Below are 70,556 nucleotides of genomic sequence, written 5' to 3' on the forward strand. Positions count from 1 at the left end.
TTCACCAGGGAAGAGCTACCCAAAGCAGACCTGATATATGACTTTTGCTGTTGATCTCTCGGTGAAACTTCTTGATGTCATTGAATTTGGGTTTTTTTTCACTGAAAGGTTAACATCTTGGTAACTAGGCACATGCCTAGCCCTGTGTTCGTGCTTCTAAGACACCTTGTTTCTCCTACACAGCACCTGACAAGCCTTTTATCAAATCAATCCAGCAGGATGTTGGCAGCTCTGCACAATTTCTGGAGATGCCAACACCTGCCAACCTCCTTTGGGAAATACCCACTTGTAGCTCACTCTGGTGCTACAGAGCACAAACACAAGGTATTTCCGTCGCAGTCCCACTATTCCCTATTCCTGTATCTCTTAGCCCTTCGGCATCCTCTTGGCCTCTCCACTGCCTGGACACCAGGGGGATCTTTCCAGCCTGATTCCTGTAGCCCCATGTCCCGCCAGCAGCCTCAGCCCACGCACTTCTGGCTGCACACACTCAATTATTACTTTGAAAGACATCCAGCAATGTTGTGAAAGACTTCATCTCCCTTCAGCTGCAGTTGGCTTTGGTTTAAGGAAGAAGATATGAAAGGGGCTTACAGGGGATTAGCTTTAGTGTCAAACCGTTACCAGTACATCAATATATTGAGTTTAGTTGACTTGCCTTGACTTTTGCTGTATACACCAGTCTCATTTGCATATGTTAGCAGTCTGACCTCATTCTTGTCAAGCTTTGCTTAGTTTTTAAATTTAATTAAGTTCTCTGCTGAAACCTTTGCTGAAACTTCTACTGAGATGAAGTGAAAGGGGGAAGCACAAAACCTTATGAAAAAAGTGTGATGAAGAACATGAGTGGACGTTGCTCATATTTGTCAGGAGGGTGTTTTCCAGTCTTGGGAATCCCCCATGGAGTTCGTCGCTTTTTGTGTTCCAGTTCGCATGAAAATGCCTGCCCTTGACTTCACAGCCATCATGTGCAGGCTGCAGCAGCCTGCAATGCCACAGGCATCTGGGATCTTGGCACAGCGATAGCTTTTGAAGCTGTCTCATTTTCCTTCCAGCCTTGCTGGTGCCCACTTCTCTACCTCTCCACGTGTGTTAGATCATGCTGTGTGCTCCTATGCTGGTAAGCAACGCCGCGTAACAGATGGGAACTCCTTTGGTCCGCTGGGAGGAAGTACTGCAAACATGCAAATACCTGAGCTCAGAACCATGGATCTTCCCACCCCACTTTTGTGCGCTTTCCCCCGCTGACCCAGGCACTACCGCACTTTACAGATATTGCATCTGTTGGCTTGGGTGGGAGGGTGACCTGCAGCACGGAATGCCCCAATAGTTCCAATACAGCTTGAAAATCTCATTTCCTCAAAGCCAGATATTCTATTCCAGGTAGATTCCCACTGGAATAACCTGTGGATGTACAAGTTCATGCCACTATCACAGACTTTCATGCCCACTGCTCTTGCCAATACAAAAGGGGTCAGTTGGCACAACTCTAGCACATGGCTTTTAAGGCTGATTTTAGTTCCCTTACTATGATGATCTGGTACTGGAAGATTCTCATGCAGAGAGCTCTAAAGCCTGTTAATGGTGTAAACTTTACCTTTACTTGTCTCTCAGCAGATGGTGCCAGCCTTTCTGCTCCAGGAGCGCTGCTGGGCAGCGAGCGATGGCAGTTAGTGTGAAGCTCCTGAAGGTGCAGAAAGGATGCGCTCAATAGGCTGTGCAGACACGAAAGAGGCATCACGTGCAGAGTTGCAAGAGCTGCTACAGGGTTACTCACCACTATACAGACCCCCTTGGAGAGAGAACCTTTGCAAATGTCTTGGACAAACACAGAAAAGCAATTAAAATCCCCACTGACACCCCCCCAAGGTGCCTCCTCCTCTCCAAAGGTTACCGGGTTCTGTGCGCCGAGGAATTCTGAGCTATAAGGGATGGCAAAGGAGTTTTAGCAAAGACAACCAATGAAGCTATTTTTAGTAGCAATTGCATGGAAAATACTTCTCAGAGGCTCTGGTGTGTCAGTGTAGAAGACATATTTCCTCCTTTTTAGTTTCTGCTGAAAAACAGAACTTTGGGAAGTAAATAACAATAACAAAAGAGCAACGGTTCCGATGGGCAAGTGCTTGCAGCTGGTACTGGCAAGGCCCAGATCTCCCACACAATACTCTTCTCAGGGTTTCATCCAGTTGCAGGGATCCAAGGTGCTCAGCTGGTCTGAATAAAACCTGGAGTGAGCTTCCGAGGTTCTGGGTACCCCGGTCTCCACACTATTCTAAGGTTTCTCTCTCTTCCAGCTGTCAGAGAGGAGTATTTTTGTTACTGTAGAAACACTTGGATGTGAACGTTTTGAGTTCTTTTTCTATTCACAGTTTGAAGAGCCCACGGAAGGGAGAGAGCGTTGTGGGATGCAGTCAGGGATGAACTAAGACAGAACTAGCAAGCTTCCCTATTAGGAAATGCTCCTGTTTTGAATTAAAACCCTATCTATTTCAAACAGAATCTGCTTCTCTTTTGGACAAAAGTAACATGTGTGTCTGTACAAGGACCAGAGGAAATTATTACCAACTTGATTTAACTGTGCTGTGTCATGTAGCTCAGCAGCAGCAGGAGAGCTGCTAATGAGCAGTGATATTTCAGTTGCCATGAAAAATACAGGCAGGTAATTAGAAATGATTTCTCACAGTACACCCAGGTTTTACCCTTTCAATATGCCTGCTTTTTCTTTTTTTTTTTTTTTTATGAAGGTAAAACCGTTTGCCATCCGGGGGCCCAAACCCAGAGATAAATGCACAGAATTTGGAAATGTTCGTTGTTGTGCGTTCCTCTTTTTGTAATCTGATCTATAGCCTGCAAGGCGGGGTTTAGAATAAGCAACTCGTTTATGTCCTTTAATCGGCAAATATGAAGATTACTTTCTATTATAAGTCATTGTACTCCTTTAAATAAGCCTGTCTAATTCTCCATAAAAAGAAAGACAATCAGGATACAAATATTTACTTTCTGTTGGTCATGGTACAACTTATAACTTCTTGGCAGTATCTTTCAACTCAATATCTGCTTTTCTATACTATGAAGGCTTGAACAAAATGAATTTCCTGTCCATGCACTACAACATGAAATCTAACTCTAATCTTTATTTCAGGCACATGTTAAAAATCATGTAATATTAGTGATAGTGATAAAAATATAGACATGCAATTGGTTTTTTTTCCCCAGTTCCCCCCAAAAGGGCTGTAATTTGTTTCATCGGAGATTGATTTTTTTGTCCTCATGGGACTTCTTCCCTTTTATGTGTGGAAAACATGCATATCTAAAAAAAGCTGCTTGGAATATTCTGTGACCTTAAATGCGTCGATGCTGTTATTGCCTGGTAAGACTCACAGGAGCCACTTAAGTTTGGACATTGGAAAAGAGCTCAGAAAGGAAACAGAAGCAAGGAAAAGACACAGTCGCATCTTTCTACAAGAGTTCATTCTCGCACATCGAAGCAGGCTTCCCAACAGACAAACAGGCAAATTTGGAGATATTTTTTGCAGTAAAGCCAGGAGAGCGTGAATTGTTCAACTATTCGTTACATAACGGCGGTGGTGCCGGCACCAACGTGCTGCCGCGGCCGATGCCCAGGCTGCTGCAGCAGAGAGAGCCTTATGGCTCCCAAAGCAGCAAGAAGGGCATTCTCTTACTGGGTAGGTGCTCCACACAGGCTCCTCATCTCCACTGTGGAGGACACCAAGCCCACAGACCAGCCCTGGAAAGGTCCACCAGCAATGAACCCTGGGTGGCACAAACACAGGTGAGGCCAACCCCCTCCTCTGGACTCCAGAAAATATTGCCCTTGCTGCTTTCCTCCAACCCAGGCAATCACAGTAGGGGGTATTTCTGGCAAGCTTATGATTCTGGTAAGCAATAGCCGAGTTCTATTTACGTAATTAGGGCAAATAGATCTATTGGGAATGTACATCTGTGACCAGTAGAACTGTCTGCAAAATCCCTAGAGTAAGTAGGGGTTTCTCAGCAGACAAAGCCACTTCCTCAATCTTTTCTTGCAGGATAACTGATAGGCAACGCTGGCAGCATGGTTCAGATCCTCCAGGCTGGCCACACCATAGTCCTTTTCCAGCACCAAGCATGCATGTTACAGGGCTGCCCACTCACACGTGTTTGATTGTATGTAACCTTCTAGCTGAGTCTTAGAGAAGTCCATCCAGCAAATGCCCTTCAGTTCCAGACAGGAAAACATTATCCCTACTTTGTGACTTGGTAAATTTAAGTGCAAAGGAATTCAACAGAACTATTCTGCAGGGTTTACGTGACTTGTGCCTTTAAATTGCTTGTTCCTCCGCTTCTCGTGTAACAATCTGCCCTGAACCAGGCGGCCCCAACTGATGTGCATGAGGATGGAGCAGCAACAGAAGCTGCGTCCCTTCGGTGAGCAGATCAGTGTGTAGTGTATTGTCACGAGCTCCCTTTTTTATTGTTATTGCTCACTTTTGCGACTGCAGCGTTTCACACACCACATGTATAAGTGCAGGTCACCTTAATCCCCTCCCTACAGAGACTGTGACTTTTCCTACGGTCATTAAGGTTGGGAAAGACCTCTGAGATCTCAAATCAGTCAGGTCTGTTGGAGACAATTGAGAGGGATGAAAACGTTATAGATGGAAGTTCATGCAGACAAGAGAGCATCTGCAGGAGTATTGCTGATGTTCCTTTTCCACAAACACCAGCCAGGTCGATCAGTGAACTATTTCTGAATCACCGTTCCCAAACGAGACTCCGCTTAGCTTGCTGAGCTGCGCAGGATCGCGCAGTGATTTAATGTTAAAGATAACTTTTGTGATTGGATAAATTCCAGTAAATGTTCCTGTTGCTAACGAAGAACTAAAAAAAAATTAGCTAAACAGGATGTACTGATAAACACTGCAACATCGGCCAAAAGCTCAGTATTGCTTTTCATGAAGCCCATATAAATAATTATTAAAATAATCATCTGACAGTCTCCCAGCTTCCACCGGGTCCCTTGGCAGCTCACGGGAACAGGACCATCTGTAAAGCACAACCCTGCACCACAGGGGTGTTCCTTGCGGAGCATTCTTATTTGAATTAGACCCATTAGGTCTGTGTTTCTGCGGTTTCTGAGCAGTCTGACATTAAGGTCTATGTTGTCCCCAAGTCAGGTAGTAGGTGCAGTGATGTTCTGTTTCACACTTTTAAACCACAACAGAGCAGAGAGTTCAGACGCTGAGCTGCACAGACAGTCGTGTGCTGCAAGCCAGAGGCCGATCCCGAGGAGGCAAAGCAGGTCAGATTCCCAGTGGCTTTCTGAAAATCCAAACAACTCGATGCTCTAAGTGGGTGAAGTCCAAGCCTCACGAACGCATTGACCCCCTGCGCTAAGGGCGAGGCTGGATTTCACCCCACTGCTTGAGACCGTTTAAGCAATGCCACTGTTTGACACTGCTGGCAATGAGCTCCAGCGAGTGTAAACCGAGCCGCCTGCTTATGTAGTGCAAGAGAAATGCCAAGCAAGGCTCACGCAAGCACTATAAAAAGCCATTGGGAAGTTGGACTTCATTGGAAAGAGGACTTAGCACTAAGTGAAACACACCAACCACCACCGAGGCTCACACACAGCAATGACCATTCGCAGCCCTGAGATCAGGAGGAGAGAGCAAAACTGAACTTCCCAGGCAAGGGCAAGCAGAAACCTTGGGAGTGTTTCCATGGTCAGCTCGGTGCTGCATTTGGAGAGGAGGAAAGGTGGGAGAGGAGGAAGGAGTGCCCTGCTCAGAGCTGCACCCACCTCCACTTGGGACTTTCTCCTGCAGCAGCCCGAGGGGTGCCAAGACGTCCCAGCAGAGCAGCGAGAGGCAAAAGGATGAAGGTACACAAACCCAAATTTGGGGAAATGGTGCAAAGCTCAGCTCAGCAGGGCTGGGAGCCGAGCAAGCGAGTCCCACAGAAGCAGGCATGGGTTGGGAACCATGCATGTGCCCCAGCGCAGCCCCGAAGCGGAGCCGCAGGCAAAGCAGCACCTTGCAGCACCCCGTGATGTCATTCAGGTCGCCGGGCACATGTAAACACGACTGGTGCGGTGCAGCCGAGACACTCCACTTCCTCCTGACAGCACGGCTGCTCTTGGCTGGGTTTCTGCCTGCAAAGGTAAGACTGCTTTTAAGCTCTCTCTTTGCTCTCTAGAACCAATGTTAAAAGCCTGTGCAATTTCCTACTAAAACGTTGCACTCCTGGGGCTTGTTCTTAGAGGTTGGCTCTTGCCAGGAGGAGATTTTTGGTGCTTTGAGTCTTAAAAAACCAGCAGGCTTCTTTGCGCGCCAATCCTCTGTATGAACACACGGAGGAGTTGAAACAGCGGCTGCATGAAACGGCTGTTGCTAGAGAAAGCAAAATGTTACAGCGTGGGCAGTTAGCGGTTGGTTCTCCAACTGTTCTCCAAGGATATCTCTAGACACAATTTCTTTCTTTTGATTGATTTCTCAGGGAATATATTTTATTTGACAGTAAGAGAAACTCACAAATCTTTTTTTTTCTGACTGTGATTTATATTACCATAAAACCATTCCACATGCTGCCGGTCTTTGTGCCACCCAATGCTCTCCGACTGAATTGCAACAGTAGAAGATTAATATTAGTCAGGAGGACACAAAAATAGTAAGATTGCCGGGACTTGTTTTTGTTAATGAGAACCCTGAGGCAGTTTTCCTTCATAATTCAGACTGCAGTCACTGGTCTGGATTAAAACCTGACTTCATGGGCTGAAGCTTTTAAACTCTGCTTTGTAAAGGTGGTTTGCTGGTGGGCTTGTGTTCATGGGCACTGGCACCTCCACTCCGATGGGAGCGGGCAGGGCAGCACACGGGCAGCTCAGCACTTCCAGGCAGGAGTTGTGGTGGCTGCACCCTGAATCTGAAATTTCTGAAAGTAAATCCAAAGGGAACTGGACCAAAGTGTATCAGTCGTGTCAGATCTGGCTTGCTGCGGATTTACGTGGGAGAGGACTTCAGCAGCAGGCTGGAGCAGTAGGACGTGTGAAGTAAGAGCGTGATCTTCAAGGGGAAGTTTTCTGGCGTCAAGTGCTGGGACTGTGGCTTCGGTGTGAACATCACCAGCCATGGGAACTGCATCCATGATGGAAGTCCATCAGCAGCACAGCCCTCCCCCAGCCTGGAGCACGCTCTCCAGTGAGGCTGCAGGTGTCCTGCTGGGTGTGCACACTCTGCTTCTTCCGCTGCCGGAGACGCAGAACTCAGAATTAGGCTAGTGTTGCAAAACAAAAACATCACAACAGATCAGGCAACCCAGATCAGCTTTTTTTTTTTCTTTTGTGGAAGAAGAAAACCAGAAAAACTACCCTTAACTGTAGAACTTTCCACTTCTGCCTGTGGAAGTTTCACACCAAAGTGTGAGTGCAATAGTGTGAGTCCTTCATGGCCACAAAATGAGGGCAGAGCGTAGAGGCATTTATGTCTTACTCAAATCGATTAACCTGCCTGCTAACGGGTACCTGAGAAAGATCCACGTCTCTGGAACAATGTTCCTGTGCATCTCAGTGCTACCAAGATCAACACCTTTTTCCTAGAAATGCCATGTTTAGTTTCCAAACATCCAGTTACAAGCAATAATGAGCACACTTAAATATGGCCTTAATGCAACAGGCATTAAGGAATATCGACTTTAATTAAAATGTAAAAACCGGGAGACAGGTAACAGAGTATATGCTTATTATCTTTTTTTTTTTGAAATTTTGTATCCTGAAAACAACATCACAGTGGGAACTCTGCCTGCAATATGTAAACAAGCATGGATAAAATCTGATGGATACACACATCATGCAGCAAACGACTTTGCTTTCTTTATGCTCTGTCTGCATTTCTGCACAGGTGGCGCAATAAGGGGACGATGTAGGATTAAGCTTCAATCTGAACAAGAGAATTGGGAGGAATGGCAGAAACACCACTCTTTTGTAGTCCTCTGTGCGTATGCCTGGGTGCATTTTGTCTAAAGAGATGCTTTAACCTCATTGTATTTTTATGACTTTGCCATGAAGTCATTCATTCTCAGGAAGTGCCCTGTGCTGATAATCCAGCAGACGACACTCATGCAAATATTAACGGCATTAATGCTTTTGCACTGCCAGCTGGGTCATCCTGCACAGTCCAATTCACTGTAAATGACCCAACCTCGAGTTCACTAAGTGCAAAGGAGAGTTTTTTTCTAACCTTACGGGCCACATGTCTCCTGCTCATCACTCACAGCTGCTCGGGGTGGTGGGGATGCAGCATCATCTACATTTCTGCAGGTTGGGCTTTATAACCTTTTGGCTCTAAGGTTCAAAGCAGCTCCCTGCTCACCATCAAAGTGGAGCTTTTCAGGACTCTTCTACCTGTAAATACCAGCAATTTGAGGACTACTCCCAGTAGCATATTTTTTTGCCTAGCATCAGTTATTCACCAACACAAGAGTTTTTCACTTTGAGATCATGCCAGAAGATAGCAACACAAACTCATGAGAGCATGGTCACACCACCACCTCTCAGACAGCCCCAGTCCATTGGGGATTAGAAAAATACCTTCAAAAGCAGGGCAGACACATGAAATCTTGATTAACTCTGACACCTTGTGGACAATTAACAGATGGAGATGAAGGTGCGAGGGGGAACCTCTCGGTGCTGTGGGCTCCACCACGGTGTGGGGTACACCACAGCCCTTGCAGCCCAGCCTGGTGCTCGTCTGCACGCCTGGGCACAGCTCACTGCAATCAGAAAGCCAAGGCTGAATTCTGGTATCAAGCGTGTGCACTCAGCATCACGCTGGTGTTACAGCAGACACATCCGAGACACGTCGGTTTGCCCTAGATGCCTCCATTCAGAGGCCAGTTTGAGTCAGCAGCCTGAATTTGATTATTGGGATTGCTGACGTTGCGCTCTGGTCCTTAGCTGTCACACGCAATGTAAATACGAGCTAACTGTATCTAAGGACCTCGATAAGCAAACCGACTGTTATGATTCATTTGAGCTGAAGACCACGTGGCCGGTGGCCAGCATTTAAATGTCAGCGTGTCCTTAAAATAGAACATTTTGAAAATGTACCTAACTCTGCATGGTTTCAGGGGCCACCTGGCACTTGTATCTTGGAGGAGCACCAGCCAGTCAGCCTAACCTTGACATCAAAGGGAAATCAGGAAGATATTAACTCTGAAAGTGGCTCTTTAATGGCTTTTTGGTGAAGCGGGAGGCCACCTGAAGGGATAGAAACTGGAGGTAGGGAGCAGTGCTCTTACCAGAGACAAAGGCAGCAGACAGCATGTCCGGTTAGAGCTGCAGACAAACCAGATGGAGAGGGATCACAAACATCCTGAGCATCAGATATTCACAGCTTTCTCAAGAAATAGGATGTAACCCAAATTTACCACACTGAGAAGCAATACCCTGAGTGAACATCCGTTGCTCAGCTCCACGCCCTGTCCGCTCCCTGTCTAAACCTCCTGAGGAGCACTAGGAGGGAGACCAGGAGGCCTCTGATGTTGATTCTCAGACCAGTGGAGATAAAGCCATGGGCCAGATGCATCTTTCCAGCTTGTTTCCAGAACCTCTCAAGCCCTTTTCCATCCTCATGGACAGGTCCTGACCTTGTGATAGCAGCAAGGCTGCGGTGTCCTGGGATGAGGGCAGCTGGGGATACCCCTCCACAAAGCACAGCAACTCAGAGCTGCCTTGGGGTGAGGGTACAAACTGCAGACTGGAGGCCTCGGTGTGGCCGTGCCATCTTGGTGAAGGAGGGGCATCAGATAGAGGGTTTCTCAATGACAGCACATCTTTGATGTTTGGTGCAACCAAAGGATGTAGCCCGGTTGCTAAAGCTGAGGGTGCTGCAAGAGCGAGACAAATATGCAACCCTTGCTTTCTGAGGACCGTGAGAAAACGAAAGAGAAGTTTAAAAAGAAAAGCAAGACAGTTGGCAGCAGCATCTGTTTAGGGAGTGGTGTGACAGCCCTGCCCCCCGTCAGCGATAGCCAGAGCCACTGAAGCCACCGTGAGGGCGGCTTGTGTCCCATCCTGGGACCTTGCCCCCCCTGGGCTTTCCCGGGGCCTGAATGACAATCCTTCCACAGCAGCCTCGAACAGCGTCTGTATGAGCTGCCAAGTCTGAGCACCGCATCACTTAACAAACTGAAAAAACAGCTGTTTGGGTTCTTTGTCATTTGAGAGCTCTCGACACTACCCTTGTTTTGTAACTTGAAGGAAAAAAACGTTAGTAACAGGGTACGAGTTACTAATATCTACCTACAGAGACACTTCTGGCAGATGCCCCTTGCCAGTGGTGCAGGAAATGAGTCAGAAGGAATGAATCAGTGTCTGCAGTGCCACATGAAATAGGAAGCTGATATTCAATTTTAACTGTTATGTTGGACCGGGAAAGAATCACTGCAATGAGAATTAAAAACCTATGGGGAAATACCCGATAAAACAAACTCCTCCTGCCTGTGTTACCCTACTGAAAACAAGCCCCAGTTACAGAAGCTGCCAAAAGAAAGATGTCCCAACCGTTCAACATGTGACAACTCACCACCCCTAGTCATCTGATCAAGGGAGAGTTAGAAACTGGCGTTATTTGATGGAAAAAAATGTTAAATTGAGGCTGCTGGGGTGATGAGAAATGGGAGCTGGGGATCTGATGAGGTCTCTGCTTGTCACTTTAGCTTAAACACATGGCAGCTCTGGCTGCGTTTACAACAGTCAAACTTTTCAAGGCCGCTCTCTGCTGCCCTTTCCACGTGGCCTGGACCCATCATGCCAGACAAGGCGGGCCCATGAGCTCCACTGACTGGGTCAGGAGACGTGCCACCCATGCCTAGCATACGACTTAACAGCAAGTGTCATTCAGAGGTTGGCACATTTGGATTGTTGGGCCATGTGATGGCTCACGTGTAGAGGCTGGACTGTGGCACAGCTTTTTTCCCTATATTCGTCCCCTGCTAGCCACAGACCAAACCACAGATGCCCTTGAGCTGCCAAAAGGATAGGCAGCTTCTCCTGCTCCTCTATTAGCAGTACGGCACAGCTTTACCCATATTTATGGCACTCAAACAGTCCAGCAAAGGGACTGACACAACCGGAATGGTCCTCCACCTCTGCATGAACAGTGGGAGACCTCTGAAAGCACATCTTTAAAGAAGATAGTGGGAGGTGTCCCTGCCCATGGTAGATACATCCCATGGCAGGGAGATTGGAACCGGAAGATCTTTAAGGTCCCTTCCAACCCAAACCACTCTATGATTGGAGATAGCAGTATATTTTATACAGAAGACATTTCCAAACCTCTGCTTTGTACTGAGTAGTCAAATAGGAAATGCAAATGTGAATATCGACAGCTCTTGCAGTGCCTTTGCCTTCACAGCCCCTGTTTTTGTTCTTTACAGGAATGACCCACCCGCCCTACACCACAACAAACGTTTCCAGCTGCCCAGTCATGATGCAGAGCAACCAGACCTGCTCCAATCACAATATAACGTTCAAAAACAGCCTGTATGCAGCCACATATACCATCATATTCATCCCCGGCCTCCTGGCAAACAGCGCTGCCCTGTGGGTCTTGTGCCGCTTCATCAGCAAGAAGAACAAAGCCGTCATCTTCATGATCAACCTGGCCGTGGCCGACCTGGCTCACGTCCTCTCACTGCCACTGCGAATATATTATTATATTAACTCCACGTGGCCTTTTGGGAGGTTCCTTTGCTTACTGTGTTTCTACCTGAAGTATCTCAACATGTACGCCAGCATTTGTTTCCTCACCTGCATCAGCATCCAAAGGTATTTCTTCCTGTATCAGCCGTTCAAAGCCAAGGACTGGAAGAGGCGGTACGACATGGCCATCAGCTCTGTGGTGTGGCTCTTTGTTGGGCTGGCATGTTTGCCATTCCCCATCATGCGCAGCTATGGCCTGGCCAAAAACACGAATACTTGCTTTGCAGACCTTCAAGTCCGGCAGATCGAGAGCAAGGTGGCCACCGTGCTGATGACAGGCACGGCGGAGCTCTTTGGGTTCATCGGCCCACTCATCATTATTTTATTCTGTACTTGGAAAACCAAAGATTCTCTTCAGGGCTTCCAGATACCACTGCAGAACAGCAGTGAGAAGAGAAAGGCTTTAAGGATGGTTTCCATGTGTGCCATTGTCTTCTGCGTCTGCTTTGCACCATATCACATCAACTTCTTTTTCTACATGTTGGTGAAAGAAAACGTCATTACAGACTGCTTCCTGAGCACCATCACGCTCTACTCCCAACCCTTTTGCCTAAGCCTTGCGAGTCTGGACTGCTGTTTGGATCCCATCTTGTATTTCTTTATGACTTCAGAGTTTCAGGACCAGATATCAAGGCACAGCAGCATGGTCATCAGGAATCGGCTCATGAGCAAAGAGAGTGCCTCATCACTTAAGGAGTGACAACAAAGCCAGCTGAAAAGAATGAAGACATTTCATATGTAATTTGGGACCGTTCTGTGATACTCAATTACCAACTCTGTTGTGGAAGATCTTGCAAGTTTACTTATGGGAGTTTTGTGGCAGTGGAAATCTTTCAATATATTGAAGATAAAACTCTGATTAAGACCGATGTGTTGGTAGCTGATGAGTGACCCAACAGGTGTGACTACACATACCACTGTGCCATCCATGCCCAACATAGCTGGACCAGAAAATATGCAGGAGGGAGCGACAAAGCTTTTGCTAGGAAACGGCAGCAACGTCCCAGAGCCAGCTCCGTGGATCTATGATCCAGCCAAAGGACAACCCCACATCCATACACTGACATCCGCTGAAGTGTCTCCTCTGCTGAAAACGCACAACTCATAAGAGAACCTGAAAATTGCCAGTAATAATAAATGGCAGTTTTGACCTCCTCACTCAGGGCTGCAAACGTGTGAAGGTTGGCAGCTTGCTTCAGGACAGCAGCCTCAGCTTTGAGAGCGGCCCACTGGTCACCGCATTTGCCTCTGCTTCACTTTTCCCACACTCCTTCTCCTATTCTCATCCATTGTTTCCTCCTCACCCAGATCTGTTTGCTCCTTAATTGCTGATGCATCCCATAACTTGCACCTACAGCTGGCGCGAGACCCTCTGCAGGACAAATTCTCCTGGTGGCTCCTCAAACACTCAGAGAGCGGGACCTTCCCTTGCTCTGAATGACTTTCTTCCACTCTGAGCTGCCCTTGAGGGAGAGGTGGTATCAGCCCATGGTGATCACCTTTGGACCCTGAGGGGCAGGACCAGTGGCAGCGTGCCTGGGCTGAGCGCAGCCGGACTCGGCATCGGCACCAGTACCGGTCAGGTCCTTGCTCTCTCCTGTGTGGTTTCTTGGGCCGAGATGTACCTGTGATGGATCCACCACATGAAACCTCAGCTTAATGGGTTCAACAGACATCTGGAGAGGGGTCCTTGCCAAAGTGATCTCACTAATAAAGGCTCATTTAAGTTATTAATTGTGATTTTTTCTACCAGTTGTGCTCATGATCTTAATGTTTACACTTTTATAACTTCATTTGCTACGAATATACAAAAAGCAGTCACAAGAAAGGATGCCACTGACCCCTATTTTAAATTAGTGACAGCTTTTCAGCTAAGTTCTCCCACTTTGCGTAACTTCAAAGGAATTCCCATCTGACCTGGGGACTGTCTTCTCTGAATACAGGCACTGATTTCTTGCCTTTGAAAACCAGTGGTTTTATAGAAGGAATGTGTCCAGTTCTCAGTGTTCTCCGTGCTCAGCAGCATCGTACATGTTGCTACAAAATAGAATACTGGCTCAGTTAGTGACTGAGAGCCGTTTGCTGTGATTTATTTTTCATTCAGTTTTCCATTTACCAGGCAAAACTATTATGGTGACTGTGTTGCTTGTCCTACATTTTTCTTTCCAAAAAATGATGCTTAAAAAATAAATGCATTTTGCAACCATAAACTGAGTTTCATAGTTATCAATTCCACTGAGAGAAGTGAATGGGATCAACTCCTCGTTCAATCAAAGAGTTCAAGGGATGGAGTGCATCAAATTCTATTATTCTTAATCAGGTTGCTCGCTTGTCTACAGAAAGGTTTTTACCCCGCTTTGATAAGGCTGATGTTCATTTTTATTTATTTTTTTAAAAACTAGAACACTTAGACTGGATTTGGGGAGAGAAAGGTCCTCCACAGGAATCACGGTGCAGCCAGTCGTGCATGATGGGGTAAGGAGGAGTGACTGCGACCATCCTTACGTGCAGACAAGACTGCAGAAACCATTTCTTTCTATCTCAGCTGACAATCATTTTGCAGAGTCAAATCTATACGGCTTAAAAAAGCACTCACGCCATTGACAATGGGATGGGCACAAAAGCAGAAATCAGTAACCGTAGCTCTCTACCTCCTCAAAATTATAACATGGATCTGATCAGGGAATACCTGCTCCAGCATTTGAATGTCCAAAGAGCGATGGCAGCTCTTCCACTCTTAACCTCAACGACAAATGCGGTGGCTCCATCCCCAAACACCCACACTGCTCACACTCTCAGCTGCCTCATTCCCCCTCGGAGCTCCCTTAGACCTCACCCAAACCAGTCCTTTTGAGGCACTGCAGCCCCAGCCTGTGAGGAGAAGTCACACGCTCAGCACATTCAGCCTTCCAAGTCAAATCGCTTTGATGCCCAGGCTGTTAGACAGCTTGGCCTCATGGTCTCTTCTGGTGTGTGAGAAGGTGTACTGGGTTTGGCTGGGATAGAGTTAAGTCAGCATGGTGGTGCTTAGTTGCTGGATGGGATTAAACCACAACAGAATGTTACCCAGAATGGTCATAATGGTGAGGCAGCCTAGGAAGCAATAACTCAAAGTAAAAAGAGATCAAGGAAAACTCATTAAAAACTCATTCTGAAAGCACGTAGAAAGTCAAAGACCATCAGTTTGGCCTCCACAAACCCATATGTGAAACTCAAAGCATCGAGTTCAAGTCCTTCAGAACCTCAGCACACATCTCAAGAGAGGAGCAGACAAACCCAGCATTACTGTGAAAGAGGACAGTGTTGCAGCTGCCCTCATGACTGGGAAGTGCTGGATCCGACACAGGACCTGGGGCTGCAGGTGCTGACTTTGCCTGCCAGCACTCTCACACTTTCAAAGGCACAATGTGCCCACCTCCGGTTCCTGTAATTCACTCCCTTTCCTGTGACCAAAAACCACGTTTATTATTTTGACAAGAGGAAATATAATTTCTTGGTGTTCCTCCTGGATTATCTCTTGCACCAGTCCCACTGCCCAGGCTCACCGGCTATGAAAAGATGACATCTCCATCCTTCTTGAGCAGCCACATAAAACAATCTTTCAACAGAGATGTCACAAATCAGGAGGTTGGGTACAACTATGCAGGTTTGTGAAGGGCGGACCTGAAGGGCTCCGCTGGAACCTGGTGCTGGAGCAACCCCGTGCCAAGACTCACCCCAAAGAGTGGAAGCATGGTGAGGTCTCCAAGCCCTCTGCACTGATGGCAGTGCCTGTTCCCCAACGGCAAGGTTCTGAGCAAAACCACAGCATGACATCTTCTCCTTCTCCAGCACGTGTGTTTCTCTGTAGTGCCAGCAAATGGCCACCCCATCTTAGCTGGTACCAGTGGTCTCTAATTCCTCCCCTACTTGAGAAAGGGCCCTCCCATGCTTGATATCAATTGCATTTGGAAAGAAACTCCATGGGATTTAATGCCTTTCTGCAGCTTCAGGTTCCGAGCTGTGTGATCTTGCGAGTACCTCGGCTTTGCTTTCTTTCCTTAAATGAGATTTCCAGCTCTCTGCTCAGAGAAACAACAAAATATGCTGTAAATGCAGGATAACAGCTCAACAACCGGGAGCCGGTAAAAAAATACAACCCCCTTTCATTGCATTTAACCTATTTCGGGGCTATGACTGGTACATCTTGACCAAAACAGCTGGATCTGTGGGTAACTCAAGGGCTTAGCCCAAAAAGGTAAGGAGCGACTGACAATTATTTGCCGTAAAATAAATCAAAGCTTCCTAAAATTGCTGTCCCTTTTACGGCCACCGTGCAGTGGCGAGGAGGGCTCTGTGCCACAGGGCACTGGGGACTCACCCAGCCCCACGTGCCACGCGCTGGTGGCTCAGGTTGAGTCACAGCACGTCTCTGCACAGGGTGAGTTACTTTGTGTGAATAAGACCTCCTCCTCGTGAATGGCCCCTGCTTTTCATACATCCTTCAGGTGCATCCTGTCAGATATTTCTAAATGCTGAGCACTTAAAGAGATGCTGATCGTATGCATTCAGCTTTCCGCCCACAGGATACCAGGCTAAAGGTGAAGACAACCTTTATATGGAGGCCCTAGATAAAGCCTCACATTTAAAAACTCCTTTGTGCCTTCTGCCTTACAAAGTATAACGTTGCGTAGCATAAAATGCGTGTTCAGTATTGGTCACGAGCCAGAAGAGCAGAAATGCTGAACAACAATATGCATGCAGTGGAAAGAAGAGCTGAGAGGTTGATTAGTATGTGTTGAAGGAGCATGCTTGAGGCGTTTCGATCCAGGAAGGTCGCAACCTTCTGCAAAAGTACTCCAAAGAGCTGATGAGCAGAGAAAGGACTTGACATGGTTATGAATCGTGAGGTGTGAGGATGAGCTCCACTGCAGTCTGGCATCCACCGACCTCTCCTTCCCCAGCAGCCCTGCTGTAAACCTAAAAATAGAGCTCAGTGGTGGCTGGTTACGGCACTGAATGTGTGCTGTGGACACAGAAGAAGGATGTCCTAGGCAGGATATCCTGATAAAACAGCCACTTCACTTTGGGATAAACCTTTAACCTCTGGAGAAGGATGAGGCACAGTGCCAGCCTCCCTTCTGCAACTCTGAACGCTTTGCAAATACACAAGCACTGTTCTTCCTTCCAAGGATCAGCATCGACTGCTGAAACAGATGCACAAGAAAACCTGGAACAATAAGCAGCTCTTGCATCTCCCAAAACTCTTTGCTCTTGGCTGAGATGAGAAGCATGGAGCTTCACAGATACTTATTTATTAGCAAGCTACGTGATGGATAAGACCACCATAGATAGGTCTATAAAGGCTGGTATATAAACTGCATACAAACTGGTCTTGCCCTTGCCTTCAGGAGGTTGTTGACCAACATTTTAATCTCCACTGACCTCTGGACACTTCAGGTCCTCTACGCTACTGTCGTGAAGCACCACTTCACGGGAAGGGAGCGCACTCAGGTCCCCATGGCCATCACCACAGCCAGCACGGAGAAACCCTGGCAACCATGCAGCCAGCAGAGTCAATGGACTCAGCTGCTGAGAGAAAGATGCACACGATCCCACACTCTGAGCTGTTGACTTATTCTACAGCTAAAGGTTTTAATAGCTTCCTTCTTTCATTTCTCTTCCACAGCTATGTTTCTGTTAACGTTGCAGGGTCATAGGACCAATTACAGAAAATAGATGAATGGAGCAAGAATAGTTCTGTTTATACACTGCCTACAATAAGAAAGGGAAAGATGCCAACAGCCATGTTATCTTCACAAGTCCTGGGCCATAAGATGTGACATTGCATATCAGGTGAAATTGTCCAGCTGGAAACGAGGCAGCAGTGAATTGCACTACAATACACGCCTGCTGGTTTTCAGCAATTCAGAAAGGAGGAGGAGACGCTTAGCAGGCAGAAAAAGAGCTAAAATTTATATATATATATACACAGAAATGGGAAAGGAATTAAAGGAGGCAAAAAGAAGAAGTTGGGCATGATGCACATTATGGTATTTTCTTCTTAAAGAGCAGTGTTTGAGGAAAATCTCCACCTTAAAACATTACGTTATTTCAGAAATAAAGCCCAAACTCTTAGCTTTAGCCTATAGCTGTTGATAGGCTGAGGTTAACCAAACTTCCACGGAAATGAAGGAAAATTACTGCCTTCCAGTAACTTGTGCTGGCACAGCTTTCAGTTTTCCCTTAGTGAGCCCTCATTGGAAGGGTTTTGCTTCTGTATTTTATAGTCCTTAGCAAGCAAATGGCAAGTGACCGTGGATAAAAGCAGAAGCAGCTCAACTGAAGAACAGCATCACCTAACGCAGCTCCTGAGCAGAAGGAAGGCAAGAAACCCTCGTCTGAGGTCTCTATCGCGCAGCAATTGGATCAAGCAACGTCATTAGCCGTACACATTGGTGAGGAGAAACAAAATACAGGATTTCCTGTTCTGCAGCCACTGTACTGGGCTGCAGATGCCAGCAGGATTCCAGTGCTCCGAAAACATGTGGAAGTTTAACAAGGAGTCGCTGGGGCAGGAATTGCTGCAAAAATCAGTAGGCGCTAAAAGCAGAAAGCTCGCTCCTCCGGCTCTCTAGCATGGATGTCACCCCCCCGGAGGATGGCACTCACAGGAAGGTAAGCTTGATTTCTGCTGCCTCTTTTCTTCTGTAGGTTGGAGCTAATGTAGTTTTGAGAAATGCTGTCACTTTCCTCCCCCTTCTTCTTCTTCTTCTTCAAGAGATCTTATCAGGCAGAAGCTGGTGCGACATCCTCAGCAGCTGTCGACTGCTCACGTATCTCGGTCTCGCTCGGCTTTGGGTGGGTGAGCGGAGCGTGGTGCAGCTGAGCAGGCTGCTGTCTGCGGCACTATGTGAAGAAAGCCCGTTTTACCCCAAATACTTCATTTTTGTCATTAATGAGAGCGGCTGCCATAACCGACCAGCTCTGTTTGTTTCCTATTAGTGTCTAGATTAAACAAACAAAATTATTGCTTAAAACATAAGTGCCTGAGAACCTCCAGTACTTCAAGTCTGACACTTATTTCAAGCAAAAAGTGGATTTTCTTTTCTCTAGGCTGCTTTTCCCTTCAGCATTCCAGGCCAAAAAGAGGTAGCTCTGCCCCAACCCCTGGCCGCATCCTGCTCCGGGGATCCCAAAGCCCAGGGCTCCCCCAGCCACCCCTGGAGCCCAGGTTTAGCCTGGTTTATCCAGCCAACCTATGGAAAAGATGAGAGTGAGTTTGCCAGTGGATCTGGGAGTAGTAAATGCAATAGCACAGCGATGTAGGGCTGGGTGGGGCGCAGGGTGATTCAGAGTAGCCGGGCGACGTCCAGCAGCGACAGCCTTATACATTGCTTGGGCAGACACTAACACACTCAAAAAAAAGACACAGGGGTGTTTAATAGCTGCCTTAGCCTCCTAATTAATTGTGAGGTTACTTGATATTTAATGAATTGCAGTGCTGCTTCCACAACCAGCGGTCTCACCCCTCCGGCAGCGATACCAGTCTCAGCACGCGGCTGGATAAAACTCAGCTTCGACACTTAACCCACCACCAGCTCCTGCTGCGTGTAAATCCCTGTGTGGATGGAATAGGAAAACAACCGAGGAATGGCAGGGAATATTTCATACAAGCTTTTTAAAGTCACCAAACAAAACCACTGCCAAAGCCCATGGGAGCATCGCTGCCCCAACCCCGGCGGTGGCGGGACATGGTGGGACTGGAGACGAGGTGCAGGTGGGAGAGAAGGCTCCTCGGAGACTGGAAACTGGAAATCAATGATAAAGAAAATAAATCTGCTTTCAGGAAGCGTTGCAGTGAGTGAGCACTGGCCTGAGCCCAGGCTGCCGGCAGCTCAGGGGAGCTCCCCACTGCCTCTTTGCCAGGAGTCCTGACAGGCGCTGTCGCCTGTGAACATCACATACCAGGAATGACACCCATCCCTTTCCACCAAGAAATAGGCACTCCTGGGCTCCCAGGGAAAGCCAAACGCAGAGAAAACTGGCAAGGAGGCTCCCCACAGTCCCCTGTGCAGGGACAACATTTAGAATTTGGGCTGGGAGAAGACAGCAGGACAGGGACACCGGGTGCTCTGTAACCCTTTTCACAAGCCCAAACCTGCAAGTGTCACCTCTGTCGCTGGCAGGCTGTAAAATAACTGTGTTTCCTATGCTTCCTGGCAGGTTTCCTTCCCTGTTTTCTGCAAGGATGCAAAGACAAAGCACCCTGCCATCACTTTTCCAAAGTTAAACAGTATCAGTGCAAAAGGCATCTGCTGGGAGCAGAGCCAGTGCTGGGCACAAGCCCCTCAGGTGTTCTCCGGCAGGTGAGGAGCACATGAGGACGCTGCAGGGACCAAAGGGATTGTTTCCCACTGTGAAGTATGTCCCCGCTCCCCTGCCTTGTCCTGGCTTGCTTCTGAAGGGCTGCCCAGGTGAGGAGGCTCTGGGTAGAGGAGCCTTCATCCTGCACCTCAAAGCAGCGCCCGATCCCTGCTGCAGGCGGTTCGGCTTTAGAAACCCATCCCCGTGGCAAACGCCAGATCCAAGGCTGCAGGAAACAGCACCACCGGCTGCTTCTTAATTAAACACCACTGTTGAGGGGCTGGGTGGCAACAACAAGAGGTGCTCAGGGCTCTGCCAGATCAGGCTCTGGTCTCCTCCAGGGGAAGGGCAGGCTGCCTGACACCTTGCACACAGCTCCAGGCTCCAATTCCAAGGGGAAAATTGCACTGTTTTGTTGCAGATGAAGCCACAGGCCCTTGGTTTGTAACCAGCTGCTGCTGAATCACCTCTTCCCGAGAGGGCAGGCTGTTTTCCTGTGGGTTCTGCTTGCAAATGGCAAAATCCATCACCTCTCCAGAGGGCTGCACAAGTACCTGTGAACTCCCTGTGACCCACGAACCCTCCGCGCTGGCTGGCTGAGGTGGAATGGATGAAGGGAATTGCTGCTCTAACTAAAAGACAGCTGTATTTATCTTCCTTCATGTCCTGAACTGTTGCTGGAGGATAATTTCTGTTGCTACAACACGATGCCTGCACAATGTGCCATGAGTGCCAGAATTGAGTTAGCAGGACCGGCAGAGCAACTGGCGTGTGTTTGGCCAGTTATTAGTTTATAAATCCAGCCTTAAATGTGGAGCCAGAGCTCTGATAGATCTGTCTGCACCTCTCCCACCGGCCTCTGCCCTGGCCAGCTGCCTGCCAGCACCATCCTCTGCTGATGATAATTACTGCCCTTGCTGCCGATTCACTCCATGGATCTCAAAAGACAATTTCTAGACCCATTTAAACTCCCTATTTATTTAGTCCCACTGAAATTGCTTGTATACATATCAGAGAGCATCAGTGTGATGGGAGTTTGACAGCTACATGTAATAAAAGGGGTCCTGGAAAACCCCAGGGAGCTGAAGAAGCTCTCTGGCATTAACAATAAAGAAATTAGTGCTACAGAGCTCAATTGCTGTGGCATTTTAAGTGTGGCATCGCTTGAGGGGCGGCAGGGTACGAAATGCTGCAGAGCCCATCTGAAAGGAGCAGCGTGTGCCTGTGAGCAGGGTCTGGCTTTGCACCCTTCCCAACGCACACCTCGTCTTGCACATACGCCTGTGCACACACCTACACACAACTCGTTCTTCTGTACTGAGGTGTGTTTACTCCATGTAGGGAAACACCGGAGAGTTTTTCACAGCGTCTGTTTTTACTCCCTACAGAAACCCTCCACCCACCTTAATCGATCCATGAGAGAAAAGATTCAGCAGAGATGGAGAGCAACGTGTCCTCTGGAAACTGTACCGACCCCCAGATGTCCTTCCAGTCCACCCTGTATGCAACCACGTACACCCTCATATTCATCCCCGGCCTCCTGGCAAACAGCGCTGCCCTGTGGGTCTTGTGCCGCTTCATCAGCAAGAAGAGCAAAGCCATCATCTTCATGATCAATCTGGCCGTGGCCGACCTGGCTCACGTCCTCTCGCTGCCCTTACGCATGTATTACTACATAAACCACACGTGGCCCTTCGGAAGCTTTCTTTGCCAAGTGTGCTTCTACTTGAAATATCTCAACATGTACGCCAGCATTTGCTTCCTCACCTGCATCAGCATCCAGCGGTACCTCTTCCTCCTCCATCCCTTCAAAGCCAAGGACTGGAAGCGGCGGTACGACGTAGCCATCAGCGCTGCTGTCTGGCTCTTTGTGGGAGCGGCATGCCTACCCTTGCTCGTTGTGAGGAGCCCAGCCTTGTCCAACAGCACAAACACGTGCTTCTCGGACCTGGGGGTGAAGCAGCTGAGCCCGGCAGCCTCCATCACACTGGTAACGGTGGCAGAGCTATTTGGGTTTGTCATCCCCTTCGGCATTATTGCCTGTTGCACTTGGAAGATGAGGCGGTCACTGCAGGAGTGTCCAACGCAGCTGCAAAACACCAATGAGAAGCAGAAGGCTTTGCGCATGGTCCTGATGTGTGCAGTAGTTTTCTTCATCTGCTTCACTCCCTACCACATCAACTTCCCTTTCTTCATGATGGTGATAGAGAACATCATCCAGGACTGTGCCATTCACAGGAGCACGCTCCGCTTCCACCCCATCTCCCTCTGCCTGGCGAGCCTCAACTGCTGCCTGGATCCGGTCCTCTACTACTTCATGACCTCTGAGTTCCAGGACCAGCTGCTGCGCCACAACTGTGCCGCCCTGAGGGCTCGGTTCATGCGCCACAGGAGCAGCTTCTCTGTCACCGAAACCAGCCACGACATTCATATGAAAAAGAGAAACCTTCCACGCTTTAGGTTTTGGTCTCTCCCCAAGTTCTTTGGCCGAATAAACAGCATGGAAATCCCCCCAATGCCACCTGATGAGCTTCTGCTGGAGTCCATCTCTTGAAACAAAAGCCATTCCTCTCCGTGTAGGTGCTTCTCATAGCTTGAGTGAAGATTGTGTTAGGTCTCCAAAATACACCTTGCATTACCCTTGTGTTCAGCCAGTGCCAGGATCTGACCTACAAGGCCATTTTCATAACAAAAGATGTGCTGCTCGTGTTGACGCTGTCAGGGACTGTTTGCCTTACAGTGTTCTCCCTCTGATGGTTGTAATACCCAAACCAGCTGTCGCTGATGCCAGCATTTCTCCTGTGCTGAACTGCAGCCGAGTTTGGGTCCCTTTCATTTTTGTTGTTTCAGTGCTTCTACATATTCGTTATTTTTGAAAACCCTTCTGAATCTCAAGTTGTAAGCAGCAGCTCGGGAGGTGGCACTGGGGCAGTTTCAGCCCCTGCCTGTGGCCCGTGATGTCTTACGGCATCCACCACGCTCAGTGAGGCTCTTGATCAAGACAGCTAATTATCTCAATGTAAAATGAGCCTCTTTCTGTTGCAAAAATCAATCATCTTGGATCTACTCTCACCTAATCTGGACTGCAAGACTACAACTTTACCCAGATATATCAAGAATGAGTATTAGCGTATATCCACATCAGCATTAAAGGGAGATTTCACGCAAACTGGGGTCAACTCCTGCTATTGAAAAAGGCACCCGGAGCTGAACAAGGGAGTCTGACTGCCAGGAGCTACGGGATGCTCAACGGACTATGTGGGAATGAATACTTGGAAGAGAGACTGAGGGTGGATATGCCAGGAGCAACGAGGAGGAGGGATGAAGGATGCCTCCCAGGGTGTGTCTGCTCACAGAGACCCAGAGCAGAAGGGAGGACTGGGAGCTGATGCTGCCATCTCTTGTGTCACTATTAGGAGTCTTGTGTCATTTGGTATTCTGCTAAAGCCTGTGGTCGTACATTAAGACATTACCCAAGCCTCTCAGCTCTGCTTTAAAAGCCAGAAAAGGTCCCAGCCCTCACCGGGGACCGAGAAAAGTTTACACAACTGACCTGAGTGCATCCTTAAGGCTTCAGCCTCAGGAGGAAATAAAATGATCTCAACGTGTATTTTAGCATCATGGCTATTATTTTACGTGCTTGTAAATAGCCTCATTATGCACCACGTCTGCTCGCAGAGCAATGGCACAATCTGGGGGAGGGGGGACACCCCCGGTCTGGGGCTCAGAGAGGCCCTGGTGCCACCGTGGGACCTCGCACAGCAGTCAGCACGGGGGCTCTGAGGTTTCCTCCTTGTAGGCTAAGGCATAAGTGACTGCAATGCCAAAACCCCCTCTGGGAATTCTATAAGTCAATGTAGGCAGAGGAGGTTTGATAGAAAACAGCTTTGCCGATGATTTGATGCACATTTCCAACCCGTGCAGCATTTCTGGGAAGAGCGGGTGGTGGTTTAACCTCAGGTTGCCAAGCCTGGTCTTAGAAAGATTAGGGGAGATCCAGACAATCTGGAGGAATTTGCTTTGGTGCTTACAGTGCGCCAGAGACGGCGGAACACAGAGACGGGCAGAGAACACGCTGCCCTGCAGTTGGCTCTGTCCTAGATTTCCTCCTCTTCTCACAAGAAGAGAGAAGAATAACAAAAGGAAACATTTTTCCTTGTTTGCTTGCAGGGAGGAAAGAGTATTCAGGGCTGAAAAAAGCTGCTTCAGACGGCACAAACCCAGCAGCAGGCGGAGGCAAAACAGGAACCCCAGCAGCGCCTCACCGATGCCGGGGCTGGCAGGACGTGGCTCTGGGCAGCCACCACCGATGGGACAAGCTGTGCCACCAACACCTTCACCGGGAGCATGTGTTTAGCCTCTGAGTGTCTTCTGGGAATGGTGGAACCCTGAGTGGCCGGGGTGGATATCCAGGTAGCCCTCAGTAACCACAGTTTGATATTTCTAAGTCCTGCTGACTAACCACAAAGCCCGTAGTGTGGCTCTGACCTTACTGGCAGCGCCAGCTCCAGGTTTCCCAGTAGCACCAGTTACCAGCAGGACTTAGCCAGCATGTTTTCAGATCGTGTAGCTTTTCTGCAATGCAGCTTCCCCCTTCCAAAAAGAAAACAGGATAAGGAAAGCAAAACAAAAACTCACTAATCCCTCACACAGCAACACAACAGCAACTCTTACTCTGGCTGCCCGAGCCGCCCCCGAGCTTGCCGGCACAGCGGGTGGCATTGGAAACACAGCAGAGAAACCTCTCTCTGCGTTAGATGCACTGCACAGCAAGGGTTCTGCTGGGGTTTATCCAATCCAGACCCTGAGGAAATATCCTTTTCCACTGCAGATTGGTGCTTTCTGCCTATCAGAGGCCACAGGGTGCCTGGCAGCCCTCTCATTTTATCAAAACCCACCAAGTTCTGCTACCACAAACATCTGGCAGGATGCAAACCACAGGGATTGGGGGCAGCAAGAGCTCTGCCACCTGGACGCCGCATTGAGGAGGGGACAGAGGGACAGGGATGCTGCTGCTGCCCAGCGCAGGGATGCAAGACCTGGGGGGCTGTGGGGGGCAGCAGGTCAGAGCAGGCTGGGGGGTGCCTGGCGCTAGAGGCTCCCTAAGAAGATTTAGGTAAAAAGCTGCTGCATTGAGCATTTGCTTTGCTGAGGCCAAGGTGTGAGCTGACTTCTTACAAGAGAAAAGCTCAAGGCTGAAGAGAAGAGAGAGCAAGGGACTGGGAGCCAGTCTGTGGGGGAAAGAGGACAGCTTGAATTAAGAGCTTTCTGGGATTTCTTTCTCCAAGCCATTACCTGTGGGCATTAAACCTTTCATTCACACAGCAAAATCAGCCAGAAATAACCTCAGTGCTGTGCTTCAGCCTCATTAATGTCCAGGTAACGCATTACACTCTGGCCACGCGCTCACAAGCGGGGTCAGTGCCCATAGCACCAAGAGCACCCCCCTTGCCCGGGGCACTCTTGGCCACATGCAACATCCTCAGCTCTTTGTACGGGCAAACCCATGGCACGATGCTCTAGGACCGGTGTGCCCGGTGGCCTCAGCCAGCCCGGGAGCTCAGACTGATAAGCTGTTGGTGATGACTCTGGCTGTGACCTTTTCCTCCCCAGCCCGGCGTGCTGTGCTGCAGGAGGACTCCAGAAACATCCTCCTGGGAAGGGCAAGAAGCTGCAAGGGCAGGGGGAACAGCAAAGGAGGCAGCTCAGCTGCATCTCCACCAATGCTGACAATATCCTCATATTCTGAGCTTCTTGCATTAAATTAGTTATTCTATATGGCCTAATCCCTTACTCTGACTAGAACTGCTTAGTTGTTTTTATGTGTGTCCATCCTTATCCACTTACACTCCTGCACACCCACTATATTTATATCCGCTTTAAGTCATGCAGTGCTCAGGAACAGCCAAGAAGCCATCTCTTGTGCACCACTCTTTCTAGGGCACCGCAAGAAAGGAGGGAAATTGCTTTTCTCCTTGCTAAAAATACCTTTTTCCTGCCTGCATGACCACATGCTTCCAGTCCAGCCCCAGGATAGTGACTCTGTCTCTGGAAAACCACTCAGGCTCAGTCTCGGCAGAGCTCACACCACGTACCCGGTAGCGAGACTCAGACCCTGATGGGTTTTGGCACAGGGCAAACAGCCACCACCGCTGGCAGCGAGCTGCTCCTCCACCCGCCCACCTCGAGCTGAGGAGAAGGGAACAGCGCTGCGCCCGGCAAAGGGACAGACACCAACAACTTCAATTCTGAATGCAACCTAAATGCACAGAAAGCTAATTTTGCTGCTTTAAACCAAGCCAAGCCAGGGAGGAGTTTTCCAGACAGTCATGATTTCATCAGACCCGAGTCCAAGGTTTTGATTTGCAGGCTCAGCCGGCGGCACCCTGTGAAGCCGGGGTCACTGGTGGGACAGCCCCATTTCAGAGACCCAAGGGTGCCCCTCAGCCTCTCCTGCGCTCCGAGTCCTGTTCCCAGCACAGGGAAAGGGCTTTGCGAACTCTGCATTGATGCCGCAGCCACGTTCAGCACTGCAAGGGTTACCTCTCCTCTGAGAAACAGTCAAAGCCACAACCCTGCAGCAGTCAAGCCCTTTCCAGCAGCAACTGCCTTGACAATTGCTCAGTCTGGCTCCTCTTAACAGGGATTTTTTTTTTTTTTGCTTTATAAAGAAAATTTCTGTGCTGTAGGTGGACAGGGCAGGCAGCTAGGGAGGAAAATCCATTACCTTTTAGCCCCTGGCCCAGTGAAGACAGCCCAGCTGCATCCCTGGCTCAACAAAAGCCCCGTTGATGCTGGGAGATGCAGGCGAGAGCCCCCCAAGGCTGCCCTGTGCCTGATCCCCCTCCACAAATGCACTCCTGCCCAGTGCACGGCCTTCCCGGAGCTCCTCCTGGGGCAGCACCAAGCACATCTCCAGCCACGTGGAGAGAAGGCAGACACCCAGCCTGTTCTCAGGAATTATTTCTACTAAAGACCTGAGCCGTTTCTGTTAGAGATCTCCAAGAAGGTCATTAGCACAAGCTCAGAGCAACTGGAAATTTCCAATTCTTATAAGATAAAAATGAAAGTATAAGATAAAATACAAGTCATGTAAAAAATAAGATAAATTTGATCTCATACTGTAAAATATTTGCTTGGCAACTTGATGTCCAGCTCCAAGTTTTCCTGATTTTTGGTGGCCTCACCCACGGTGGGTTTGGGAAGGGTCTGGCCAGTGCTGCCACTGTGCACCCATGCTGGGGCAGAGCACGGCTTGGAGAAGCGGCACTCGGCTGCTGGTAAAGGCGAGCTGGGGACGGCACCCTCCGGTTCCCACGCACACATCCCAGAGAGGGGCTGAGCTGGGGCTGCCACACGCGACTGGAGTGACGGGAAGCTGGAGGGGTGCTGGCAGCGACGCACACTGGCTGCACGCAGAGCACGGCGCCGACAAAACAGGATATGGTGATGCTCTGAAAGGTGTTTTTAAAACAAAAAGTCTATCTGTACAGTAAGTGCCCCAAGCGCTGGCCGTGCTTTCTTATAAATAGGCGGCTGCTGCGGAAATGAAAGGGCACAACTGAGCATCCATCACTGGTTTGATCACAAAACAGAAGAGCAGAGACCATCTTCAGAGCCCAGGGGCCGTTCAGCCACCGCAGGCTGGTCCTGCCGCTCGTCTTAGGACTGGCTGCAACTTTGCAGTCTGCTAAAGCAGTGGCCAAAGCACCCCCTCTGCCCTCGCTCCTTTGTGGGAGACACACAGGGGGTGCCAGGGTGACACACGGGGGGTGCCAGGGTGACGGGGCAGGGGCAGAGCCTGGGCTCAGATGGGTTTTACAGCACATGGTGTTGGGGTGAAGGAAGAAGGAAGTAAAAGGTTTATTTCTTTCAATCACTACAGTGAAAACACTTTGCGAAGTACGAGAGTGCGTGGCAGAGGCAGCCACTGGGAGGCGAAGGCAAACACAACGGAAAGCTTCGCATCCCAGATCCCACTGCGATTACAGAAACGCTCCAGAGCTAACGTGAACCGAGCCAGCATCCTCCACCGAGGCCTCTGCACATCTCCCGGGAGACTCCACAACAGCAACAACCTCCGCTTAAGCAATAAACCCCAAACCTCCGCTGCTTCTGATCCAAAAACATTAGCAGATTAATCCATCCGTGCACCCAAGGGGACAACTCTGCGCTGAGGATCCCACAGCGCTGAAAGCTCTGGCTTCCCCACAAGATTAATTAAAGCATATCGAGTAATCAGTAGGCTTCAAAGAATGGCCAGAAGCTTTAACTAGTAGGATTATTGGCTGCTGAAACAGGCAAGCGCCTGTGTGTTTTGGGAGGCGTGAGCTGCAGAGCCCCAGTGAGGAGCTGTGCCACCGCGGGGACGGCAAACCCAGCACGCTGGGAGGTTATAAAAGCCCACGATGGGCCCAAGCAATTAATTTCCTATAAACCACAATGAAAGATGAGTATATAGAGCTACAAAGCCCTGCCGTAAGCTGGCATTGTACGACAAGTCAGTAACACTCCTAAAGAGCAGAGGTCACCAAGGTTCTGGTGCCCACTGCGAGCGTGGGGACAGCAGTGCCTGGGGACACTGCGGCCGTCCTGGCACCTGGACATCCAGGTGACCCCTCCACAGCTCCACAACCTTCTCTACAAGTCATGCAAAGTCAGTCCCATTCTCCTGAGCAGACGCAGAAGAAATGAGTAAGAACGGGTAAAGAAGTTCCACATAATTAAGTGGACTTGCGACAGAAGTGCTTAAAAATAAAGTCACTTTTTCAAATTAATGAGCTGAATCAAGAATCGTCAATCCCTCCTGATCTTAAAATAGTTTATTAAGGGTTTTTTTTAATACTTCTTGAGCTCGGGTCCCCAGACCGCCGCCGAGTGCCCAAGAGGGCCAGAGGCCACAGTGATGGGCAACACCGCTGTGTGGCACAGGCATTCCTTCGGGAGAGGAGAGTCCTTGGCTCCAGCCCTGGACTGCTCTGTGCAAGATGCAGAGATCCTCTGAGTAAGAAAACAGTGACCATGGGGCAACAGCCGCCTCGCAGCAAACCGTGAACAGTTCCAAAACACCCTAAAAACATCATCTTTACATATATCGATATATATAATATGCATTGAAAAATATGTATTTTTAGATATATGCCAACATCTTTATGTATATATTTGAGTACACACACACACATATATACACATTAAAAAAAAGAAAGAAAGGAAAAGTCGGGTCCGGCTGAGACCGTGGGCAGGAGGAGCGGCCCAGAAGGCGCTGCTGGCTGGGGAGGGCTCTGCTCAGCGCCGTTCCCCTCCTGCGCAGGCTGCTCCCAGCAGTTGCACTTTTGCTTTGCACATCGAGAGAGGGTGGGGATCCGCTGCCGGCACCCGCGCGCAGCACCCGCAGACCGGCACCCGCAGGGGCCCACCGAGACAGCAACGGTAGGACTGATACTCTTTTATTCCCAGCTACCTTTGATTCAGGCTAAAGGGTTTAAATTGTACCTTTTTGACCACCATGACATGGACTCGATGCCTTGCCTTACTCGCACCAGAAGTGCCGAGCGGGATGGGGGCACCCCAGCGAGGGGCAGCGGTAACCACGGAGCCCACGAATCGCCACAAGTGAAGGGTTGGAAGTGAGGTGACACAGGCTGAGCCCCAGCACGGGTGAGGAGCAGATACCTCCATTTATCAGAAGAATGAGCTCCTGGAAGCGCTCAAAGATGCTCTGTGTATCAGAGAGAGGAGGGGGATGGCTTAAACCAAAACAGCTCACCTTGAGGTTTCAAACCATATTTTCTATTATGGTTATGTGAGTACTAAGAAGCAGCGTTTAAGACTAAAGCCAATTGCGGTGACCCTCAGCCATTGCAAGAGCCACAGCTGCTTGCAAAGGGACTTGTCTGGAAGAGGAATTTGAGTCCATGCAGTCCCATTTACTCATTACTCAGAGTATCACTTGGGTTCAGCTCATTGCTTTTGTCCAACGGGTGTTACTCAATGGCCCATTCCCGGCAAGAAGCACAACGCTGACTTTGCAGTGGGAGTTCTCCACTGACTTGCAAGAAGCAGGGAGAGAGGAGGCAGCGTTCTCTGTGCACCACCGCTGCTCACAGCCCGGGGAGTGGGCACGCGGCTGGGATCCTGGGGGGGATGCACTAATGGTTTGGGTGGAAAACTCCCAGCTTTGGTGCTTGTTACCACGCACATCTAGGGCCATCAGGGTGTGCCAGGAAGGGAGAACAGGGTGGCGGATTAGGCTAATACACAACACGACTGCTTTGGGTTTATTTCCCATTTTTAACTGAGATAAACATGAGCAAGGGAGGACAAGAGCATTCACAAAGGTTTAAAAGGAAAAAGCAGCGCATTTCGCACAACATTAAACTGGAACATTTATTTTTTTTCCTGCATATTCCTGGAACTTACCCAGCCAGAATTCCCCTTGTGTCCCCCGCTGCCTGCCCGCCTGACTCAGCGCCCACCAGCATGCAGACGGTCCCCCCATCCCAGCTCAGCCCCTTTTCCTCCCCGGCGCCAGCCCCAAAGCCTCAGTGCCAGAAGGGAGGGCTCCCCCCGAGCAGATGGCAGCAGCTCTGCCTTTCGCCCCGGGAGAGCGGGGAGCAGGGGCAAGGCAGAGGGAGGGATGCCACGGAAACATTACCTCAATAGCAAGCAAATGAGAAATTAACGAAAGAACAAATAGAAAGAATCCATTTCACTCCACTGTGCCAATGCCCCACAGCCCTAACCTGCAAAAACTCGGCTGTTGCACTGCTTTAACCCCTGGAACATTCACCACCTCTGGTGACTCACGTTTCAGGTAACCACAGAAATGGGATGGGATGAAGAGGCACTTGCTCTGGTGCCCTGCAGCCGACTCAAAGCTACAAAGCCACTCTCATCCGCGTTGCTTTGCAAACCCGCATTAGCAATTACATTCTGGTAACTCGGCACGGCGGGAGGGATGCTCTGGAGCCAGCGGTACCCAGGGAGGTGCTGCTGTAGGACCCCAGAGGTGCTGGGCAGGGAACACAGTGGGTCAGAGTTGGGAGAGCACCAGAGACCCTGAGGATGGCCAAGAAAAGCCCTGTGGCCTTTGTGGGCAGAGGCCACCAAAGGAGAAAAGCAAAGATAAATCACAGTTTGCACAGCAAGAGACAGCACTGCTCCTACAGAGGAGGGTATCAAACGCAGCTACCTACCAGAACACTGCTTTGAGGGAGAAAAGCCTTTATCCTCCCGATTTTTTGCTTAGGTATATGGTTTAGTAGTGGACAGGTACAGTTGGGTTTGATGACCTCGAAGGACTTTTCCAACCAAGCAATTCTATGAGTCTAAAACTCAGTCCCACGCAGCGATCAGTTTATATCGCTATAACTTTTAACTATAGTTAATACCTATTAACTCTCACCAGCGGTTGTTTTCTCTGCCAGAGCAGGATGGCAGCACTTCAGGAACCACAGAGAACAGAGGTTCCTGGGGGAAGGAAATTTCTATTTGAAGTCACCCCTGTGCACATTCTCTTTTTATTTTAGGCAGTAGAGGAGAAGGAGGAAAAAATAGAAGTGAGGCTCCAGTCAGCAGCACACCGGAGCCTCCCCCGAAAGGGTAAGCGAGCAGGCGACACCGGGGTACCCCGTGCAGCACCAGCTCTCTGCCCACGTCCCCTCTGCCACAGCCTTTACACCTTTTTGCTGCATAAACATCAGCCCCTCACAAAAAATGGAGTGCCTACACACTGCTCACCTGGGCCAGCAGCAGTCCTCGCAAGGATGGTGCTCAGTGGCAGGATCCGGCCAGGCTGATCCCTTATCCTGGTTCTAGAAGCAAGCAGGAGGTGTGGGCAGTGTCCTGGGTTCCCTGAGGACCGGAGGGCCAAGAGAGGGCCAGGCACGACGCTGGCAGCACCTACAAACGGTGCCTACCACAGACTGCTTTCCCCACGCCGGGTTTGAGAGCTGCTGTGGCTTTGCTTCCTGGGGCAGAACCTCCCAGGATTTGCTAACGAGGGCCCAGGCTTGACCCGGGCAGTTCTAACCCTCCTCAGGTGAGGAGCGTGATTGCTCCCAGCGGGTGTGGGGGCTCTGCTGCATCCCAGCCACAGGTGCTGCTGCTGTGCCCGCTCCCACCGCCCCAGCTCCTCTGCTGCTCCATAGGGAACACCTGGATGGACCCCTTCAGCACGTAGGAAACACCTCACACCACACGTGCTCAGCTCTAACAAGTGTCACCAAGCCCGGGTTGTAAAGCCTGGCTACAGAACTTACCCGGTGTTTCTGACTAAGGACAAGCAAAAAGCCTTCATCCAGAGCTCTGGCGTGGGTGACTGCGGGGTCTCCTTGGCAAAACAGGGGGGAACACCGTTTGGGAGAAGCAGGAAGCCGTGCCTGGGGAGAGTCTGGCGCCCACGGCCACAGCCAGCGCCCTGCGCCGGGGGAAGCGAGCACAGAGCATGTAAAACAAAATTTCCTCTTTCTGAGCTGTTTTTAGCCTCCTGCTGGTTTTCACACAGCACATTTGGGCGAATTTGCGATGTTACTGCCTGGGATTTCCAAAGCAGTCTCTCACATTGCCGTGTTTTCACCCCCTGGCTGTGAGGGCGCCGCTCCCGCAGGGGCGTTTCTGGGTGCCCTGGGCGAGCACCCTCTCTGCTCCCCAGCTCGAACTCGGCTTTCGGGGATCCCTGAGGATTTGCAGCCCCAGGGGGAGGCAGAAGTGCTGCAAGCGCATCCCTATGCCAAGGCCAGGCTGGAGGGAGCAGAGGACGGTGTGGCCGGAGAGTGAGGATGGAGAAATGCATCCTCACTTGGGTGGGGCAGCAGGAAAAATGCAAGTGTGCATGTGCTGGGCTGCGAACAGGCGATGGGCTGGGACAGCACCTTGTCCTTCCCTTTGCGTGTCTCATGGCCCAGTGATGCAGGTAGGGGGATTCACCCACGTGGGAATGCAGCCAGAGGAAAAGCAGAGGGATTTGGGCTTCCTGAGTTGGTGACAGGAGCTTCTGGGCAAGAGAGGAGAGGAAAGACAAGCTTGGTTTTTTGTTTTTTTTTAAAAAATAATAAAAAAATAAAAGTAACACTGGAAGAAAGCTGGGTGATGCCGCTTCAGGGCTTTATCCTCCTCCTGTAGCTGCTGCCCAGCCTGACTTGGTTGGTACCTACAAACTTCACCCACTTAGTCCTTGTGCTGAAGCAAAATGCAACCCTGAGAGAGTTCGGAAAGAGATCTGAATTTCCTCTATATTTATCAGATCTGGGTTGTTTTTTTTCTGTCTGACAGACTCAGATAATATCAGCTGCTTACCATGCAAACAGCTTTTAAATGAAGTCCACCTCCAGTCACCTTAGTGACAGCATCTGGTATTTCCAACAGCCACAGCATCACACGTGCGAGATGGGTAAAGGAGATTGAGAAAGAGCAGTTGTGAGCAAGTCAAATATAATATAATGCAGGCAGTTCTGCAGCAAGAAGTGTTTAATAAATGGGCCATTTGTCCCTGCCCGCATACAAATACGTTTTATACCCTTGTTATGAAAAATAAATAAAAGGTTGACCCCTCGTTTGATGAAAGCCACTGTCTCGGGACTTCCACGCTGTGCTGTAGCAGCAACACCAATGGAAAATGTCCTTATTTGGCTCATTTACATAAGGAGTAGATTTGGTTCCATCATCTTCTCGGCTCTCTAGAGCCGTGCTGCAGGTGGGAAGTTTCTGAAGGGCTTGCGTGGGAAAAACCAGGAGAGTGTTAAACTTGTGAGCGCTGTGTGAGGTGAGAGCATCCCTCTGCCCACAGCACAGCCCCAGGCGGGGTGCAGGCACGCTGCTCAACGGACGCTCCGGCACACAGACACCAATGCAACTGGAGGCAAAGGGAGCTTCAGATGGAAAAGCTGTATCTGGGAAAGACAGAGCTGCAGCAAGTTAAACACCCCCTGCACGCTGGGGTGACTTCTGCTCAGTGTTACAGCATGGAAGGCTGCTTTGCCTCAGGAGAAGAGCTGACCACCACAGATGTCATTAGCAGTAGATTTCTGCTAGAGAGATGCTCCCACCGCTCTTGAAAGCTTTCCTGTACCTTTTGCTTCTAAGACAAGTGTCCCCCTGCAGGGTTATAACTGCACCTCTCTGTCTTTCAGCTGCAGGGCCATGTCGATCATCAAGCTCTTGTGTTGAGAGAAGTGGCTGAAATGCCACCCAAGAGGTGACAATGCTGCAGCTCCGGCGATGAACTGTTGACTGCTTCGGCACATGATGATGCATTTCCTGGTGTGGGTCCTCCCTGTCAATCCTGCAAGCGACTACCATAAGGTCTGGTAACTTCTGACAGAGGGCATGAGCAGAGCACGCTAGCAGGACTTTAATTAACTCACTCACCCCATAATGAAGCTTCTCCCCAGAATGGACAAGATGATCTGGTAACCAAAGCCTCGCACATGGACACTAGGGCTGAACCTTTTTAATTAAGCATCGACAACCTGAGGACATCCTGCCCATGGGACACTAGTGAGGAAGATGTTATCATGCAGGGGCTGAGCACAGACCTGGAGCACAACCATGACGAACAGTTCAACCTGCACCGAAACCAACCTCAAGCTCTACTATGCAATTACGTACACGTTCATCCTGATCCCTGGACTAATAGGAAACACATTAGCTTTGTGGGTCTTCTATGGGTACATGAAAGAAACTAAAAGGGCCGTCATATTTATGATCAACTTAGCCATTGCCGACTTATCGCAGGTTTTGTCCTTGCCCCTGAGGATTTTCTACTACTTGACTGGGACGTGGGAGTTCGGAGGAGGCCTCTGCATGTTGTGCTTCTACCTGAAGTACGTCAACATGTATGCAAGCATCTACTTCTTGGTTTGCATCAGCGTAAGACGGTATCTGTTTGTTATGCACCCTTTCAAATTCAGTGACTGCAAGCGCATCTGCGACGTGTACATCAGCATCGCTGGGTGGGTGGTGGTCTGCGTTGGCTGTTTGCCTTTCCCGCTTCTCAGACTCCACCAGGATGCTAAAAACACGTGTTTCGTGGATCTCCCTGTAAAGGAAGTTGATCTTCCCATCTCCATTGCAATGATGACCATAGGTGAGCTGGTGGGGTTTGTGACACCCCTACTCATCATCCTATACTGCTCGTGGAAGACTATCTTATCACTAAAGGAAAATAATTCTGTTTCACATGACCTTGGAGAGAAAAAAAAGGCTTTAAAGATGATTCTCACCTGTGCACTGGTATTTCTGATTTGCTTTGGACCTTATCATATCAGCTTTCCACTAGATTTCTTTGTCAAAATCAAAAAGATTGAAAACGTGTGCGTCCAGAAGGTGATTTCAGTGTTTCACGTTGTAGCTTTGTGTCTTGCCAGCTTGAACTCCTGCGTGGATCCAATCATCTACTACTTTACTACAGATGAGTTCAGGAGACGCCTTTCCAGGCAGGATTTGCAAGACAGCATCCAGCTCCACAACCTCAGTTATGCGAGGAAGCACTCCAGAGACGTGCTCAGGAAGGACATTATAGACTACTAGCACTCGCCTTGCCCAGATGTTTCCCAGGACTTCAAATATTCACTATATTTTGGGGTTTGGCCCATTTTTTTCCCCCAGGACACAGAGTGCCTACTCAGCCAAGTTTCTGCTGATTCCAGTGAGGTCTGAGGAATACAAAAATCCAAACAAGACCCTCAAAAATCCCAAACCGACTGAAAATACATTACAATAATTAATTAATAAATTTGGTTGCAACTTTTCTCTGAATATAAATAACATTGTGTAACTCCTCCAGGCCCGATTTCTGAGTTGGGCAGCCAGGAGCACGGTGACTTCAGCAGTAGGAGGAGGATGCAGAGCTGTGGTGAGAAGTGATGCTGTGCCCCACTGCCACCGGTGGGACCACTACCCAGCCATGTCCTGGCCATGCACCATGCAAGAGGCAGCAAAGACTTTGAGATCTTGTTATGCAGAAAAAAAATGACCCTAAAAATCAGTAGTGACCCGGTATTATACATTTCTGAGGCAAAAGACAATCCAGCAGTGACTAATTTTCATGGAGAGGGCCAAGAGGCCGTCTTGACCATGGGGCAATGGGCATAAGGTGGCCCCAAAGGACACCAAGTCTCTGTTTTGGGGTGCAGCAAATGACATCCTTCAAACTAGAGTCACTGAAATGTCCAGACACACTTTTTCTGCCATCAGTTCCCATGGTCTGAAGTCCTATCACTGCCTTGGATGAGCTGTGCTTCGAGGTTATTTATTCAGGTTAGACATCTATTGAGTCTTTCAGGTCCTTTTTTTCACCAAAAATGGGGTAAATCATTTCCCCTTCACTGGTAACTGACCCCGCACTATCACCCCTACTCTTCACTAACAGCAATGTGATTAAAACAGAGGCAGAGGAACCAAACCTTGCTGAAGTTTCTGCAGTGGGAACTCAATATAAGCAGAGTCAAATGTGCCACCCGACAGCCTACGAGAGGCTTTTAAAAAAGGCTGAAATGTGGGTGTATTTTTAATAATAGTTGCTTTAAACTCAAAGAGCAGAGGCTTTGGGTGTGACTGGTATTTCATTTGCACCTTCTTGTTAAATATATTTTTCTGTGAACCTTTGAAATGTTACGTTTTGAACTGTAAAAATGCTGTGACTGTATTTGGTTTTATTTAATGCAAATGTTGTTTTGTAGATATAATTTATAAAGAAATATATATTTTGTAGAAAAATTATGTCAATCTCCAAAAGTGCTGGAACACAGAAAGACTATTTTTTCTTTTTGAAACTCCTCCTATACAATAAAAGAAAACTTCCCCACCTCATCCCTGCAGGAGCCTGAGCCAGCGTCTCTGCGCCCGAGCGTCAGCTGAGTAAGCACTGCTAATTCATGGAAACCATGAAGCACATCATCAGTTGTTCACAGCGATGAAAAACTATTTATTTGTTTATTTCCTGTAGTAGAAGATTAAAAATATCCTTTAAAAAAAAAAAAAATCAGTGTAATTCCTGGCGCACTCTCCCCTCTGTAGCTGCCTGCATCACCAACGCACCCGTACACAGAGTCATAGAAAGACTTGGTTGGAAAAGACCTTTGAGATCATGGAGTCCAATTGTACCTGTCCAACTAAACCAGAACCCTGAGCACCTCATCTGCCCGTCTATAAAATCCCTCCAGGGATGGAGACCCCACCAGCTTCCCAGGCAGACGGTTCCAGTGCTTGAGAACCCTTTTGGTGAAGAAATCTTTCCTGATGTCTAATCTGAACCTGGTGCAGCTTGAGGCCATTCCCTCTCCTACTATCACCTGTTACTTGGGAGAAGAGACCAACACCCACCTCACCACAGCCTCCTTTCCAGCAGTTGTAGATCGTGACAAGGTCTCCCCTTGACCTCCTTTTCTCCAGGCTAAACAGCCCCAGGTCCCTCAGCCGCCTCTCATAGCCCTCATTCTCCAGCCCCTTCCCCAGCTCCGTTCCCTTCTCTGGGTGTGCTCAGACCCCTCAACGTCTTTCTTGAAGTGAGGGACCCAAAATTGAACCCAGGATTTGAGGTGTGGCCTCACCAGTTCCAGATCCAGGGGCACAACCCCTCCCTGCTCCTGCTGGCCACTCTGTGTCCGATACAGGCCAAGATGCCATTGGCCTTCTTGGCCACCTGGGCCACTGCTGGCTCAGATTCCTACAGCCGAACGCCAGCACCGGCACAAGCCCATTGTTGTCTTTTCTGGCCACTGTCCCCCATCCCCGGCTGCGTGGGAGGGCACCAAGATGGCATCATACAACCCCCCTGAGCTACTTCTAGCTTCTGAGGAGAAAAGTTGTCACCTAAAGCAGTGTCAGAATTTCAGAATTGTTCAATGAGAAAAACCTCAATAAGCTGAAACTTTCCCACTCAGAAAATCCCGTGGGTGCAGCGCAAGCTGTCTCCTCCGCTGCAACAGCAGTGTGGTTTGTTCACGTGAGCACTAACGGCCTCTTCTTACAGGAAGCCTGGTGCAATAGTCGCGGTAGCTGACACGAGCAGATCTGCCTGCCCTCCCCCTGCCACAGCACTTCTTCTCCAGCTGGGATTTGCTTTGGCCATGCTCTCCATCACAGAAGTCTTGCAATCCCTCGGCTAACATTGCTGCGGACATCCGGAGAACTGAGATGTTAACCTTACTTAAAGGTGTGTTTTCATGCCCTGCTGATGGCTTAGGATGCCCCACAGCAGTCCCACCAGCCTAAAGATGTCTGCACCCAAGGAAGCCCCAGGTGGGGACGGCACACAGGAGGCTTGGGGAAGACAAGAAATGCCCAGCCAGTGCAGAGCAAGCAGCAATTGCTGTTTGCTTCTCCACCCAGCTTCAAGCTCTGTGCTAGGCAAGATCCAATTCCTCACCTGGTCTCTGCTCAGCTCTGGCTGCAGTTCTCTGTTAGCCTGTTCAAAGGCTGCAGAAGCTGCTATTCCCACAGAAATCTTTTCCACAGGAAGCCTTTAGAGTATAAATCTCATCAGCAGCTCTGGGAATCTGAATGAGAATGGAATGAAGAGCAAAAACACAGCCTCAAAGCATCCCCTTTATTCTGCACAAAGTGTTTCCTCGGGCTGCTCCAGAAGCCCCTTCCCCAGAGAGGGTTCTTACTGCCAAGAAAGCAAGCACTGATGTCTCTGCCAAAAGCCTCGCCAGGTGGCCTTTGTGCTGAAGTGACAAGTGACTTTTTGACATAGAGTTAGGTTTCATCTGTGCTAGGACTCAAAAAAAGGTATTGTGGCAACAGCACATACACAGGGAAGGTCTCAGAGGGTGCTTGGAGACCAGAAGCTGTTCACAAGCAGCATCAAGTTATTTATACATGAAATAAGGCGAATGAGGATGACACAGTTCTGGGTGGAAGCAGAGCTCTCGGAGTGTTTCCGAGCACTGCACATCACAGCCCATCATTTCCATTGACTCCCACACAGCCGCCTGCCTCCAAACCCACACGCTGCAAGAGCAGGCGCGGCTGCACCAGCTGTGGAAGGCATTGTCACACCCAGGTGTCGCTTCTTGCAGCTCCTTTTGTGCCATTGTCATCACAAGAAGAGACAGGATGGGTTTGGGCTGAGGTTTTTTGTACATTAAGACTTAAAACTGCACTTGTAAGCGAAGGCTGCTATGGAAGTGGGAGAGGACGTGCCTGCCCCTCTTCCTGGTCTCCTCTTTACACCTTCACAAGATGGTTGGTGGTCTCTGCTCTGGCTCAATGCAAAGTGGCTTACTTGCTGCTGACTGTGGGCATGGGTAGAGCCATGACACGCTGGGCTGGGGGCAGTGGTCTTGCCCCGGCACAGCCATCCTCAACCAATCAGTGGGGGACTTCCTGCATCATTCTCCAGAGCCAGGAAAAGCTCTTTTCCAACCTGCCTGACCAACATATACCTGAACCCACCAATCTCCTAAGTCCAGCGGCAATGAATTCCCTATGTTAGTTATATGTACACTGCTTGGAAACATCACTGTTGCTTTGAGTTGGCCACCTGACATCTTTCCACTTTCCTTCCTCTTGCACTGCCAGTGACCGGTTCCCTGGTCACCTCCTCTGCACGATTCACACCTCAGCAGAGGCAAAGTCTCACCTGTGCTCAGGACCCGCAGCCACTGCCTGCCCCACGGCTGCCACTGGAGGTAGGAGCAGGGCCACATTCTCCTGGCCACGGCATATGTCCTCCAACACTTCTAATGTCCTCTGCCATCACCAGCCACCGCCCACGAGCTATCCACATAATTCAAAAGAGGAAACAGGGATGGACACAATGATATTTTTGGTTTAGGCCAGCCGACATGAGGCGACTTTCGTTCAGTCTGCTCAAGGCTCAGCCCTTGCCCAAGATCTGTTCCAGCAGAGCTGCCACAACCACAGGAGAGAAGCCATGGAAATGTCCTTTCATCTCATGCTTTCAGTGGCTACAAGGGGAATGACCAGACGGCTCCTAAGCCTTGCACTGCATTTAGGAATAAAGTCCAGGTGTAACAGACCACTTTGGAGCATCAATATCTTTCAGGATTGTCATCATCCTCTCTCTCGGAGAAGAACAGCCAACAGGAGGAGGTGCCTGATGCAGTGAATCAGGTGGGTGCACCTGACCCTAACAGCTAGATTTAATGACGACTGGGGTTTCTAACAATTCAACATCATCTGGATCCTTCTGGGGAGGGGTGTACCCCAGTTCCAAAACATGGGGAAGGGGTACAAGAAAACAAGAGGGAGGGCCCCTGCCCCTCCCTCTAAGTTCCATTCTTGTGTAAGAAGGAAGGGAAATAGTTAAAATTCCTCTTTTATTTACAAGGGATTTGAATGCCTGTTCCCCTGCGTTAGGAAGATGCTCTTGGTTTGTCTGTATGAGGAATCTCTACTCCTCCACCAAAGCACTGGGAGAAAAATGCAAAGGTGGCAGCCCCGTGGGCTGGGCCCGAGTACTGGGAACAGATATGAACATGACTTTGGGTGGTTAGTGCTGTCTCCGCAGAGGGGAAGACCTGGGTGCTTCTTCCTGCTTCCAGCTCTATTTCTGTACCTTACGTCAAACCAACGTAGGATTCGCTCCGTAAACATCCTCAGCTGCTGGGCGGGTTGAGGTGGGGTTTTTTTGGTGGCAGTTACTGCTCCATTTTAAGGGATCTCTATCCTGTCTGCGTGAGGGTGATGACTGAGGAATGGCTTGAAGAAAGCCAGACTGGCAGCACGTCCAGATGTCCCCAGCAGGAGTCAAAAAAAGTCCTCAGGCCAGTCAAAGCCAGCACTAAGTTCTGGGCATACACAGAGGTGCCAACAAAAAGTTAGAGGGAGAGGAAAAATGAGGCCTCTTGGAGGTTGGGTGCCTCCATGCTCAGCGAGTGGTTGAGCTACAGTCACCAAGATTATAGTTTTTGATGCCAGTCTGCTTAAGTTTCCTTCCACTCAAGCTTTTTTCCACCCCTAAATCTAGAATTCAGAGGAAGAAAAACCCAAAAACTCAGGAACAAAGGTAGGATAAACAGAAATGGCATAACCAATTGCCCTTAATTGGGAATCTAGAAACCTGTTAACTCATTTGCCTACCTACTTTCCCAGAGGACTGAACAGCAATGTAAGGAGGGGATATCTTGTTAGGGCTCCAGCTAAGTGAAGGTCATAGCTTTCACCAGCTGCAACGTGCTGCACCAAGCACCCCACAGCCAGCTTCGCCTCGCTGCCTGCCCCTGCAGCAGTCCCAAGGGAAAAATCATAGAATCATGCAATGGTTTGGGGGTTGGAAGGGACCTCAAAACCCATCCAGTTCCACTCCCAGCCATGGACAGGGACACCTCCCACTGGATCAGGGGCTCCAAGGCCCATCCAACCTGGCCTGGAACCCCCCCAGGGATGGGGCAGCCACCACTGCTCTGGGAACCCTGGGCCAGGGCAGTGAAAAATTTCTTCCTAATGTCTCATCTAAAACCAAATTTTCTGTTTTAAAGTTTTAAACCCACTCGCACTCTTGTCTTGGCTGACCAGCTTCTCTAGTCAGCCTCTTCATCGGTTCTGTGATTCAGTGCCATTATCTTGCACAAACTCTACTATTACGTTTCATCATCGATATTTAAAGAAATGGTAACTCCTTGTGGTCAGACAGAGGTCTGTGCAGCTGGAGAGAAAGTTCCCAGGAGACCTATGTAAAACAGAAGCTAAAACTCATTCAGCTTTGAGTTTCTAGTTTAATGAGAGGTTTCTTATTTAAGTGAATTGACATTAACCATCAAAGCCTCACATTCCAGCCTGTTCCTGTTGGTTAACAGTCTAAAAAACCCAGAGCAGCAGCATCACAAGCCCAGAAACAACAGCAGCATCGCTGGTCCTGCAAGCTCCTTCATCCAAAGTTTTTCCCTCTGGGTTCATTTGCCTCTGAGTGACCGGTCCCAGGTGACTCCCATGGGACATCAACTCCTGGTGACACCTAGCTCAAAAGCTCTTTAGCAGATTCCTGGTTCAGTGGGATTTCCTACAGCAGCCATGGCTTTGGGTCAGGTCCACGGTCTCTCTACAGGACAGCAAAGGAAGTATTTATCCACTATATTATTACACTCAAAGAAAGCCACGGGCTACAACAGGCTCCAGGGCCATGTTTGCTGCAGGATGGGGCTGTCCTTCAAAATACTAGCACAAATTCCAGGAAATTCTCTCACAACCAAGAAAGCTGAGCAGTTCCCTGTCACCAGTGAAAGGGATGTGGCTCACTCCCCCCAGGGAGCAGATCACCCCTCTGTGTCTTGGCCGCATGTGTTGTCTCTGCTGGGGACGAGGCATCACATTGCACTTCTGCCCACTGTGCAGGAGGGATGCAGCCGCTGGAGCTGCCGTGGATGGAGAAGCAGGATAGTTTGGTATGAGGCAAATAATCCCACTACTCACCAGGATACAAGACAGCCCTGACCCACCATCTCACTTCCCATGGTGCGCACAACCCTTTACAGCCACATAATGTGAGCAGTGCGGCAAAGCACTTGTTTTTTAAGGTCTTCTCCCATCACTCAAGAGCTCTCTGTTTGGCAATCAAAACCCACAAGTCCTACATAAGGGAAGATTATTTCTGGAAATCAGAACCCCTATGGAGATACACCTGCCCCCAGGCAGCACTGCCAGCACTCAACAACACGGCACTAAAGCCCAACTTGACACTAAACTGGTTGGATATTTAGAGAAATGAAGCAAAACACTTGACTGTAAGTTATAGAAATAAGTGGGCTGAATATGGGACAAGCACCGACCTAAACACAGAAGGTGTGTGAGAGTAACGGGGCAAACCAGGTCCCTCCCACTGTCTCCCCTACGAGGGGGTGATGCCTCTGTAGAAGAAACTCAGTCTTAGAGCACAGACCCAAACTCATCCCAACGGCAGCGTTTGGCTGCAGGTCCCAGCTCCACAGCAAGGACCCACCTTTCCTTGGCAGCACCAGAGCTGTTTCTGGCAAGCAGTTTCTGTTTGGCTGTTTGTTTGTTTTTTTTAAATGTACAAGAAAACACAAAAGAAAAACACATGACACTGAGAAAGCAAAAAAGTTCCGCACAGGGGAATCAGCTCCATTAAGAGACAGCGAATACTGTGAGTCTGCAAATAGATCTCTCAGATAGGTGGTATATCAGCACATAGGATATTTATAGCAGAAATACAAAAGCTGTTCAGATCTGGAGCTCACTTCCTTCTCTTACACTCGAGGCATACAGCCAGCAGCTTTGTTTTTGCTCCAGTCAGTGAGTCATTTCCCTATAGAAAATCAAGGGTCTTACTCCCCGGTGAAAACAGGGCCTCAGACACACACCAGCAGTCAGCGGTTCTAGCTGCAAGCTCCTCTCAGCCCATACACACTTCTGCTTCCCAGCCACCTCCACCCAACAAGCCTTTATCACTGATAACCCTCTCAGGCAGTCAGTAGTGTCAGGAGGCTGGGTTTGAGGCATCATTCCTACTTCTTGGCTACCTATATACCCACCCGATCCAGCTGGGGTTTGCACGTTGTCAAGAGCAGGAACACTGAAGCTTGGAGGAGAGCAGAAACACCAAGAACAGCTCACACTGCAGCACAGATGGACCTGATAAGCCGAGAAGCTTTCATTTGTTTTCAGTGTAGAACCCAAAGCAAAGAACCAGCAGCTACAGCACAGCTCACAACCAAGGAAGCATTATCATGTACTTTGTGTGACAGCCTGGTTCCCTCCCACCTTTATTATTTCACCATGATGTGAAGAGACAAAGCCAAAACTGCTTCCAACCTCATGCTGGGCAGGAAAAGTCCAGCAGCCTGAATGGTGGTTTCCTCATCCCCCTTATTATTCTAAGCATTAACAAGTGAAAGGGGCTGAAGATGCAAGATGACAAAGAAGCTACAACCACCAAGCCCAAGAGATCAAAGCACTGGATTACTATTGTCAAGTGAGAGTGCAGTCACCACAGACACCACTGCCCCAAAAACCCTACACAAACACCTCCCCACCAAGGGGTCTTTGACCGTCAGGTAGAAATCATAGATCTATGGTTACCCATAGATTACCCATCCATGGATCTATTCCTGACAGATCCCACATGCATGCGTTCTCACTCCAGAATAAAAGCACCTGGTTCCAGTCCAAGAAGGGATTAGGTTTGTAGGAAGGAAGCGCCTTGCACCAGAATCACGTGTTTGCAGACAGGCTTCATCCAGAACAGCTTCACGCATCAACGAGGCCTTGAATGGAACAGCCTACAAGGACCTCAGTGCTTCTTCTAGTGGACACATGAAGTCCACGTCCAGTCTGAATGACTTCTAAAGCAGTAAATCCACTTTAACATTTGTTAATGTGAAGCTGGAGGTGTCATACCACAGAACCAGACAAAATATGCTCAAGTAAACAAAACAGTTGACCTATAAGGAATAATTTCTTTTGGAGGTGGAATGCTAGGTGGAGAGCCTGTAATTATTCCCAGGACAGGAAATACACCCCTTCATATTGCCCAGGGAATATTACAAATATACACACATAATGAAGAAATTATGTTAATGAAATAGTGTGACTGTAATCAAACACATACATAATTACTTTGGTTGCAGTCTGGAAGCTTCAATCAGTGCTAGCGTTTGGGCTCTAGGCCATAGCTGTCAGCCAAGCTATCCCGCACACAGCTCAAAATTAGGGCAGTCAAAGTGGCTTTAATCCTTCCAAGCCTGATCTCAAGCCCTCCCAGAATGGTAATTCAGCCACGTGGCCACTGTGCCACTGCAGGGGCTGCATGGGCTACGCTGCATTCATGTAGCCCTACAAACCAAATGGGTTGAAAAGGACCTCAAAGCTCATCCAGTCCCACCCCCTGCCATGGGCAGGGACACCTCCCACTGGATCAGGGGCTCCAAGCCCCATCCAACCTGGCCTGGAACCCCTCCAGGGATGGGGCAGCCACCACTGCTTGGGCAACCTGGGCCAGGGCCTCCCCACCCTCACTGTGAAGAATTACTTCCTAATGTCTGATGTAAATCTTCCCTCATCCAATCTGAAGCCTTTTCCCCTGTCCTACCCCCATCCTCCCAGATCCAGAGATCCTCCCCCAGCTTTCCTCGAGTCCTTTTTCATACTGGAAGGCTGCTCTAAGCTCTGTTTCACAGCAGGCCTCAGCCTCACTGTGTCTTTCAAAGGTCTCCCTGCTGTCCTCATTTTTTCTTCCCTGGTTCTTCATATCAAAGTATCTACAAATCCAAACAACAGTTTAATTACTTTCATTTTTTACAAATTCATGCTGGAGGCAACTCTGAAGTTCTGGTGTAGACTGGCACCTACCCTGATGAAGTGCCTGGGGCACACAGCACCAGCAGCCACCCACATCTTGCCAGTCACACAAAGCCATCAGGCTTCTGCAAAGGCCAACAGCATCTCTTCCCAGTAACAAAGTCAAGTTTGTTCTTAAGGGCAATTTTTCTCACGCATCTTTCCAACAAGAACACTTAAACATGTAAAAAACCTCACATGCAATGCTGGGAGAGGAATCATCCAGAGCACTGCACTGACACCTTAACACTCATCAAGGTATTTAAAACCTACATTCAGATACACTGTGTCAGAATAACATCCCGGCAGTTGGCATACAAGATAACTTGTCAATAAGCAAGCCCACAGACTGCCCTATGCACAGGCTGCTTTTTTCAGTGAACACCCTGCAAACAGAAGCTGTTACGGTAAATACATTTGCATCTTGGCAGCGCTATCCCTGCATTTACCACACCCGTGTCTGAAAACAGTGAGATATTTAATAGGGTTTTACAGTTTCAGTATAGAAGTGTTCTTCTCTATAGATAAAAACTAAGCAAAGACACTGAACACCACCTAGAGGAAGCTTTCACCAAACCATTTCTAGGTTTCATTTCAGTAAAACACCCAAAGGCCTGCATGATAGGACAAAGACCCCCAGTTTTTACTAGTCACGCACACTTTAAGACAAGAAAGCGCTCGCTGACTGTGCTATCTGCTGGTGCAAAGCACCCCTCTGGCCTCCTCTCCCTTCCGCTTACTGTGCACCAGCTGAAAACTGGAGCTACGCAAGCAGAGACAACATTAGAAGATCCCGGGAATACTGGCATTTTCATAGAAACAACCTTAAACCTGCCGCCCTTTGCCGTGCCTGCCCACCCCCAGCACAAAGCCATCACCGACAGATAATGAGCCTCACACACTGCACACACCATCGAAACCTCTGCTTTCTCAACACAACAGCACGGAGCAGGTAGGAACAGTCTGTTCCTCTGAGCATGCTGGCTTATTGCCTAGAACATCTAATAAGCTCCTACGGAACTGACTTCATTTCTTTTAACATCTGCACCAGACAAAGGTCAGAAAAACTGTTTCAGCCTATCTGGAAGCAGGTCAGGCACTCCTGTTCCATGTCGTAAGGTAGTTGCAGGTTAGAGGCTTGTCCAGCCAAAGCCAGCCACTGCATGGCCGCTCAGAGCGGGAAGGAGTTTCTTGTTTTGTTTTCAACAAAGTCAAACCCCAACACTGCAAAGCAGATGCTTCTTGCTCTCTGCGATGTTTCCAAACCCTTCCAATCAAGGCTATCACACCAGACAGCCAACCCACTCTTCTTGCCCACTCCAGCAGTCCAGAGGAGGACATCACAACAGTAACTTGCCCAGGCACACAGCAAATCCATGGTGGCAAGAATTTGTCTGTGCAGCTCCTTCCCCTGGTAAAACGTACCTGTTCCAGTAAACCACACCTGACACCCAGGTACAATACTGAGAGCTTTCCATGGTAAATTACAGTACGTAAGCAAACTATTTCAGATCCAAGCTGTAGTTTATGGGCATGCCTGCTGCATCACATTGCCATACATCCCAGGAGAAGAGCTGTGTTAGTTTCCAAGCCACAGTAGCAGAATTCCCCACTCCCAGGACCTGCGCTCTGCTCCTTTCCTCTGCCCAGCCTCATGAGCAATGGCTGAGCACAGATACTCCTAGTCTCTTCCCACTCCCTGGTTTTCAGGACAGAAAGCCTGCTCCCAGTTGTAAAATCCAAGTGGCTTTCCAAGAAACCCATGAGGGTTCCTGACCCACTTTAGCTCTTCAAGCAAGTGGCCACAGAAATGCTACTGCAGCTCTCACAGCTGGGAGCTTAGAGCACAAAGCTGATGGGTAACTGCTGACAGGCATCATGAGAGCTGCTGCTGAGCCCTCTGCTGTCTTGGTGCACTGATACACTAAAGACTTTGCATTAATACTGCTGTAAACACATGACGACAAGCGTACTTTTAATCACCAGTCTCATCACCAGCAATATTCCCACAGATGCGTTATGGAATGCATCCTCCCTCTGCCATACCACAGCTGCCCACAGGCCAGAGTCTGCTCGGCTTACAGCCCTGAGAATCGCCCATTGGGATCAAGTTTGAAGCAAGATGTCTTCTCCTCCCTCTGTTCCCAAAGTTTGTTTTGCAATGCAAAGCACTTCAGAAAGATGCAACTGGGCTTCACAAGCTGGAAAAGAGAAGAAAGGGAGAGCAGTGCCTGTTCCCCAGGCCCACAACCACCACGTACCAGCACGCCGTACCCTTGCCTCCGAGCACCATGAACTCACACGAACACCGAAGATTTAGAGAAACATTTATTATAGGGTTGCAGAATTTATGCCAATATAAAGTCCCTTAATAAAACTCTCAAGTTCAACTGCAGGACACTAACTCTTTGTTATCTTTATACTGCAGCTTCCGAAACAGGAACAATGCTCTGACTGCTGTAGTAATGCTACTTGCTCATAAAAAGTTGATCTAAAAAGTTTATATAAGCCAGAGTAGTTTGAGTTTACAGCTACAGTCACATTCACGAGTGAACTATACCACAACAGGTTCTTCAAATAGGAAGTTACAGGATAAACCAATTCATAACCAAACATACTGACAAGCTTTAAGAGCAACTCTACCTGAATCTAACAACTGAATACCACAAAACCAAACCAAGATAGAAGAATTAAACGTAAGCTCAGGGAAGGTTCCAAATATACATACGAATTCAATACAGTAATTGCACAAAACAAGAGAGGGTAGTGTTAGAGGTTTGTGATCGCTGAGGTTGGATTTTACATGCGTCACACATGGCAGTTAAAATAAACCTTTAATGGTACGCATCAGGTTTTTTGAGCTGGGTTATGGAGTGCAGAGCTACTCTACAGGACTACACAAGATGTGCAAACCACAGATTATTAATATTCATCATTCTGTGAAAGTTAAGGTGAGCAGAATTGGTTCCAGCCAAGGAATTGGTTAACATTTTTTTTATATATATATTTTTTTCTGCCATTCCCAGATTACACTTAATCAAACACAGTCAACGGATAAACTGATATTAACCTTCTAAAAAAGAAATCTTACTCAAATTTAAGTCTTACATGAGACAACTAAAAAGTTATACCGAGGATCAAAGAAAGCTGAAATGGTGACTTTGTCTTTTGAAATACAAGCAATACACAGAAAATGCATAAGGCTTTTGATTATCACTGCACATTTTAATTTAAGAAGTCGACGTCTAATGCTCAGACTTCTTAACAAAGGTGTGAGCTAGTCACCTCCCATTCAACACCTTTCACTGTTGACAGATCTTTGTTTCAACAACGAAAGAGTTCTCAAAGTGTCTGATCGAGTGACAGTTCTCCACTGAGCGTTTCTGCAGACCTGGGGACGAGAGAAGACGAGAGCCTAAGTGACATAGATCCAAACCCAGCAGCAAGTGCTCACGGGTTTTGTATCATCAACAACAGCAGCAAGTACAGTCAGAATGTGCACAGTGTTTCTGCAGCCATGAATTGCCACCAGAGCTCGGGATCAAGTTATTTGCTGACAGAAAGCCTCCCCCATTTTCAGAAAGGCCCATATGCACAGGACAAAGCAAGCAAGCCCCTTTTTTTTCCACCCACCATTTTAGTAACAGAAGAGACAGCACTAAATACATAATTTATGGAAAAGGTCCTCATAGCTCTTCCTAACCACAAAGAAAAGGAAAAGCAAAGCAGATTGGAACCACAGGGAAAGAGTTAAAACACTCAACCACCCAGTTCTTTATCAGCACTCCCACCCAGTACATACTCACACAGGATGAGCTTCTACAGAGCAGTCTTCACCAGGATGTGAGCCCTGGGAAGATCTGCCACTCAGCTGATGATTGTGCTGAAGATTTTGCTAACACTATTAAAGTGATTTTCTCTATTCTGGGACATGCCAGCACTGGACCTGACACGGGCAGTTCACCTGTATCAACCCAATCTTCAGTAAGAGGCAAGAATACAGTAGTCCTGCCACCTGCTCAGCTAAGGCACTTCAATATACAGCAGTTAGAAAGATTTACAGCTTGTTTAATTAGCAGAGAATTGTTCTGTTAGCAGAAAAGTAGCAGAGTAAGCCAGGGAAGCTGACTGCAGTCCTGAAGCACTAGCTCTTCAACCAAGCCCAGCAGGGCACTGCTTCATTTTATAAACACTTAATATTAAGCTGCCCTTCAATTCATCGCAGTCCTAACATCTGCACAAGCAAAGAAGTTTCCAACGGCTATCCAGCTAGACACAGAATCCAATAGTTAGAATGACCTAGCTGGCTTTTCGCACACCTCCAGGTGCAACTCCAGGGAGCTGCTGCAGAACCCGAGGTCAGATTGATCTAACAGGTGAACTCAGGAACTCTGCAAAACCTAAGAGCTAACACAGCACCAGCTACAGGAGATGTCATCTCCACAGAAGTTCCATTTTAGTCCAATATTTACACGTGCGTGGCTTGTACACACTAGGAGAAAGGCGTGCTAGAAATTTTGTCTGGAAGGCAAGACAAGCCTTGCCCTTGAGCAATTTTCACCTCAGTAGCAGTCCTCCCACCGAGGGCAAGCGAGGTTAATTACAGAACAGAAACCGTACCAAACAGCATTATTCATTTACTAGAATCCTTCCGTGCAAGTACCCTGCAGAATTCTCTTCCTATACAAGAAGTCAGCAACATGCTACAGCAAGATGATTTGAGGACACACCATGAACACTCTCTGCAGTATTGTCTGTAGACTACAGTCTCAATTTAGCCTTGTTCACAAATGCATCTTTGCAACAGCCAAGAGACACACGCCTCTCCCTCCCATTTGCTGTTTCTTCATGTGTCTCATGCTGTTAGCTACACAGGACCACTCTTTCATGCTTCCACACAGAAAGCCTTCCATCTACTACAGTGACAGGATGTAGCCTCTAGCAAACAGCAGATGTGGCTCCCGATGCTGCAAGCTGTAACTGGGCTGAGGAAACTCTTGCCCAAGAGCTTGGCAGCAAAACCAGAGCAGAGAGTTCTGACAAACCAAACAGTTGCTTTCTGAGAGGCTGTAGCTGACAAAGGATTAGTTCACTATGCATCTAGTGAGAGCAGCAACCTACAAAATGCTTTGAGAACAACAGTGAACTAAAATCCATAGCACTGGATTTCTGTACTCCAGGCCTTCTTCCAATGTGTCATATCACCAACACCTCAATTTCTATCCCTTCGCAGAGTGGCCGGGGGGGGGGGCACAAGGGGACAGGCAATTAAAAAAAAAAAAACAGAGCTCAGAAGTTCCTGTGAATTCCTCATCTTTTGAAGAGGAAGTCTGTGATGCCTGGAGCTGGCTGTTGAATTTCTTTTTTTTCCCAGAGCAAGTGAACCAGAAATAATGCTTTTGCTTGGTGCACCTGCAACCAGCATTAGACAGGACAGTGACAGACTGAGCTGCACCTACAGAGACTCAAAGTATCAGATGGATTATAGGGATTTTGGGGCCAAACTTACAATCCCAACCAGAAGCTGCAACAGAAAATAGTCTTAAATGAAAATTTGGTTTGGGCACGGAACCTCTAATTCTGCAACTGAAACGTACCATGTTCCAATAAAACTTCAGATTGATAACTTTAAAGTAGGGCAAACACCCATAGGTTCTATAGGGAGTCTCAGTTCATGCTGAACACTCAGATTGTCAAGTCTAAAAACTCCGAAGGTTAAAGTTTTGCCCTTTCCCTACTCGAACAATAGATTTATTTTTTACTGAAGGAAACATACCTGTTATCTGGTCTCTGCGCTGAAGTCTGAAGGTCTCTTTTCCAACACAGAGCTGGTAGATGAAGATGCCCAGATCAGACACATTATCTATCTCCTCCGTAACCACCATTTCTTCACGGACTAAGTAGGTTTGAGGTAAGTAAGAGCCAGTCTAAAAAGAGACAAAACCTTGAGACGCAGTGTCCTGCCAACAATGGAGAAACATCACTACATTTTACCCTTTGCTTTGGGTTGGCTTCAATCACTAGATTTCAGCTTTCCTTCTTTTTAATACCAAGACATGCTAGTCTTGAACAGCTGCTTACCAGAGAAGTTAAAACTGACCAAATTTATTTCAAACGGTTGCTGTTACATCCAAACAAAGCACAGTTAGCCTAATCATCACTCATCCCACAGGAAGGAAACATAAATAGAACCTGTTAAAGTCTATTTGTATGCAACAAAGTTTGCAGTTAGAAGAGAAAGGAAGTATTGTGAAATTTCCCACTTTTGGGGCAATATATTTCTAATATAAAAAAGCAGCGCACCATACAAGAGTTAAGCGAGCACTGAAGATCACAGCACTACTGAAATGACTCCTCATGACCAACTCCTAAAGACGGGGATAAGAAAATACACCTAAAGCTAAAAAACCTCCAAAGAAACAAGCTAACGCTGGACCCAGTGGCCTCTAGAAGGAGGTGTAAAGGAGTCATAACTTCCTTGAAAAGTCTATTTCACACACAATAGCTTAGAGTCACATTTACTTTGGAAGGAGCAGCAAGCTTCAGCAACTTGACACACAAGTTTCCTTGGAAAACCCCCAGTTTTAGTCACTGCAGAGTCAAAATGCTTGCAGTGAGGTCCTAACTACAGTGCCAACAAAACAGAAGAACAAGTTAGCATTGTTCTTTTCACTAGAATTCCCACGGGGCAAGCGAACTTTCCGGTAGTAACTTTCAGGTTTAGGCTTTCAGTGCTATTTGGAACTTTATCAAATTCCTTTATAATAGCTAAATTTAACCTTATTTGCTAGTTGCTTTCAGCTTTTATAAAGCTAGGTATTAATAAGAGCATTAAGCATGAATCTACTGAACATAATATACACTGACAGCTGGCCTTAACCTCAGCAGAGTGACTGAGCTCAGGGATTATGTCGTGGGATGGCAGGAGGACAGTTCTAGCAAGAGACCGTAGGAGCAACACCCAGCATTCTTATGCAAAGCTACTTTGTCAGCAAAACTAAATAAAACAACAATAAAGTTTCCACGTACCGCCAGTTTTGCAAAGAGATCCATCAGGTTTCTTGGCGGCATTACTATGGATGTGTTCAGTGGGATCACATAGCAGTTACCCAGTTGCAAGTCAAGATACGCCGTCAACAGCTATTTCAAAAACAAGTTTTTAATTAATTAAGCATTGTTAGCACGCAACTCTGTAAGGACCAAGGAGGAAGCTCAAAAAGCTGAGGACCATGCACAGAAAGCATCAAAGCAACACATTCAGGAACTGTCTGGTGTAAGAACTTGGCTATTCCCACCTCTGCAAACAAAGTGGTTACAGCCATGGTTTACAAAAGGACTTTTGTAGAGAAGCGAAAGCAGTTTCTATCATAATCCTAAATGAGTACAGCCTGTATTAAGACAGAGAAAGTATTCGGGAGTATGCTCTCATAACTGAAGGAGTCAGTTGCTGATAAGCAATCTTTCCCTGTAAACAGTTCTTCAGAAAAAGTACGTGTTTCTAGGAAGTCACATCAGCACCACCAGTGCTAGGACTGCAGAGACTGAAGTTACCAACTCATTTATTGTGACTCTGCATAACACTCAGCCAGAATCAACTGAAGTTCTTGAGTTCACAGAATCACAGAAAGGTTTGGGTAGGAAGGAACCTTAAAATTCATCCAGTTCCAACCCTGTATCCTTTAACTTACAGCCAAGATTCTGTCAGGACAGCACAAAAGCTGCAAATACTGCAAAGGCAGGTAGTGCAGCTTGGCTGCGTGGCATTCTATGCTGCTGTTAAAGGCAGCACGTACAGAGGTCAGTTCTGGTGTCTCTGCTGTGCCCATATCTGCGCTGCTAAGGTTTGATTTACAAACGCCCCCTGCAAGCGCTTTTACAGCTGACGCAGGGAACTGCCAATACTATCAATGCAACTCTAATAAAAGTCTAATTAAAACCACCCTCTCATCCTCACGTTAGAGGAACTACAAGCCACTGACACAGCATTTTCGAGTTCTGGGTTTCAGCCACTTGCAGCGATTTTTCAATTCTCTAATACCCAAGGAGAAGGGACCCATGCTTGGCTTGTATGGAACTCTGCGTTTTGCCGGTTCTTAGACCAAATCCTCAGTTCCCTTGTTTCTTAACTCACATTTACAATATTCTCCTCCCCTCAATTTCATTGACACAGGAGTCCTGAGCAAAGAGCAAGCATCGCGTCCAGACATCCTACAGGCAATAACATTTAAAGTTGCCCAGCACTGGGTGCATTGTCCTCATATATGATCCCAACAGAGCCCCTGTGGGCAGGAACTCCTCACACATTCCCGTAACACCCCTCCCTTGCAGAAGTTAAGTCTAATGTTACGGAGTCAAAAGGCTCAGATTGGGGATGAGTTTAAGTGTGAACAAAGAGAAGCTTGCACTGACAGCAAGCTTTAAATGTCTCAAGCACAAAAACCCCAAAGCTGTTGCGATTACCATTCACTCTACAGTTTCCCAGTGAGCAACAAGACCAGTTATTGCTGATCGCTTCGTGTATACTCACCCTATCGAAGTCATGGACTATTGCTGCCGGGTCGCTGTCTGAGAACTTTGGAACAGGCACATCAATGATGGCGATGTTATCATCTTCTCGGATGTCAGCCTCCTCAGCAATTGGGAGGAAGTATGGTTCCGCCGCACGATCACGATTTTCATTTTCAAAGTAACACATCTCACCATGGTACACCTTATGCTGAACGTAAAAAGAAAAGTAGAGTTATTTTTACAGCAGATGCTTTAAAACTCTATTTCTAACACTTATGCTATGACAAAGCACTGGCCAGTCACACCTGCATCTTTTATAAAGGACAGCAGTCTCCATGTCCCAGTTAGCAAAGGTTTTCCATTATAGCGGTAATCCATTTATAATTACACTTTTTAATTCAGCAGTGCTTAAATACAAAACCTTTCACATTACCTTAGGCATGAAGTACTTGTAGATGCAGGCTCCACCGACAACAACTCCTGCCAAAATGAATGCCAGACCCAGCAGAGTCAACAGACATCTTCCAGATGAGCTTCCACCTCCACGTGTGGCAATTTCTGGATCCTTTAAAAACAGAGGGATGAGAATGTATAAAGTTAGCCACTTTGAATTTAAAATAGGCTGTTATCTCCTTCTCTACTTTGACCTATCATCTTCCTTTTCTTCTAGGTGTGCGGTAAGAATTGTAATCCAAGCATCATATAATAAGACAAGATTCACACAAAATACCATTGCATCATACCAAGACTGGTTTTCAAACAGCACTGAAAGAGGACATTCTCTTAGTGAGAGGATGCTTTTGAGACAAACCTTTATCCAGCAGCTGTGAGGTGTAAGATATTTAAATAACTCTGACAAAAGATACAGTGCTGCAGCTGCAATATAGTACAAGGAAAGCAAGATTTGTAGAGCAAAGTCATTTTAAAGTACACAGCATTTTCAGGCCTCTTCCCTGAAGCCTATTTCCTCTCCTGCTCTTGCCATCAGATGGAATAAGATAACATTACTTCTCTTATGAAGCTGGACTAACAGAACAAGCTAAGATGCACCTTGCTCTATTAGCTGGGGAACATCTGACACGAGGCAAACATTCAGGTAATCTGCACAAGTCAAGCCCACAAGGAAAGGTAAAAACTCATCAGCTTAAGCACAGCTTCAAATTCTGCTGAATAAAAATAAGTCCCTGCAGCACATCCTACCTCGCAGCTTCAAAATACTTTCTTCCACCCAGCCCCCAGGGAAGTTTTGTTTCTAGCAGCCTGAGACTTATCTCCTTAGTTGACCAAGGTGACTTGTTTTTCCTCCCCCAGTGTTCTCTCAAACACAAAACGACTGAATCTAAAGGAAACCACTATCACCAGCACTTAACACACCAGCACTTAACACGGTGCTAACTTGCGTAACACCGATTGCAAAGTTAGCAGCAGTGTCTGAATGGCAAGTTGAAACACTCCAGAGTTGTCTCAGCGCCTGCCTGCACTCCCAGGTGAAAGGCTCACACAAGCCAAGAACGTCCCTTTAATGACTGATGACTCCAACATTTAGCAGCTCATTTTCAACACCTGCTATTTCTACTGGGAAGGAAGAAATACTGGATTTCACAGCAAAAGATCTTTTCCTTTGTGTTGTTCCTAGAGTCAGCAGCCACGTTTAGCACAGCAGCTTCCATGGCATTTCTTTATGTGGGTCCCATTATTTGCACTCCTGTAGAACACAATATACTGAAGTGACCTGTGATCACAACAGGCCACAGTGTTATTACCAAAGCTGCACATATTTCCATGCTCAGCAAGATACAGCAGTATAAAAGTCAAACACATCAGCTATGCAACTACTGAAACAAAAAAACAAGCTGTTTTGTGAAAGTCAATACTCCTACATTCCACTCTCGCATCCTCCCAACAGGAATACATTGGTTCAGCAAGAGACAAGCCACAACAACTGGCTTGTTAAGCATTTGTCAAAAAAAAAAAAAAATCAAACAAGCTCCAAGCCAGAATTATGCCATATTTATATGCCATTACACAAAAACCACATTCCAGAGTTAGTTTGGTAAATCAAATCAAGACTAATTCTGTTCTCTTCATATTCTGCCATCTCCCTCTACACCCTGCAGTAACTTACCCAGCTGGCCTATCCTGCAGCAGGTTTTGGCACTACAGGCATCCTGGATGATGTCGGCATGTAATTAGCTACACTTGCACTACACGCACTTCAAACAAAGCAAGAGGTATTTAGCATATTAAGAAGAAACGTAGGCAGGCTGAGCCTGAGAAGAGCTGACAGAGCTGATAAGAGAACACAATACCACGACCGTGCTCCAGTGGGTTACAAAGCCTTTGCTCAAAAATAATGTGGCACAGAAAAAAAAACACAAAGAAAATGCAGTTCTAAGCTGCACAGCAATGAGCAAAGCTAAGTAGGAGTTAAGAGAGAAGAAAAATCACTGATGTTAACATCTGCAGCCAGCTCAAGAGACCCTGTTGACACAGCCAGCTCCAAGGAATCTGCAGGGAGAGGATTCTGCAAGCTCAAGTCTTTGGTGCAGATATTCCAGGGGACCTTTATTGTGCTGTTTCAGCAAGCATTAGCCACTAAGCTTGTTTGCTCTGCACAAATATCCCAGCAAAAGGCGACATTAACAGGCACCAGAACAAGTTTGTCTTGGAGTAAAATTATGAACTTGATGTTTACGTGCAACTCTCAGCCCTGAAGTCAGTGAAGAGTGTTAAAAAAATGCGTACACATGTGCAAACACAGAGAACACGGTGACAGGTACAACAAAACAGCACGAGTACCTTCTAAATTCAGAAGAGCAGCTCTCACAAGAGGAGAGGAAAGGCTGTAAGCGTGTATTAGAACTATTTACACTCAGAACTTGCATGCTCGAGGGCCAGTGAAAGTATGTCTAACGAGCTGCCTCAGGAGCAGCTGATGAATTTGTTCTACAAAAGCCAGCCAGACTAACGACACTTCCAAAATTGAAATCAGTCTGCTGCCTACGCTGTTTCCCCACTTTCTCTCCCTCCTTTCGATCTAGTAACTCGGGGCTGCTGCATTAACCATGCACGCACACAACTCCGACACCTCAAAAGGGGCCACCAAGCCATAACATCACCCTGCACCCCCTCCCCTTCAAAGGGAGGCTGTTCCAGGAGAGGCTGGGAGGGCCCCGCTTTCCCAATTACAGCTTAGAAAAGAAAAAAAAGACATAAAAGAGACACTAGAGTCCAACTCCAAAAGTTTTGTTGTTGTTTTCATTCTCTTAACGCCCAACTACAAACACACCCAGCCCCTACCCCTCCTCTGGAGCTACCCATTTATCCACCTGGACGCTGATCTTCACCTGACTTAAAAACGTCAGCAGTTAAGTGTGACATCTTCAAAATAAAGTCTCCCACAGGCCCGGAAAGCTCAACACAAGGCAGGAACAGGGCAACTCGCACGGAAGGAAGAGCCAACCGCAGGGTTCTTGCCCGAGTTGCTATTTAAAACCCTTCAGGCAGGTCTCTCGTTTCCAGCCGGGCGCGCCAGCAGCAGCCCCGGCCCCTCGCGCAGCGCCGCTCTCCCGCCGCGGGCTGCGGAGCGCCCCGAGCCCTCCGGGAGCAGCGCGCTGGCAGCGGCCCAGCGCCACCCTGACACCCACCGCCCGCCCTGCCGGGGGGCTGCGGAACGGCGGGGGGAACGGCAAACCACAGCCGCCTTGGGCCCCGCGCCTTGCGGTGGGACCCCCGCACTATGCTCCAAGCCCCTCGCACCCCGCACCTTGTGTGGGACCCTCGCCCCCCTCAGACCCTGCACGGAGTCACTCGCATCCCACATTTTGTGTGGGATCCCTGCCCCCCTTCCCCTCGCATCCCACATTTTGTATGGGACCCTCGCCCCCCTCGGACCCTGCACGGAGCCCCCCCGCCACCTTGTGCTGGGATTCCTGCACCCCACGCCACGCTCTGAGCCCCCCGCACCCCACACCTTGTGGCAGGACCCTCGCCTCCCACAACCGCTCCGAGCCCCCTGGCTCCCTGCCCCCTTGCTCTGGGTCCCCTTCACTCCCCGCACCCCTCGGACCCCACTGGGGCCCCTCAGAGCTCGCCCCTCACGCCCCGCAACTGCCCCGTCGGTCCCCGCACTCCCCCGGGACCCTTCGCTCGAGCCCCTCAGACCCCGCCCCCCCCGCAAGCCGCATCCTCACTCAGGGTCTCCCCTTGCACCCCGCGTCCTTCGAACCCCGCTCAGAGCCCCCCACACTTCGCACGCGCCTCAGCTTCCCCTTTGCACCCCGCACTCCTCTCCACCGCCCCCCTCCCCCGCGCCCCCCCCCGGCTGCGGCCGCGAGAAGATGGCGGCGGCTCCTGCCCCCCCCAGCCCCGCTCCTGCCGCCGCTGTCGCCGCCGCGTCCGCCCGGCCGCGGAGCGACCCCCCTGCCCGCACCTTATCGGCCACCAGCGCCTCGGCCGCCTCCTTCTTCGGCTCGTCCTTCTGCGCGAAGGGGGAGTTAAACGCGATCTTCACCATGGCTGCACCGCCGCTGCGCTCCGCCCGTCTCCCCGCTGAGCGGCTTTGAGGGCGGAGCGTGCTGCGGCTCCGCCCACAGCCCCGCCTCCCGCGCGGAGAAGCCCCGCCCTCAGCTCCGCCTCCCTTGCTGAGCAGCCCCGCCCTCAGCCCCCGCCTCCCCGCGGAGCAGCTCCGCCCACAGCCCCGCCTCCCCTCTGAGAAGCCCCGCCCACAGCCCCGCCTCCCGCGGGGGCTTCAAGTTGTGCCAAGGGAGGTTTATTCTGGATATTAGGAAAAATTTCTCCCCTGGAAGAGCGGTGAAGCCCTGGCAGAGGCTGCCGAGCGCAGGGGTGCCGTCTCCATCCCTGGAGGGGTCCAAAAACTGTGTGGCCGTGGCACTTTGGGCACGGTGGAGTTGGACTGGATGAGCTTAGAAATCCTTTCCAACCTTCATGATTCCATGATTCTATGCCTCCTCTCAGAAAGTGGTGATGAATTAAAATCATAGAATCATGGCATGGTTTGGGTTGGAAAGGACCTTAAAGATCATCCAGTTCCACCCTGTGCCACGGGCAGGGACAGAAATGTATTGGAAAGGCCCAGATGCTGTGGCAGAGAGCTCGGAGCACAGCCGGGACATGTGCCGTAAGCTCCCTGGGTGTGACTGGACCGTCCCTCTCTCTTCGTGTTTGTGTGCGGATGGCGCTCTGCCAGAGAGGGCCGCGTGTGACGGGCCGTGGAGCTGTCGGGAGGCACCAGGGCTGCCACTCTCAGGGGCTCTGCAGCTCCGCGTGGAACGTCACGGGCTCGGGCAGGGACCAGGCACCCTAAACTGCAGCCTAAAAGCAGCCTGGAATCTGGGAGAGGCGGCCCATGGCGAGGCAGGGTGCTGAGGGGACATTCATTTCATTCATTTCATGGTCCTCAAGTCTGTCTTCACATCAGCTGTTTTATCTCCTTTTAGATTTGTGCAGATAATCATAAATACTCTGTATTCCGCACCAGGAGTGCATCACCGGAGAGATGGAGGCATCTGTGGGCCACATTCAGCGTGGCACAGGGGCTGCGGACATTCTCAATCCAACTCCTTCCCTCGCCTTGTGAAATATGTCCAAAGGGACCCTCAACAGCCACAAGGACAGACAAAGCTTCACCACTCATTTAATGTCTCCAAAGAGGGAGAAGAAGAAAAGGCCTCGTATATCAAACTGTCTGAAATGATCTCTGCCTTCGTACAGATGAAAATCTGCACCCGTCTGGATGGAATCTGACTTTACAGCTCTAGAAAGAGATCTGGTTTGGATCTGGTGCCCACACCATCAAACTCTTCCTTGCAGACAGCTGTAATTAAACAGAACTGAGCACTATGCAAATATTGCAATAAGTAATTCTTCTAAGTCTAAACACAATGCAGTGTGGATTCCAGCATTCAAAGCACGTTCCTGTTATTCTGCAGAGGCAGTACCACTATTATGTCACTTCAAGATCATAGCTTTGATATTGCTTCCTTTCATGTTAATAAGAATTTTGACTTTGACTTGGTTCCAAGAAGAACAAAGTCCTTTATGTCTGTTTAACCTGATTTTGTCTGGTAACAGAAAAGGCTTTTGCCTCACTTTACCAAGAAACCAGCAAAAAATTAATTGTCATACTTCCTATCTTTAGTGTGTTAGGAATAAGATAAGCCATACTCTTTCTCAAAGACCCTGAAACGCAGATGAAAAACAGATTAAGCGTTTCCTGGATGGCCAATACAACATCTGTAGTCTACAACCTGGCAGTTTGTAAACTGGAACTAGATGAACTTTAAGGTCCCTTCCAGCCCAAACTATTCTATTCCATGGTTCTAAACTATATGAATAATTTTCAGTGTCTTAATCTAGTATAACTACCTCTTTAAACAAATTGACTGCATCTTCCCATTACACCTTTGCTTGAAACAGAACACAGAAATAGAACTGAAACAGCCCCTTGTGGTTTATCAAGGCTGGTGTCTGCATCCCTGTCTGTGGCCTGCGACCTGCTGCAAGGGGTGGACACACCTTGAAATACAGTGGTAAGATGAAAATCTGAAAATATAAGGGTTTTTTTGACATTTCTCCACTCTGTCTGTATTTGCAGACTGGAACTCTCCTGAGATTTGTCTTAATTTTCTTTTGTGTGTTTCTATTTATAGCATCTGTGACAATCATTTATATTAACATGCTCAAAACTTGTTTAAGGGGTGCAGTGTCCAGGAGAAAGTCATTCCAGTACTACCAAATGATTTTCCCTACCCTTATGCACCTGATAATAACTATTCAGTCTGTAACTGCTGCTGCTAAATAAAGCCGCTCCAACAAAACTCTGGCTGTATTTTGTAGCTGCAATCTGAAGTACCCATCTGGGAACATAAATTCCATCCTGAGCTGCACAGACATAAGAAAAATCAGGATTTTTTTACCATCCTGAAATTATTGGGCTGTTCACTGAATAAATACAGGACAACTCGATGTGTGACTCCACTACTTCACCTCTTTCGCCTCTTAGTACTGACTCAGTTTTCTTTCAGACTTTTGCCATACATTGGCTGCAGTTTAGGCTCAGGAATCCCAAGGCAGCTAAACAAGTAATATCGCTTATTCTTTGGAATTCCATTATGTTGCTGATTTTTTTTTTCCTACTAAAATACTCTGGGTTTATCTTACTGGCATTCTGAGATCATCTTTATCACCTTGAAAGGCAAGAGATTATCCCCTTATCCTTAATTATCCTTTTAATCCTTCTGATCTTTGCGATGTTAAAGCAACACTGCTTAAAAAATTTAACAAGCATATGGAGTAGGTTGTCTTAGAGACCAGATGAGTTTGGCCAAAAAGAAGGGTGGGCTGCTGTGCCACGGTGGCTGTGATCCTGTTGCCTCAACGCTTACTTACAAAGAGCAGTGAACTGTGTTTCTTAAAGCAGATGTGAACCCCGGACACCTCCCTTTCCAGTGGCAGCGGGGGTGTAAGCAGCCCAGACAGTCTAAGAATATTAAAGAACAGCGTTTGTAAGGCCAGGTAGTAGCTTTTATTGGACCGGTCACTGGTTCAGCAGATAACGCCACCTGAAGCGTCTCTTTAAGCCATTCTGCATAGCACTAAAACTACATTTTAATGTGTAGGAATTGCTGAACTATTCCAATATACTGTTTAAAACCCACAAACTTTAAAATACAGTCAGGTTTATTCTGCCTCCTCCTCTTGTGTACGCCAGCAGAATTCTTCCTTACCTATTGAGAACAACATGCTATTAAATTTGCCCCAGTTTGTGAAGTGTTCTCAGGCTTTGAAGCAGAAGGTTCTACTGTGCATAATCTTCAGGGGTGCGTATTGTTCTAGTTCAAACAGAGCTGTGATCAGCCGGGCTGCAGCCAGGCAAGGCGGCTGAGCACATGCTTTATGTTTCAATGGTCACTAACAGCTTAACAATAAGCATGTGTTTAGGGGCTTTGTTAGACCTGAATCCACGTACATCGCTAAATACTGAAGTGCCTGTTCAGATTGCAGAGTTTTATGTGCACAGAGCACTGCGCAGCTGAGCCCCAGCCCAGGATCAACGTAAAACACATAGAGAAACAACAATTAATACCTGTAATCAATATAGAATCGTAGAATGGATCATCGAATGGTTTGAGTTGGAAGGGGCCTTAAAGATCATTTAATTCCAACCCCCTGCCACGGGACACCTCCCACTGGATCCAGTTGCTCCAAGCCCCATCCAACCTGGCCTGGGACACCTCCAGGGATGGGACAGCCACAGCTGTGGGTATTATTTAAAACAGTGTGGGTGTATTTAAAACAGTGGGTTTTAAATACACGCTATATCTCTCCCTTGATACTTTTTTATCAGTAGAATAATTACCGAAAGATGGACATCAAAAGGAAAGCAATAAGTACTACACATAGGACTGTGAAAAATGGAAGAGTAACTAGAAACTTTCTCCTGTACAAAAGGGGACCTTCTCCAAATCTGACGTTTTGTGTTTATCCGGATGGCTAACGTTCTGCTTTTTGCCTCCAGTCCTCTTCCTGCTCTCTTGCTAAGAATTCCCCCTTCGTCACCTCCTCAGCCGGTCTCCCCTCACTCTCTAGCTCTGATATCCACTGCCTCTATTCCTTTTCTCATCAACGACCCTCGGACCTCTGCTGCCCTCCTGCCTCGCTCTTGTTATCAGGCTGTGGATAAGGAATCTCTCTCTATTTCAGACTACAAAACTCTCATGCTGCGAACTGCTGATAGAAACTTTTCTAGAGGAAAGCTTTTCCCACTGAGGTGAGATGAATTTGAGCCCTTGACTGAGGATCTTGTTGATCCTCTCCTCTCTGTTTCAAGACAGCGGTTACCGTGTTTGCTCCGCTGCCTCCCTTCCTGCCTGGCATCCTTCTCCTCGCAGCAGCAGTATTAGATTAACATCTGAGGCAGAGCAAGCACACATTACTCACTTCTACTGATTGCCTTGTTACAAAACACTAGAGCATGAATATTAGTTAAATGGAAAATAGCCTATTTACATGCAGGGAAGGTCATGAGTCCATTTTCCCTGTGGAAGTGATGAGCAGGAAAGTGAGCCTGGAGGGGGCAAGGAGGAAGGGGTGATTCCCGAGTCAGCAACACCACCAAGAGCAGACCCTCTCCTGGCTGTGTGCAGCCTGGTGTTGAAAAGGACTCGCTGCCCACGCAGCCGTTGCCTCACACAACAGAATTCCACAAGAAATTCCAGTCCTCCAGAAAATCTACCCAGCAATCAGCACGCCCAGACCCCAAATGATTAAAGGGCCAAATTTGCCTCTGGTGTAACTGCAGTGAGGTAATTGCACTAGAGATCTATTAGGAGCCTTGGTAGGTCTACAAAAGCATTGCCAAACCCTTCTATTAGAGGAAAACCAGTAAAAGCTCAAATCTCAAGCTATTTTCTACTGAACTGACCACACAGGCATTTTTGGACACAGATGAATGTTTACCTTGGCACTGAGGGGTGTCATCTCAGGTTCCCCCCTTTTCCTTCCAGGCATGCTTGCCCCCCAGGCCACCCCAAGGGCCGGCATGCTGCAGCGCTTCTCCCTCTGGCGAGGTGGTCCAGCTGCCGTGGGTCCTCCTGCCTGGGGCTCTTCTGGGCTAGGAGCCCCAGCTGAGCGAGAACCATGGGCTGATCAGGGGCTGTCACTTGTGAGACACCCTAAATGGGACAGCGCTGGGGTTAACCCCACCCCTCCATGGCTGGCACTTTCTCTGTGTCCTCATCTCTGCGAGCTGCGGGTTGGTGTCTCAGAGCCCACACCTCCACCCCACAGTCAGGAGATGTCATGACAATGGCCAGTCTCTTATCGACAGCAGCAAAACAGCCCAGTGCTGGTCCAGGCTTGTGACCCCAGTCGTTGTTTGAACTGAGTTTAACAATGAGCGTGGACATGGGTACATCTTGTTTGCCTACACTGCCTGAAGCTGTGCTGAACTCGGTGTGCGCTCACCTACCAGCGCTGTGAAGCCTGAGCTGTCCGTACAGTGCGGCTGCGTGAAGGTGTGCCCGGTCCAGCAGAGCTGCGTTGGCAGAGATCCCCTAATGGGCTGTCAAAACTCAGCATGGACTGGTGTAGCTTGTTTGACTTGTTCTGTGTGAGTTTGCTTTGCAATGTAGTGATATGGCTGTGCACGCGGGGCACCTCTTTTCAGGCTGAGTGAAAACAGCAGCGACAGGGACAGCACTCCTGAGCTGCGTGAATGATTGCTGTGCCGCCACACACATCCTCCATCCAACATCAATCACATCTTCCAGTGAAGGCACGGTTCTGAAAAAAAGCCAAAGAAGCAAGAGGTCTGGTTTGGTCTGGTTGTTTACAATGTGTTGCATGCACACTGCTTGCACATTGAGTAGCTTTGTCTTAATGTGACGTTAATAAAGGATATATAACCAGATGAGAATCCAGCTGGGGTTTGCTTATTTACAAGATGATGTAATTGGGCACCCGGTCTGAGCACTGCACTGAGAGGCTGTAGAAGGTTTTGAAGCTGGGGTGAAAAATCATGGTAGAACCTTTCAAGGGTTCCAGCAGAGCTTTGTTAATCACATGGAGGTATCACAACTGGAACTGATGTATACAGCTAGGAAAAAAGCTATAATATAATGAGAGGCATGCCTTTCCTGCAAATAACACCTGACTTTCTACCGCTTTTCTATCAAAATAAGATCAAGAATCCATTGTAAATATCACATCAATTCATAAGACCTTTCAAGAACAAGTCCGTTGATGCTAACTAAAATCAATCTCCTCCTTGCCTCTGAGTAAGAATGCCTTGCTGGTTTTCGCAGCCACTTGCACTGCTTTTTTGCTTTCTTGTACCTGATGAAATCATATGAACTTTCAAAAAACAAACACAGATGGAAACCGAACCTGCCTTCACTCTTATCTGCTCTACGGGCATTTTTTTAGAACACAGGTGTCCCTTTTCATCTGTGTGAAGCTGATGCTGTCAAAAATAGAAATACCACAGAACACCTGTCCTAACAGCAGCTCGGGGCACACATGCTGCCAGTTAAAGAGATTTGTTGCTTTTTTCCCCTGCAGATCGTCAGAGGGGCTGAGCGAGAGGCGCAGATCTTCTGTTAAGGCTCAGAGCAGGTGATGGTGGCATCCTGTCACAGTATTTATCTGTGAGCAGAGAGACCCACAGCACCGAGGCAAAGCCTCAACGGGGTTCAGTGGCTGCTCCTGGGTGAAGATGAAAGCTGGTGCTGCAAGGCAGAAGCGGGCGAGCCGAGCTTGTGTTTCCTCTTTGCGAGGCAGAGAGGAAGAAGCCTGTGATTGTACACACACACGTGCACGAGTTTCCTCTTTGCAGAGGAAGAAGAGTGATCACACAGACGCACTCTCATACCAACACAAACACACACATAAACAGCCTCCGATTCAGGCACATATGAAATATTATGTCATCAAAACAGATCCGAACCAAACTGTTAATTTTTTAAAAAGATATTTCTTTTGAGAAGACAGCTTTTGATTTTAAAGGAAAGGAAATCTGCCATCTACAGCATTTGTACGGACCACAGGTTTTACTGTAGAAGGTGTTTTCTATTCATGTGATAGATAGCATATCATGATACAGGAAATATTATAGCTCGTGGTACTTTGTTTTCATGTTCCAAGCGATCTCCTCGTACTGAGGAGACACCTGGTGATGTTAGAGGTCTTTGATGGGACCCCACGAGCTGCTGGTTTTCAATGTGTTGACTGTCCAGCAGTCAGCCGAGTGAATAGCATTTGTGTTTTGAAGGAGTGGAATTAGGAAATGCCTAAAAGATGGTAGTTTTCTTCTATTGCACTTTTTAATGAAGCCCCTCAGTCCAGAAAGAAAATATTTTTAGGGAAAGCATTTCAGGTCGTATCGGAATCTCACCAAGTTAATGAGAAGTGCATTAACCTGAATTTAAGATAACAGAAACATGGAAACATCTGTTGGAAGAGAATTCTATTGTTTTTCGGCCCAACCTCCCACTTGGAGTAGGACTATTACCTGGGCCCGAGGTCGCTCACATCCCTCTGGGCTGGGGCTCTGCTGCTCTTTGCATCAGCCACTGTGCTAGGACGTCAGGAAAGGTGTCAAATTGTCTGCTTTCTCTTGGTGGGTTGTGTCAGTTCTCAAACACAGCATTTATTTTGCTCCCAGACCTCTCCAGGGCCATTTTTGACACTTTGTCAAGGCCGTTTAGGCGTTGCGTATTAATGCAATATGTGTTCTGGCCAGACCAGCCAGTCAATAATGAGCTGAATAAGCAGGAATATTCAACTCACGGCAGTATTACCTTATCACTTAACAGTGGACACAGCGATGAAGTCAAGTGTTATGAGTTTCTGATTCATATAATTAGTAGTTTATAAAAACTTATCAGCCATATTACAGACAACTTGGAATATTTACACCCAAAGTCCTTTGCTGGGATGTGGGGGCTCTGCTCCTTGACACCATTTCCATTCCTTTTGCACCTTCAAGTCTCTTAACTCTAATGGTGTGGAGAAGGTCATGTTCCCACTGCTCTAGTTCTAACTCTCAGCTGTTTCTTTGCTGTGCAACTGAGTGTACAGGATGAAGGGTTTCCCTTTTGTCTGAGTAAATTCATCCCTGTTCTTCTGCAGTTTGGAAATTTCCTGTAGTTCTCTCTAAGCCCTGATAGTTTTAGTGTTTGCACCCATTTCTTGAAGGTGGCAATGCAGATGTCTTAAAGTAAGAACCATGCCAAGGTGGCAGTGTGTTTACTTCCACTTGTCTAAGGATTGCATCACCAAGAAATACAGTTCCCAACAGTTATGGTGCAACGTTTCGTCTCTGGGTAATGCTCAGATAAACTAGGAATCAAATTATGTCCCGGCTTCATGCAACAATAATCTTGAGATCCATGTGTTGGGAATTCACACGAGACAGTTTTCCCAAAGGCCCAAAGACTCTTTACGGAGTCTTCTCTTGGGATTTCTAATATTTCCCAAAGACATTAGAGCTGCTTCCACTGTTCACAGCCTGCTGCTCTTGCTGCCATGTGAAGTGGTGTCCACATGTGCAGTGGGAAAATTAGTTCAGTCTCAGCACTACTTGAGTTTCCCATGGGGCTGTCAGGAGAACAATGACCTTATTTCTAGGTTATTTTCTTCTACTTCTTCCCAAGTGAATATTCCTGTTAGTGAAGGACATGATGTCCCCTGCTGTGTCCCCCTTCTTCTGTGTCATATGCCGGGGACTTGGAAACGATGCCATCTTCAATTCAAAATTAACCCTTTTTACAAGCATACATCACCACTCTCCTGAAATTTCATAGAATCATGGAATGGTTTGGGTTGGAAGGGACCTCAAAGCCCATCCAGCTCCAACCGCTGCCGTGGGCAGGGACACCTCCCACTGGACCAGCCTGCTCAAGGCCCATCCAACCTGGCCTTGAACACCTTCTGGGAGGTGGTAGAGTTGGATGGTGTTTTCTGATATGAAAAGATGCCACTGAAATTAATGACAACATTAGACATTCTCCCATCCAATGTAAACTACCGGGAATAATAAATACACAGAGTATAACAAATTGATATGTCTTTGGCATTGCCTGCTAAGGGCATTGCTTCGGTTTCTTGGATGAGATACTTTTTCACCTTAATTAGCAGAACTGTGTCTGGATCGTTTCAAGACTTATTGAAAATTGATATTAACTGAGTCCAGTTTCTGTTCCATTTCTGCACTAAGAGAATGAGGTGCAGCTTCACTCCTGGTTTCCATCACACCAACACTGGCAACAGTCACTCCACCGAAGATATTGCGCAGGTTGTTGTTTTCATAATAAAGTTGTTCACCGTGTTTTAATCAGTCTGAACAGCGAGACAGGAGGGGCTGGGAAAGTGCTGAGGAGGAGAGAACAAGGGGCGTGAGAGGGCAAGTGATGCAGGGCAGCACTGGGGGGAGGCGGAAGAGGGAAGGAGTGTTGATGTAAGGTAAAATCCAGTGCTCTTCAAAAATATTCTGCCCTTCAGATACCTGTTCTGATCCTTTATGCAAGTTACTGCAGCCACCAGGCAGCACTGGACTGAGGGTGGTTTCAGAGCTGTGTCAATGCTAAAGAAGTATCCTTAAGCACATCACTGCCTCCTTGAGTCCCTGTCTTGCTGACGTTTGCAATCAAAAAACAGATAAAGGGAAATAAATTATTTACAACACCTGACAGTGACGGTTTTGGTACAGGTACAGCCAAGTCTTTATTCACAACTGTTTTCTCATAACAGGGTCCTGTTAGAAGAAACCAGACGAAAGGTTGTTGGCTTTTCATCTAAAAAATGCAAAGCCCTCTCCGAGGGTGGAGCTCCCTGGAGAGGTCTTGCCCAACGCCTGGCGCTGTGGCCGGGCAGGGGGGCAGCTGCCCCGGTGGCTGTAGGGTGCCCGTTCTTCCCAGCCTCTCCAAGGGTGACCGTGTTCTTGAGCTTGTAGTGCTGGCCTGTGATGGGCACATCCCACACGGCCGGGAACATCTGCCCTCTCCTCGACAGAGCGACAGGCAGCAGCTGTCTGGTAGTTCTGTTGGAAGGTTGGCAGCAGGCGGAGTTGCAGACGGCTGGGAAGTCTGGAGCAGTGAATCCCAGTGTTGGGTTGACCATAGTAATGGATGTGCTCATCAACCACCTCATTCTCTCCCCTCAGACCGTAACAAGTGGCTGGGGTTCAGGTCTTTGTCGCTCCACTCTGATCTGGAGATAATGTGATGCTAAGGCTGGAATTCAAGAGGGAGACTGTTGATCCATCCTGTTCCCTCGGGATCCACGCGCAGGAGGAGACAGGAGACCAGACTGAGGTGTGAGGATGGCAGGAGGCCCACAGACACATCGATATTGTCTCCTGTTGCCTGGCATCTGGTGGAGAAGCTCTCTGGGACAGTGGGCAGCCACACTGGTGGGATCCTGCTCTGTGGAGGACAGTCCCCGAAAGGCAGATCCCATCCCTCTCCAACACTGAGCCAAGCGAGTCCTGGCTCCCAGCAAAGACCAGAGACAGGGCATTATTCATCAGCTTATTATCTTCTCAACAACATTTGCTAATCTGCCTTCCCCTGGCTGAATTTAGATGTTTCCTTGTCACTCCTCAACACAAAAAGGGCACACAGAGGGCACAGCGAGCTGTACCCTGCCTTCTGCTGAACTCTGAGCTGGATTTGGAATTTGGCTCTTTCTCCTCCAACTCTTCTCCTTGCTGGCCCAGGTCCCACAGAGACACACAACTATTGCTCTCAGAAGTGACGCCCAACTACAGGAGATATTTTTTTTTTCCTGTAAAACCCACTTCTGGAGACTTTTCTAAAGCTGAACTACCCTCAAGAAAAAAGCCAAACCTCACCTCTTTTCCCACTTTTTCCACAATACCTTCAACGAGAAAAAGAAAGCCACCCACCAGGGAAGCACTGCACAAACCAAAAAGTTCCATTCCTCTAAGCCGAAGGGAAGCAAAATCAAAAGAGAAACTGAATTTATAGACTTAGGCTTTGTATTTTGGAGAAGTGCCTGCTGACAAAAGTCAGGGAGGATCACGCTGCTGTCTCTTCAATTTTGTGTTTTTCAAATGTTGAAACCCAGTAAAATACTTGCATCTATAATTTTCTATCATTATTCAGAAATAACTGTGGGGTCGATAACCAGGAGAGTTTGCAGAAGTAAAATTGAACCACAAGGTAAATGGGAGGGGAGGAACTCTTTTGCCTCCCAGATATCTTCCTTTTGTCCCTCATTCATATTTTGGCTTTTCCACAAAGTGCTCTTTCTTTTACCATCTCATTCCATCCCAGAATATCGCATGGTATTGAAGTATCATTTCTTATTGAATAAGAAAAGCTGCATTATTCAACATCTACTGAATTATGCCAGCGCAGCACCTCGTTTGGCAGAGACTTCAGAGTCTCCTCATACCTGACTAATGAGAGATGATGAAAAATATGATTCATTAAAAAATGACAGATAATCATCAGAGAAAATTAAACTTGCATCTTTTAATGTGACTTAATTTCCTTAAACAATCAATCGAACCCATAACAAATGGTTTAATCTCAAGGCTCCATCTTGTGGCACAGCAAAGCAAATTCACTTATTGTAACAATACAATACATATCCCAACAATACATATCCCAAGCATCCTGACCTCCTCAATATTTGCATCCAATATGATTGTGGTGGAGTGTGTTTATAGGAAAAAAAATGGCAAAAAAGTAGGACTCGGCACTCAGTTTTGGCTGGTGTTGCTTATCTGGCCTCATTCTGTCCTTCATTCAGAACAGCATCAGTGGGGCGAAGCATGGCAAAACTCTTGTTGTTAGCACTGTAAATGATTTTTTTGCCAGTGAGAAGGAATTCTGATTCCAAAGCTGGTTCTCGAGGGGAAGGTGCAATCGGCCAGCGAAGCACTGCAGCCTGGCTGGGGTGGGCATCCCCTTGCTCCCACCCAGGGCTGCTTGGCCACTCTCTCTGCTGTTAAATGGCAGTGTCCCCTCCTAACCCCCCTCTCCTGGCGCTGTGCCCCCTCGCCGGGGAGCAGGAGCTGGGCAGCTCTGCCCTCGCCAGATAAAGCTTGGTCTTTCCGTCCTTCGGGGAGGAAGGAGGACCTCTGCCTTATCTTTCTTCCCGCAGCACTGTGCCAGAGTGTGTTATCATTTTC

At 48.2% G+C, this 70,556-nt stretch overlaps 4 protein-coding genes across 5 annotated transcripts; 3 read left to right on the forward strand and 1 right to left on the reverse strand.

Moving 5' to 3' along the window:
• Window positions 1–4,004: 4,004 nt before the first annotated feature.
• Window positions 4,005–13,913, forward strand: LOC104054291 (putative P2Y purinoceptor 10). Its single transcript, XM_054075507.1, has 2 exons — window positions 4,005–6,162; window positions 11,437–13,913. Exon 2 carries the CDS (start codon window positions 11,439–11,441, stop codon window positions 12,459–12,461), a length of 1,023 nt encoding a protein of 340 aa, XP_053931482.1. The 5' UTR covers window positions 4,005–6,162; window positions 11,437–11,438; the 3' UTR covers window positions 12,462–13,913.
• Window positions 13,914–18,211: 4,298 nt separating this feature from the next.
• LOC104054290 (putative P2Y purinoceptor 10) lies at window positions 18,212–23,724 on the forward strand. Its single transcript, XM_009555264.2, has 2 exons — window positions 18,212–18,418; window positions 21,496–23,724. The coding sequence occupies exon 2, from the start codon at window positions 21,546–21,548 to the stop codon at window positions 22,659–22,661; it is 1,116 nt and encodes a 371-aa protein (XP_009553559.2). The 5' UTR covers window positions 18,212–18,418; window positions 21,496–21,545; the 3' UTR covers window positions 22,662–23,724.
• Window positions 23,725–29,388: 5,664 nt separating this feature from the next.
• Window positions 29,389–35,823, forward strand: GPR174 (G protein-coupled receptor 174). Of its 2 annotated transcripts, XM_054075508.1 has the most exons (3): window positions 29,389–29,536; window positions 31,636–31,708; window positions 34,237–35,823. In XM_054075508.1, exon 3 carries the CDS (start codon window positions 34,655–34,657, stop codon window positions 35,633–35,635), a length of 981 nt encoding a protein of 326 aa, XP_053931483.1. In that variant the 5' UTR covers window positions 29,389–29,536; window positions 31,636–31,708; window positions 34,237–34,654; the 3' UTR covers window positions 35,636–35,823. The 2 variants fall into 2 exon arrangements, with proteins under 2 accessions (XP_053931483.1, XP_009553598.2); XM_009555303.2 differs by lacking the exon at window positions 31,636–31,708 and having other exon boundaries at window positions 29,419–29,536.
• Window positions 35,824–47,677: 11,854 nt separating this feature from the next.
• ITM2A (integral membrane protein 2A) lies at window positions 47,678–58,467 on the reverse strand. The gene is made up of 6 exons (XM_054075848.1): window positions 58,308–58,467; window positions 54,309–54,440; window positions 53,895–54,083; window positions 52,397–52,507; window positions 51,144–51,294; window positions 47,678–48,758 (listed from the first exon to the last, which is right to left on the reverse strand). Exons 1-6 carry the CDS (start codon window positions 58,389–58,391, stop codon window positions 48,670–48,672), a joined length of 756 nt encoding a protein of 251 aa, XP_053931823.1. The 5' UTR covers window positions 58,392–58,467; the 3' UTR covers window positions 47,678–48,669.
• Between the last annotated feature and the right edge of the window lie 12,089 nt (window positions 58,468–70,556).

This window comes from Cuculus canorus, chromosome 10, assembly GCF_017976375.1.
Source record: "Cuculus canorus isolate bCucCan1 chromosome 10, bCucCan1.pri, whole genome shotgun sequence".
Taxonomy (NCBI): Eukaryota; Metazoa; Chordata; class Aves; order Cuculiformes; family Cuculidae; genus Cuculus; species Cuculus canorus.

Coding starts and splice junctions, on each gene's coding strand:
- LOC104054291 (XM_054075507.1), top strand. CDS start 11,439: ATGACCCACCCGCCCTACACCACAACAAACGTTTCCAGCTGCCCAGTC.
- GPR174 (XM_054075508.1), top strand. CDS start 34,655: ATGACGAACAGTTCAACCTGCACCGAAACCAACCTCAAGCTCTACTAT.
- ITM2A (XM_054075848.1), bottom strand. CDS start 58,391: ATGGTGAAGATCGCGTTTAACTCCCCCTTCGCGCAGAAGGACGAGCCG. Junction 51,295..52,396: donor ATCTCTTTGCAAAACTGGCG/GTACGTGGAAAC, acceptor GTCTCTTTTTAG/ACTGGCTCTTACTTACCTCA. Junction 48,759..51,143: donor GCGCAGAGACCAGATAACAG/GTATGTTTCCTT, acceptor TCTCGTCCCCAG/GTCTGCAGAAACGCTCAGTG.
- LOC104054290 (XM_009555264.2), top strand. CDS start 21,546: ATGGAGAGCAACGTGTCCTCTGGAAACTGTACCGACCCCCAGATGTCC.